Here is a 70331-nt window from a genome sequence, read left to right as displayed (position 1 = left end):
TATTATCGAGGCTGTGTTCTGTTAGAAAATGCAGAAATTCATTATTTCGTGTCCATGTAACATCACCCTCAAAAGTAGGTCTTTAACTATTGAAATTAGCTTTTACAGAATCAATACAGTTTAGCACTCATTACTTGCAGGGATTTTTTAGACTCTGGATCATTATACCTTTGACATTCCTCTCCGTAAGCAAGGGATGTAGACATGCCTTACCATCCACTTATGTACAGGCTGCAAAGGAAACCTTATGTAACATGTTACCCCACTAAGATTGGACTAAAAGAATAGCATAATACTGAAATGCAATCAACTGAGATAAAAAAACCAGAGAATTAACTCTCTTCGAAATTTTTGAAGTTAAGCCCATACCATATTCCATGACTTCCAATACTGTCAAAAAGAAAGCAACAAAATAAGCATTCAGTAATATAATAATAAAAGTTAATTCTGGAAACATAGAAATCTTCTACAAAACAGTTCAAAGGAGAAGTGTGCACCTCCTCCACAGTCTTTGCATTCCACCAGTCTTTGTAGAATTCTCGATCTCCGAAGTATGTTAATTCAGCAATAATGTTTAACCTGTGTAGCCAGCATTGTTGAATTCACAAACAAAGAGACTGCCTAACTTTCAGTTTTAAAGATTATGCAAAAATGTTGTAAAATATACAAAAAACCAAACTATGTTTATACAATATCTATAAAAAAAATTATCATATACACCACATACCACAGATGGAATAGGCAATAAAACAAGCACAACCAATTGTAGAGAGTTGGAATCGAAAGCTTCAATATTCTCTCAATTGCATAGAGGTAGTTCCCTTTCAATGGATGCTGAGAGTTCTTTATTGTAGGATTGATATACTGCATGACGCAAGAGCTTGATCAAGTACTGGCATAAAGGCATCACGCATATTAACAGAATGCATATATACAATGTATACTAGGTGCACACTTGTTCTGCTATAAATCCCATCAAACCAGTGAAGATAATTAGTTTCACCACTTGTCTTAAAACCCAACGTTTTCGTATCCTCTCTGTCTGAGGATAAGTCACCTAAATAAATAAAAAGCATAATAACCTGTTAAAATACTGTCATAGATTCGACATTCAAGACACAATAACAATGCAAGTACAAAAAGAGGAACACCTGATAGCACAATGTTGGGGCCACCATAAAATATGCAAAATTCTTCAACATTATGTTATTAGGATACTCTACTCGAATGTCTTCTGATGGTTCATCATCCTATACATATCAATAGAGTCAAGTATTATATTTTGCAATAAAAAAGAATCAACATGACATCCTCACACTACATACCTTCTTACAAATTGATGTCAAATCCCTAAGGTCATAATTGGTGTGTGCATAGGAAACTAGTTTCATCCAGCAAGTGACTGAAAATAGCATGAGAATGACACTAGAAAGCAATGTTTGATGCACACTGTCATCATAAAGTCAAATAATGAGCCCAAAAAGCACATTACTGATGGTGAACTCTTTAAATTTGTGTTATAAAATATTTATCCGACACCTGAGAAATCTTTTGAAGACAACCATGTAAATTTTAATGACAGAAATCAAATAAAAACTCGCTACTATTTTAGTACCTTAGTATGACATATACGGGGTAAAGAATTGCCATAGTACTGATGATGAAATGCAAAACAAACATGACCTGCAAGTTAAGAGAATAACCAAGAAGAATAATTTGCAATGAGATTTTAACATGATATGTTTGTTTCTTTTATTTTATACAGAATCTTTTTAAGCAGAGTGCATTAACCTCTTTGACATCATGCTTTTTCCTAAGTTTCTTCTGCTTTCTAATGTGCCTCTTGGTATGTACTAAGAACAGAAGTTTGATCAAATCTACATTGGGCATAAGCACAAATGGATATATCTGTGAGTTAGCTCATGGATAAACCTGTAGGTTGCGAGTCAGCAGAATAGGCGGAAGGCCAGCTCCTGCATGTTAAAATAAACCAACTTGTGATGAGGAATAGAATCCTGGGGCCCAGGGCGCTAAGGCAACAGATTTTCCTTTTTTGTTGTGCATCTATTTCCAGCCATACCATGAATATGTTAATAGCCAACAAACAATACACAGCCAGATTCCATGTCAGAATAGATCGACTACTGGTGAGGAATAGCATGCTCAAGCCCAAGGGCTGTCGCAACACATTCTTCTTCTTAGTTGTGCATTTCTTTCCAGCCATATCATACATATTTTGGTAGTCAATGAATACTGTACGAATCACAGTTGAGCATACTAAAAAATTACAGATTGCAACAACATTTATAGTGAGGGCTATCTCTTATAGCTGAGAAGATTGTGAATAAGCACACAGCAACAAGGTTGTGAATAAAGACTCTGTCTGTTCACACAATGTGATTCACCACTAACACGATTGAAACCATCATTCTGTCAAGATACAAGAAAGCAAATAAAATTTACCTCTATTTCCGGTCCAAGCAAACAACTTAAACGGGCTCATGATATAATTATCCCTAAGAAATAATATAGTTTAGGCTTCCAGTCACATCCAGAGTATAGCATTGTATAGGCACGGACTGTTTGAAACTCAAAACATCTTATGAGGAAGTATATGATGCATTTTGTAAAGTGAAATGCTATTATTATTGGGGTGCATGGAATATATTCCTGAACATTCTCGACAAGGAACATTTGTAAAAACTATCCGCAGTTTATTGGTTTTGTTCAAGTACTAATAAACCAGGAAAGGGAACTGAAACTATAAAAATGAAAAACACTTGAGATGAGGTCAAAGCATATGCTTTGTGCCTGAAAACAGAGAGATACAAGCACGCATGTAACACATATACAGATGTAGAGAGAAAGACAAAGAGATTCACCAATTCTGGAACACGTTTATATACGTTTAACTTCTCAACCAAGTAAGAACAAAGTGACAATAATGGAAGGGAGAGCCTGCAGCCACATACAAATAATGGTGTCAAGTGTTTATCTTAGACCAATTAGAACTTCTAATTTGAAGAAAGATCTTTTCTCATAAAAATGTGCATACCCACACATAAGAAGAGGCCAATCGCGGAAAGACTTGGAGCTAAACCAAAAACCACCTCTTATAAGAAGCCCATACTGCAACAATGACCAAAAAAGTCTTTACACCAGCTCTTATAAGCATAAGAGAGGAAAGGATGACATAAATAGAGAAGGTAAGCATGTACGTGTAAGGATGTACACATAAACATGTATACAATCTAGGAACAAAGAATTAACCTTCATCAAGTTCTCGATTATCAATCTACTATTTACAGCAACAAGAATGACGATGCATAAGTTAAAAAGACCTGCATGGCTCTGTAACAACAAGAAGAAGATTCAATGAGGTTAAATAACAAATAAAAAGTTATCAATTCATATCTGCACTTCTATTGTAAAGGAAAAAGATTAGGTAAATGACCATGACAGTAACCCCTCATAAGCTAAAAAGAGCAACAAACCATTCACTATATGAAATAAACGATTACAATGATGGCCTATCCTGGCAGCTCTTCAGCAATTTCTTTACTCTGTATCTACCTCATACTATAACATGGTCACTTATTTTAACGTTGAAACGAATGAGCAAATTTGTATTGAAGCAAATACAGGGGGTGAACATTTATTGTTGATTTGTGGATATTGGAAAAGCCTTTGAGATGAAATCTTACTGCGCAGAATGATATGAGGAACGAATAGCAGGTGGTGCAACAAAAACATTTTAAACATGCATATAACAAAATCAATAAATCCAATAGTTTAATGCAAGATGATTGAACAATAGATCAACTATGAAGTGCAAACAACACCAAAACATAGGCAACCTGATGGAAAATTGCATCTGAGCTCAAAGGACTCTCTTTCAAGTTTTTGTGAACTGGTGCAGAACACCGAGGCATGTACTGCATCTTTGTATTTTCAAGCTCCTTTATATCAGAACCATTGCTTGCTAAATTGGAATTATCAAACTTCACTTCTGAGCCCTTTCTATGTCGTAAGTTACTATCTTCTTTACTTACTGAGGTTGTTACCGGCTCTCTTTCTGGCATTTTGACTACACTAGTCAATACTTATATCTACCTGTGGCACAGTTACAATGTAAAAAGATAAAAAACATCAGAAACTGGGTTCTTATTTTTATTTTCGTTGGCCATTTTATCTGAAATTTATATCACGCATTAAACTTTGCACATATTGATATTACATTTCATTTTCTCTCCTTTTGTCCATACAGAGGCTATACTCTGTTGCAAACCGCATTTTTATTAACCCGTACACCTGTTTACTAGATGAAGAATCTACATATAAGGGTTGATATGTGACCTTCCATTTCTGAGCTAGACCAGTTTGGTATGAAACAGATACCACCAAATCAGGCACAAGGAAAGTTCATTATCAAACATGTGTTTATATTATCGAACCCTCTTAGATGGGCACTCATATCTCTCATAGATTTCGCAGGGTGCTAGGGACAAATTAGAACATCTTTGCATCAGGCAGGGCAGCTAAATCACTTTGAAGAGCCATAATTTTCTATTTTATTATCAAATGGGGAAGGTTGGCCCACTCCATAAAATAAAATATAACTGAAAGATGTTTGGAGTTATTCTTGCTAGATATCAAGAGACACTAAGAAATTTGATGATGATAGAAGATTAAGACACCTTAGCAAATAACCAACCGGGATTTCTCAATCTTGTCACACCTCAATGCACATCCCCTCCGATTGAACACAAGGAGCACACAATCTTTGATTCCAACAAAGTAATCCACTGGTTTCACCATATGGCAAAAAATATCATTATGTCATGGAAAAAGACAACGACCACCTAGATCACAGCCCAAAAGCTTCCAACAAAGTAATCCACTGGTTTCACCATATGGCAAAAAATATCATTATGTCATAGAAAAAGACAACGACCACCTAGATCACAGTCCAAAAGCCCCTTTTCCTCATCAAATCATGACTATCATCCCTCAACACAAAAGCACTTTCCCGACTTTGGAGCATTAGCTTGCCTAAAACCTATATATAGAAGATACCAATTTTAGTTTCATGAGGCAAATATTGCTCTTCAAAATAACTGGGATAAATGTGCTATTTACATAAGTCAAGAACTAGTCTTTAGTTATTTTATTCTATTATATCTAACATTTTTATCACATATCAAATTACTGTACTTTCTTTACATAGGTCATGTTGGCCTTATGCAGACTAATCTCACACTATTTCATTTTACTTCTCTCTTGGCTATACTATCCATTGTTCTAGAGCCTCTAGTAGTTTTTTTTCCTTGCTAGATTAGTGGTTGACTCCTCTATACAGTTGACAAGTGAGGATGACCCTTGAACCTTTATTTTGGTGGCATCATAATTGACTTACCTGGTTTCAGCATAGACAAATTCCCTTTGGGTATTCCTTTCATGCACCATCTTGCACCCTGACTTGCTCAATGATTAGCAGAATCATCAAGTGGGATCCATATAGGTAGAGACTACAACAGCCAGGATAGCATCTCCTCAAGAGTAAGGACCATCTTAATATATGATATGTTACTAAGTTGAATTTCTATGCATCTTCCCTCCAAACTCATCGTTCAGTGTATTTCAATAACATTTTGCATCCTATTGTATATGTATGTCCACTAATATAATAGTCATGATTTCCCCATGTTCGGCATTTATTATGTTCCCAAACTTGACATATTTATAAATATCATGCCCACAATTTCATCCATATCAAAAAAGATTTTATAACCATTCCAAAAAAAACATTATTGAACATTCCGGAGATTTCGAGTTCCTATCTACTCAACTTCTCACAAAATGGGAAAAATCAATATGCAATGCCTCATTGTCACTAGCTTCTGAACCATTAGCATTGTTTGGAATTGCTACACATCGCAATTTGAAGATTATCCACATAAGCACATACATCTATGCATACAAGATGTAGGCAAGCACGCGAGACGCGGGATTTTTTCTAAATACACTATCAACCTCCACTTTTCTTGCCTACTGTGTTGATAGATGAGGCACACCACTGATGACCCAAATATCTAATCCAGAATAAACATTTTATATGAATGTATCGATTCTGTATGAGAATATAACTGGATAGCAGGCATGCCAATCTTCAAGGAAACTAGGATTCATGCTCAATACAGTACAAGCACCATCTTGATTGATTAAACACACCAATATTTAACAACCAACCATAATCTAAAAATAATATTGCCTAAAACTCTTGGTAGCTCGGATATTTTATAAAGGGAACAAAATCCAGGAGAAATATATAGCCTTTCTATTAGATTCCAACAAACTTCTGATATATTTTCGTGATTTTCCATGCTCCATGCATGAAAATTAACTTGGCTGATTAGCAAAGCATTTTTTCCCAATACAAATCCAAAGGTTCATGTGCTCATCTATTACTAACAAATTCAAGAATTGCATCTAAATAAATGCTTAATTGCGGTTTGACCATTTATACATGTAAATCATTGTCATGACCATTTTTTTTACTTTGAGAAGTATTGAATTTAAAGAACCATGTATGGAGATATGCTGAATGAAATCAAGAATCATGTATAGATATACTCTTAATGAATGAAAAAATCGTGCATATATAGAGTAATTCTTGATGAAAAACAATAATAAGAGCATTTGCGAAGGATCCAGTTTTCAAAAACCATCTTAATAATGCAAGAGTGACGCACAGATATATTCTTAATGAATGCACATAAGACATATTCTTGATGAAGAACAAAGAAAGTACAATTTCGGAAGGATCAAAGCTCAAGAACCATGTATATTTGGTAAAAAAAACAAGAGGAAATCACAGTATGAGAAGAGGATTGAAAGTGCATACATAATTCGGATTCTGCGAGATAAAGTATCCATTGAAAAAGGTATACACCAATCCATCACGGTAAAATATGCATTCATATTAGTTCAAACACAAAATTAGTTTTCCACATAAGGGTTTGTGTTATATGCAAGATTAGCAAAGGGGAAGAAGCAAAATCTTCCCTCTCTCCTCTTCCCCTCTCTCATATGAAGTAGAAAGAACAATGTGAAGATAAGATCAATCAACATGCAGGGATAGAAAAGAGAGAAGGGGAGTAGAACAGAGGAGGAGAAACAGAGAGCATTAGAGACATACCTGTGGGGGGGAGAAAAAAAGGAGCAAAGAATGGGAGAGTTTAACAAACACCCACAGAAGAGAACCATCACAAATTTAAACCTTTTTTTTTCTTCTTCCTTTTTTCTTTCTCTCTTTCCCCAAACATTCCTCTCACCCTCTGATTCTTTGCCTCAAATTAAAAAAGAGAAGAGGAAGCCATAGCCATACATACATACAGTATTCATACATACTCTCCCATCCCTTCTCACCCAAATACCAAAAACCAAACAAACCAATACATATATCACATGTTCACATGAGCTTTTCATATTCTATATGCCTTCTTTCTGCTCCTCCTCCCGCGGATGATTCTTTTCACACGCAAAAACAAACGCACAGTTCGAGAGATCGATTACATATAGTTTAGTCCCTTGGCGATCATGATTCATTCACCACAAACCCCGCAAATGTGTCCCATGAAAGAATCGATGACTGCCCGGGGGCCAGCTAGGGTGTGTCCGTTCTAGGTGTTATTAGGTAGGACATACAATATATATTATATCCCCCCAAACTTTCTTAGGGTTGCAGAAAAGACTAAAAGTTGGCCCCTGTTGTACATCAATACTCTAGGGATATGGAACCATCACAAGCACCTTTCTGTACCGAGCAACCTTCCTTGTTGTCTCTTTGGGGTTTGGCAAAAACTACTCAAAGTTGCCCCCCCCCCCCCCATACATCGATACTAGGGGGGATACCACCCTGTACATAAATACTATGGATATGGAACTAGCACAACGCACCTCTCTATATCGAGCAACCTCCTGCGTTGTCTTTGTACACGCAACGTGGCTAGATGGCTTGCTAATGTGAAAGCATTCATGCCTCCTAACTGTAGTATCCATCACCACATTTGTGTTCGTACCTATGTCAACGTGGATTTAGATGGCTTGCTAATGTGAGAACATTCGTGCCTTCCATGTTGTCTCTATACACGGGACGAGGTTAGATGGCTTGCTAATGTGAAAGCATTCATGCCTCCTAACTATAGTATCCATCACCACATTTGTGATCGTACTTGTGTCAACGTGGATTTAGATGGCTTGCTAATGTGAGAACGTTCATGCCTTCCATGTTGTTTATGTACACAGGGCGCATCTAGATGGCTTTGCTAATGTGAAAGCATTTATGCCTCCTAACTATAGTATCCATCACCACATTTGTGTTCGTACTTGTGTCAACATATATTTAGATGGCTTGCTAATGTGAGAACATTCATGCCTCCTAACTATAATATCCACTAACACATTTGTGTTTATACTTATGCATGAAAATACTGTGTCCAGGAGACCGCCCCATGAGCTACATCTTGCGCCTACGGGCTACTATAACTATCCAATACACTCAAATTCGGAGTATCCCAATAGGGTTCCCTTTGTGGTCGTCCCCCAAGCTACAAGCTCTATGGGAACAAGATTCTCCGAAAAGTGAAGGCCCTGGCGAATAATGGCTAGGGATATGTTCACTTGGAAACTTAGGATCTCGATGGTCGATGGAAAGGTAAATGGATTGTAAGTAAGTTCTACATAGATAATACCTAAAAAATACCTTGGTGGGAACAAATCCCAAAAGGACAATAATTTGATGTTTGATGTGGATTCGTAATAACAACCCGTGCTCGAATAATTTAGTTGTTGTTCTCAACAATCCAACAAGTTTTCGTCCTAATTAATTAAACTACAAGGAATCGGCATATGGGCTCTCCACCCAATCAATTACCCGCAACTTTGTGATCATCGAGCATGTAAAGAATACTTAAATGTACCATGTTATAATTATGAACCCCATGCTCATGCTTTGGTGTTACAGGCATGACCATATAATATCTAGTGGTAAGATTGTACCGTAGCATTCTATACATGTGGATAGAATACTACGGTACAATCTTACCATTGGATATTATATGGTCATGCATGAACATTTGGGCATGGAAACGAATTACATAAGTCAGAGCATAGTGAATGATGAAGCTCGCACGAGGGCACCTAGCCCTTTATATACTTATGCACATCATGATGTGGTCGTCCAAGAGGTTATATGTTAATGCTCCTAACATTTGATTCCATCACTTGTGGGGAGATCAATTGCTAGTAGACATAACCGATATAGTGATATTGCAAGTTGCAACAACAAATGTGGTTATGGCTCGGTCAACCACCTTTAACTCCCTAAGCTTATATGTTAATGCTCCTAACATTAGATTCCAACATTTGTGGGGAGATCAATTGCTAGTAGACACAACCAATATAGTGATATTGCAACAACAAATGTGGCCAATTTGGCCCTCAACGTTAAGATGTTAAGCTTTGATGCATAATTTATGCTTGTTTATGTGAAGTCAATGCTTCAACACAAACTACAAGTTGTATCTAATGTTTGCATTTTTTATTAATAACAAATTTAACACTTAATTTGCTCTTCTTGATTCAATTTCCAACAACTAATCTATACAAGCTATGAGGTGGAAATTGGAACTATAAAATAATTGACCTCATAAGCGCCACAAATTAGAATTTCTAAATAAAGTCAATGTAATTTGGATTGTTCCTCCAAAACTACAAAATAATGAGATTAGGTTCGTTCAATGTGCAATATGCCAAATTTATCCATGTTTTTTTCTACTTTTTTAGAGATACATTGCTGAAAGTTGTAAAGAAGTTCGACTTTGCCCAAAATTTGAAAGAAATGAATTTGTGAACAAAATATAATGATAGATAATATACCTTGGATGATGCCTTTATTGTCTTAGGTCTTCAATGGCTTTTGTTCCAACATGCACGTTTTGATTTATACAATTGTAGATAACGACTTCAACTCATGCAAGTTAGTGTCCATACAAGTTAAGGATCATTTATGAAAATTTGGTATTCCTCTTATTTTAATGACAATGCATATTATGTATTCGATTAACAATATTAAAGTTTCTTTATGTTTACTGAATAACAAAGAAACTTATGGACTGTGTTTGGTCATAACTTTTTCATTTGGATGTGAATGGAAGTTCTTTACGATGTGAAATTTTAAGACCTGCATGTACATGGTACTTTTCACTTATGTGTCAAATTGAATTATGAGATCCATGCAAAATAAATTATAGCTACCCTGAGGAGGTTTTATGACAAGGGAAAATGTTATGAATGATTCTTATCCATGAACTAGTCCTTCAAACTTTGACACCGCATTACACGCTCTACATAAAACAATGCAATCATACATATCATTTTTGTCTACTCTCTTTATATCTCAGACTTGTATACCTTTCTTAATGTTGGTAGCTCATTTTGCATAAATTATTGAGTCGACCAGTCAAGCTGAGGGTTTCAACTCGCATAATACAAATGTGCCATTTCAAAGAACACAAGGTATATATTTCATAATTATCGCTGGGAAGACAATCAAGAAACTATTATATTTGTAAATTCTGAACATTTTGAGAACACAATTTGTAATAACCTTATTTATTAGACTAGCAACTGAAATATGATGACAAGCCAGTTCTCCGAATGCATAAACTTTCATACACATGCATAAACGTGTTGGACCCTCATTAAAAGATTCACATGTTGGGACAGGTTTCATCAATACATGCTGCCCTAATGAGTGGACTTTCTTTCAACATATGCCATAGATAACACAAATTCAAATTGATCACTGTCATGCCACAATAGATACAACGTGCATCATTCTTCCATTTATCCCATCTTGCTCAACATTAGAATTCTACTATTTCATGCTGAAAAATAGATCAAACCTCTAATGATAACAAAAGAATTTTTACTGCAAAATGTTCAACTCTGTTCTGCTACATAGCTCATCCTGCTATGACCATCTCCATCATAATCCTGATTTCAATAACCCATTTATGCTTAACACACGTACCCATGATCTGTAATCATGACAGCGACACAAAGGAGCAGATTGTACAATCAAATTCCAAGTCTCAATTTTCTCAGATAGGGGAAAGTAAATCATTTTAGCCCCGAACTGAACTCTTTTTATCAAAGAGATTGTGCTTTTCCAAAGACATCGCAACATAATGCAAGAACTACTGCTGTAACAAAGTGTTGAGAATACCTATTACTACTCACATTTTCCATTGAATATGCCATACCAAATAAACAAAACCAACATGATATACTAGATAAACAAACTCAATAATGTAAACCTACAATACATGCGCTTCTCGCTTTGCACCGGGACCAAGAAAAAAAATCCACAACTGGGCCTTATTCATCTAGAATATCTTCAAATCTTCAAGAACTCGAAGAACCAGCTCTTCCATGGCTTTATCATTAAAAAACTCGGTATACAAGCAAAAACTGCCCAAGCTAGTTAAGTAGCTAACCCTCCGGATGCGAACAAATTTCTCAATCTTATTATGTACACTCTTTTGTCTCTACCCTTGTGTTCCCCTGACATTTGGAAAAAAAGAAAGCAAAATGATCCATATACAGAACCGATCACTTATACACCAAAACAAAATCTGCGATGGGCTCTTACCAGTTGTTAGTAGTTTTGTGGCCAGTTCGGTTGTACCCGATGCTGTTGCGGTTGAAAAGTTCCAGTCTGGGTCCCTACAACACCACTCAATACTTGTGGATGAGAAAGCATTTGATGAGCTGCAGGGGCAGAGCCCGACGGAGATTGATGATACAAGTTTGCATATGTTGCTGCGGCTGGAACTCCATGCATTGTTTGTGCATGAGAAAAGCTTGTATGCTGGCCTTGACCTATTAGGTTGTAGTAGGAATTAGTTTGTATTGGCGTTATTTCTCTAGCAGGTGTATTCTGGATCCAGACTCCAGACCCCTCAGCATGCTGTCAATAATGACATAAGCATATGAGATAAGATGACAACAAAAACATAGCATCAAGCGTATACACGTAACCATATGTCCAGGTGTTACTATGCAATCACATTATGGGCACATGTATAGCCCCGCTCAGGACCAGGCAACTTTTGACCATACCCTGAAACATATAATGTAGAATGCCCAAAGATCACCCGCTTCCTAATTGTGTCTATCTTTGACTTCTAACATCCACCCATAGTCTGGATGCCTATGATTAGGGAGGGCAGAGGTCAGGGCCTCAGATTACGATAGCAAAGGTCTAATTCATTTGCTAACTATGCCTACTTCTGACCTTTGTTTAATTCCTGCATCACTTAGACAAGCACATTTAGCAAAAGTCCGCCCATGTATAGTTTACACAGCTATGGTCTGCACAGGACTGACACTGACCAAGGACAGATATTTGCTGATTAAGCCTATCAATTTGCTCCACAAACATATCTTGCCAAACAAGCAAACAGTGGGCCTTTCGAATTACTTTAACACTTAATGCATAATTACTACATGGTTATGGACATGGTAATAATGATGGACAGTTCTAATGCTGTTTTTCCGAACCTGCAGTCTAGGAATGTAGAGATTACTCTCCTTGTTTTGCGGTCCATTTACATCGCCGTAGCCAGAGGGAGTTGTTGAAGTTACAGCCGAGTTAATAGTAGTAAATCCAGAAGGCGATCCACCAAAATTGCTGCCATAGCCTGTAGAATGCGAAACAGTGCTAGCTGATGCTCCTGGTGGTTTGTACTGAGGCAATGCATATTTCATTGGCCCTGCATTGGCTGAAGCAAAGGCAGCTCCAACAGTTGGCACATAATTACTCCCATGTGCATAGTTACTACCAGGAGCTTGTGGATAGTTTGTATTTCCAGCATAGTTGTGTTGATAGGGCGAGTGCATATATCCATAGTTTGGTGGCACATAATGAATTCCAAAGACATTAGCTCCAAATGGAGTCATAGGAACACCTGCATGCTGTGCTGGATATGCATGAATTGGTCCAATGTGCTGCTGAGGAATCGTGGATGGTGGTGCCGTAGGGGCTGCTATGGGAAGTGCAATCGAGCTCCCACTCTTCTTGAAACAACAAGTACACAAGCATTTAGAGACCCCAAATTCCGACTTCTAATATAAATTTTTAAGGGAAAAATTAGAAAATTAACTTTGTTAAATGGAAACCTATTACAATTTTGAAACCCAGACCAAGGCAGTCGGACAGGGATGTTAAATATTAATTCAAAGACTTATTTCTTTCAGCATTGATTTCTTTTAGGTATTGATCACAGCTTACTAGTTGAAAAAGAACGTAACATCTCAGTAACAATAAATACTCACCTCATGTGACGGAGCCTGACCAACCACCGCAGGGGCCAATTTGTTGGCAGAGGTTGCAGATACAAATTGCACATAACGTGCATCAACCTCAGTATTGGGACGAAAGGCAGGATTGAAATAGTTCACATTTGTACTCGGATCTACATAAGACTGCACCATATCCCCAGTTGGTGATGTTAAGAAAACTCCGAACTAGCCAAAGTTGGTATCCCTTATACTTAACCAACACTTAATAGATATATTCATCTAGGATATGAGGAGCAATCAGGGTTGATTATCTCTATGGTGTCCATTTCATAATAAATTAATGAATTACAAGGCTTTTATAGGTGGAAAGTATTAACACATGTAAATCTCTACTATCCATGAAGAATCAAAATATGGTTGAACACTAAAATCCTTTTGGAGGCTTCGAAATAGATCTTCACACTCAAAAGCTTTAACTTAGCACAATACCCAACAAAAAACCAGCAAGTACAACAAAGGACCCTATAATAGCATAACATAACGGCTGGTACACATTGAACCCTCATAAATATGATATTTAATTGTTCATATGTAGATTTTCTACTCACAATCTGGGGTATTGGAGTAGGTCCAGAATAGTTATGCACTCCTGATGGAATGCTATGTTGGCTAGTTTTCTGTACAGCTGTCTCTGTCTTTGTTACCTCTGTTTGTGGAATGGGTATATTTACAGATGCGCCCATATTTAATTTGGCATCTTCTCTAGCAACTAAAGTATCCACATAAGTCAATGACTGGTTCTTGTGGTCATCATTCATACATGCAGAAGGCTTCAAACTGCATAAAAAACGAAATTTTGTCACAGCACATAACAAAACGACATAGTGATTCAAGAAAATCCATAAAAGCAAAGCTAACCTAGTAGGATTTGATTGCTCAAGAGGATCTGCTTCATCAGGCAAATTGCCTTCAGCAGATAGCCCACTTTTCTTATCATCTTCATGCTCATCAGCAGAATTCACATTACTGTCATAATCCTCACCAAAGCTCCCAAAAGTTGGAAATATCCTTCCTGCCTCAGGAACCTGCAAATGATCTGGAATGGTTACTGGCTGATCCTCTTGTAAGTTCAACTTTGAGGTGGAACTCGTTACTGCCTCCATGATACTATGGCCTGATGTAGCAGGGGATTTTGGTCTCCAATCCAATCCAGCACCTACAAGAAAAATCACGATGATATTGCATCACTTTTACAGATAAGTGGGCAAATTCTTCATCAAGAGTGAAACGCACCTTTTTCACTCTCAGTCACATTCAAGGCCCTCCTATTGCACTGGCTACCTACAGCAGACGAGCTTTGTTGAGATAGATCATCTGACTCAGGTGTTGGTTGTAAAGATGATGCTTCAACTTGCGTGCTGGTTTCCAACGATGATGTATGCTCACGGGGAACAGGACCTTTTACAGGAGGATGAATATCAGAATTTACTGACTTGACATTGGCTAAAAAGGGTGGTAACCTGTCAACATGGTCATAGGTGGTCGAGTGATGGATGTCAGAAGACTTTTCCAAATGCTCTTGGAAAGAACTTGACTCATCTGAATGTAAGCTTCCGCCCCCTGATCCAGAGTCAACATAAGACTCTGCCCCATTATATACTGAGGATGGCAAGGTATCCTCATCAGGTGGGTCAAGAGGCTGCTGAGCTACAAGCTTTGATGCAATGGAAGCGTTGGCGTTTCCATGTGAAGCATTCCGAGATTTCAAAATTTCAGCCATTGTAGCTTGACCTGCAGCAACACCCCAACCACCCCTAGTTCCCTGTACAGTCATGTTATTGGGGGTTCCATTTGGTACATATATATGAGAGGTTGGCGTAGCTCCAAGTCCATACCCACTACTAAAAATCAAGGAAGAAAAAAATCTTGGATTTAGGTTGGATGTCACTAGACTATTGGATTCCAAAAAGCAAGTGGGAAAAACTATGAAATACCCGAGTTTTTCTTTTTTTCTTCAAATTCCCCAAGTGTTAACTATTTTCCCAAATGCCCTAGTCAACCAAAAAAACTGAGTGAAAGGGGATTGACTAAATGTATTTAGGGAAATAACAAAAAATTAAGGGTATTTAGTGAAATACAGAAAAACTCGGGGGTGTTCCAAAGTTTTCAACTAACCAATATAGTCTAAAGGATCAAACCTTATACTGGAAGAACTAGCCTTAGTTTGTTCTTGCATCTCTTCTAATCTCCCATTCTGTTGAAGACTGTTATTTTGCTTACCAAGTGATTGCCCTCGACCATTGCTATTATAATCTACAATGCAGAATTGAACTTCATAAAAATGACTAAATATAATCTATATAATCTTGCAGTTAACAGAAAAGAACTCTTTCAATTACCACGAGGTAGGTAATTTCCACGACCACGAGGTCTTCCACCTCTCAAAGAAGAGGCACTGCCTAGAGCTCTACTTCTTACTTCAGTAGCTTCCTTGCTTGCATTCTGAAAAAAACAATGATACAGATAGACTGTTAAAAGTACTGTTTTTCTTGCCTAAACAATATGTTTATAAATGTTATTGTGTCCCATTACACCTAAACCCTAAGCATTATATCGATGCTCAGTCTTCCTTCCTAAACCCTAAACCTAGGCTAAAAGTTTAGCGTTTTATGCAAAACCCTTAAACCCTACTCTGACGTTTCACTTTCAGTGTATATGATAAAACTTAATCCTACATAAAACAGAAGTTATCATTAAATTGATGTTCACTTTCCACCATACAACTGCATTTCATGACAATGACGAGTGGTGAATCTATTTTATATCATGTGCATGCATGTAAGAGGATGTACACAATTAGGAGGCATTTTGCATGGAAACTCACCTCTTTCTTCTTGTCTCGCTTTCGTTTGACCTCATGAAATGTATCTATCAAAAAATAATACAAAATCCAATCATGAATAGAGGCATTACTTCAGATGAAATAAAACCTAATCCATTCCTTTAGACAAAAAAACGATTCTAAGAACTACTAAGGAAGAGAAAATGACAAATAACAAAAACGTAACTATACCATGTAAAGATGTAACTTGAGATGCTGTAAACGCCTAATCCTAATACTACTAAAGATACAGAACTCTTAACTCTTAGGAATAGAGAACGATTACTATGTAAACATTAAAACTGAAAGGCCTATATTTAGTAAGAACTATATGTAAAAACATCAGTCAAAAATTAAGTCGAATTTATGAGGTTATAAAGTCTATGTATTTAGATGAAGCAAAGAAAAATGACAAGCTCTTGCAATAAGGAGCAAGACTTTCGAACACGGGAAAACTATATTAGAGAAACTACACTTGAGACGACAAAAAACCCTAATTGTATGCAATTTCAATCCTCGGCCTTAGAAACAAAATCATCATTCTAAGAAAATGGAGAACAACAAATCCAACTAGAAAACAAAACTCTTAATTTTGTGAAAAGATTGTTCATAGTGTTGTGAAGCCATGACTTGAGATGCGATCGTGAAAATAGAGACCAGTGACAATTCCAAACAGAATAAGCTGGCAAATGTGAAGGGTTGTGTATGAGTTTATAACATAAATCTATGACTTGAGATGGAAACAAAAAACAAAACCCTAATTCTATGACGTAAAAAAAGAAATACCGGCAAGCAAGTAAAAATTTAAAAAAAAAACCTGTCAAAACAACAAATTTTATAGCACACCTTGGTTAAGGAGCTTCTGCACCGTCTCGTTAGGATCCATGTTGCAGTCTCTGAGAACGGAATAGATCTCTTCATCGCTAATATTAGTGTTGTTAATGATCTCTTTGAGGTCATGGATGACCTTACGAGCATTGGAAGGTATAGAAACAGAGGAGGAGGAGGAAGAAGGAGCTAAAACCCTAGAACCTGCAGTCATGGTGGGTTATGGAGAAGAAGAAGAAGAAGAAGAAGAAGAAGAAGAGAAGAAACAGGGGAAGAGAAGAGGATACAGAGTAGGGGTATTACTAGGGTTTCAGAGCTAAGATTCCAAAAGGCCATATATCTCTGAAACAGAGGAAAAAGGCTAGTTTTGATATTCCTTGAGGCTCTAGGGCTACTTTTGTAATTTGTCACAACCTCATGGGGTTCTCTTCTGAGTTCTAATTAAGACTCTCTTGGACCCTTCCTTCACCCTTCACCTTTTTCTTTCTTCATCAAACTCTCAAGATGAAACCCTAAACCATTATTTCCTAGGATTTGTTATAGTCATCCAATGTATATAGCATCTGCACTCGAAGCTAGTATAAATGATCCATGATCTTTTGGTTGTTGCCTACCAATGATGGTCTGTCTATTCTGCAAATTTTCGGTCCAATTTTGTGTGGGTTTTTTTTTACCTTTCACGGCAACAACTTACGGGAATATATGCATTCTTATCGACGACGGATCTCGTCTCTTCGGTTAACATGCTATGAGCAGTCTGAAACACTTATTGATTTGAACCTCTTCTGCAACAATTCACCATGGAATGTCAGCCAATTGGATTAAGTGAAAGATCGAAGTTACCAATGGAAGCACGTGCAACAGTCACATCAATAGGTGATGGAATGATGGTGCCACGCAATTTATCAAGTTGCATCAATGCATGGTCATAACGCTGAGTGGACTTTTCACAACTTTCTATCCCCTCCATGAGTAATCATGTCATTTACTTCTACATCACGACATGTGAACTTGGCTACTCTACTCTACATAAGCTTTGTGTGGTGAATGACCCCTTTATCTTCATCATGTGAATCAAACCTTTAAGTCTTCTTTATTTTATGTTCCTACTAATATCTCTTGCGTCATGATCATTAACATTTCAAGATGCAAACTTATTGACTCCATTTCACTCTTCCTAAATGCTTGCTCACTTTCCATCAGCCTCTTAAAGGGCTAGACACTTTACCTCTTCATCTTTCCAAGTGGTTAAAAGCAATATTTCCATTTCACCGTTTCTAAATGTTTGCTCAACTTTCCATCAACCTTTAAAAGGGCTAGTCATGTTATCAAGAAATATGTCGATATCACCCCAGCAAAATGAGGCTTCATATCAGACTTTATCAATGAAAGCTTAATAGAATTTGTGGATGGGCGGATTCTCCCAAAAACAGTTTGGTTGGATGTTAATAATTGGATAGATTCTTTCCAAATATAATTTACCACCAGAAGTTTGGGGAAGAGAAGCACCCAATTTGACCAAATTATTGTCCATCATTATTTGTTTAATTCCATGGTTTAAATTTGATGTTGTGGACATTCTAATAGTTAAGATTAATTTAGTTTAAAGTGTTTATTGTGTTGTTCTTGTAAACTTGTGTGTGGTGTAATTAACAAATATCATCAAACGCAAGTACATTAAGAACAATCACCAAATAATAAATGACCAACAATATTCTAAAACTTAGCATTGTTGGAAAATGGAGTGCAAGATCATGTGTTGAGTTTTTTGAATATCATTTAGTGCGACTATACATGCTTTCATGTTTTGTTGAAAACAATGTTAAGATCAATTGCATAATAATCAATGAAGGCATTTGTGCATTTTAAGTAAGTCCCTCTACTATTGGTAGACAATTCCAAGCTTGCTCAAATATATTTTGTATTAAAAATACCAACAGGCTTCCTTGTAAAACAAGAGAAGTTTTGACAGAGGGAAAATAGTAAAGACAAGAAAGAAAAGGGGGTTCTTGGTGGACAAGGCTGAAACCCTAATCAAGGCTTCAGACAACGACCTGGTGCACACCATATCCTGAATCAGATTTACTCATTTTCATACATTGTGTTGTGAGATTCGTACTGTTGTTGTACTCTCATAGTTGAACCTTCGTTACAGAGAGTTGTAAGCTCTGAAATCTATTTTGGTCTGTACACTCCACTCATAGTGAAATTTTGTTGGCCAAAGTGCCTGTGGTTTTTATCCCTGGTTTGGGATTTTTCCACATAAATCATGTGTAGTCTAATTTCTATTTGTGTTCTTTGATATTTGTGATTTAACTCTAAGTGTAAATCCTATCAATTTGGTATCAGAGCGCTAGGTTCTAGATGGAAGGGAGTGTGAGTGGCTTTTCGGGAATGATTGTCCTAAACTCACACAACTACTCAAACTGGAAGATCTTCTGATAGTCAAAGATATGTATGAACCCATAGAAAAAAGTGATATATATACCCACAAGGGTAATAGAATCTTAGTGGAAAATCCTAAATAGAAAGGTTGTGGCAACTATAAGGCTGTGTGTAGACATAAACATCCTACAACATGTCGCAAGTGATACAAATGCCTACGAGTTGTGGCATAAACTCTCTGTCCTGTATGAAAGGAAAAATGCCCTAAACAAGACTTCCCTAATGAGGAAAATAGTGAGGTTAAAGTACACAGATGGTGATAGCATCGTGGTGCACATTAGTACTTTCATGGGTCTAGTAAACCAGTTAGCATCAGCGAAGTTCCCATCAGATGATGTTATGCAGGCCATACTACTATGTACTCTACTAGACAGTTGGGATAATCTAATAGTATCACTTAGAACCTCATGTAAACAAGATAACATGTCTTTACAAGTAGTAAAGACAAGCATTCTAAATAAAGAAACAAGAAGAAAGGATAAAAGTGCCTTGTATGAATCGGAAGCGAATGTGGCACAAAACCTTGGTAGAGGAAGAAGTAAACATAGGAGTCCTGAAAACAAAGACAAGTCTTATGCAATGTCAAAGTCTAGAGGAAGACCCACACGTTTATATTGTGGGAAACCGGGTCATTTCCAAAGAAATTGTCGACGCCTTAAGCATGACAAAGGCATCGCTAATGATGTTGAACCTAGAAAAAATTCTAATGATAAGAACACTTCAGCCATTGCAACCTGTGAGGAAGTGTTGTTATTCATTTGTGAACAAGCTAGTGTGAATCTTGCCAATGTTGAGTGCTCTTGGGTAGTTGATTCTGGTGCATGATTTCACGTAACTCCCAAAAGAGAATGTTTCTCATCTTACACAACCGGTGACTATGGTTATGTAAGGATGGGGAACGACGGTGAATGCAAGATTTGTAGGTATAGGAAATGTGTGCTTGTTAACATCTACTGGCTATAGGTTAATGTTGAAGGAAGTTCGCCACGTCCCGCATGCAAGACTGAATCTGATATTGACTAGACGGCTGAACAATGAAGCTATAGTGGTAGCTTTCGCAATGGTACAGGGAAGTTCAACAAAGGAAGTTTGATTGTGGCTCAAGCACAAAAACAAAACATATTGTATGTAATGCATGCAAGATTGTGTTGAGATGAAGCAAATGTAGTGACCAGCTCAGATGGTGAGTTGTGGCATAAAAGGCTCGGCCACATGAGCGAAAGGGGAATGCATATCCCTGCTAAAAAGGATCTCCTACCATAAGTGAAAGGCATACATCTTGAGAAATGTGTGGATTGCTTGGCTGGAAAACAAAACAGAGTTGCCTTTCACTCTAAGCCTCCAATGAGAAGGGAATGTGCCCTAGAATTGGTCCACACAGATGTGTGCTATGTGGATGCTCCATTGCATCATGGTGGACAATACTTTGTGACATTCATTGATGACTTCATAAAAAAGTTGTGGGTTTTTGTGTTGAAGTCTAAAGACCAAGTGTTGTCGGTCTTTAAAGAGTTTCATGCGGGGGCAAAAAAGAGAATCTTGTATGTAGGTTGAGGAAGAGCTTGTATGAGCTCCTCGACAATGGTATAAGATGTTTGAGTCCTTCATGTTGGAACATGGATTCCACAAAACACAAGCTGATCATTGTGTATTTATGAAACAGTACGATGAAGGTGATTTTCAGATTCTCTTGTTATATGTGGATGATATGTTAGTTATTGGACAGAATATTAAGAGGATTGCAAGCTTGAAGAAAGCTTTGAGCCAATCTTTTGCCATGAAGGACTTAGGACTGACAAAACAGATTTTGGGAATGCATATAGTTCGGGACAGGACTAAAAACATGCTATGGCTGTCACAAGGGAAATATGTGACGAAGTTTTGCAAAGGTTTAACATGTATAATGCAAAATCTGTCGGATCTCCATTGCAGGTGAACTGTAAGCTAAATTCAGGACAATGTCTGAAAACTGAGAAAGATAAGGTAGAGATGAGGAGGGTATCGTATGCCTCGGCTGTTGGGAGCCTGATGTATGATATGGTCTGCACGAGGCCGAATATTGCATTTGTTGTTGGGATAGTTATTCACTACATGAGTAATCTTGGAAAGGAGCATTGGACAACCGTAAAATCGATACTCAGATATCTCAAAGGTACTTCAAGTTTATGCCTTAAATATGGCTCCGAGAAACCTATGCTCGAAGGTTTCACAGATTTTGGTATGTCAAGTGATGTAGATTCCATCCAATTCACATTAGGGTATAAGATGACCTATTCAAGGGGAGCTTTGTCATGGCAATCAAGATTGCAAAAGGTTATGGCTTTGTCGACCACAGAGGCTGAGTATATGGCTACAGTGGAAGCGGGAAAAGAATTGATTTGGATGAGAGATTTTCTAAGTGAACTAGGAATGTAGCAAGAAAAATTCCTACTTCATTGTGATCATCAAAGTGCCATCCATCTTGCTAAGAATGCTAGTTATCACTCTTGTACAAAGAATATTCAAAGAAGGTATCATTGGTTACGAGGGAGAGAAAATGAGTTTGTCTTAGCTAAGATCCTTACCGACAAAAATGGATCAGACATGCTTACTAAAATCTTATCCATAGAGGAACTCATTGCTTGGGGATTCTTGGTGGACAAGGCTGAAACCCTAATCAAGGTTTCAAACAATGACCTGGTGTACACCATATCCTGAATCAGATTTACTCATTTTCATACATTGTGTTGTGAGATTCGTACTGTTGTTGTACTCTCATAGTTGAACCTTCGTTACAAAGAGCTGTAAGCTCTGAAATCTATTTTGGTCAGTACACTCCACTCATAGTGAAATTTTGTTGGCCAAAGTGCCTGTGGTTTTTATCCCTGATTTGGGAATTTTCCACATAAATAGTGTGTAGTCTAATTTCTGTTTGTGTTCTCTGACATTTGTAATTTAATGTTGAGCGTAAATCTTGGTGGGTGACCTTTGCTCCATTCTGAACTTCTGAATCCCCATGGCTCTCAATCTCAAGCTATATCATCCTTCCACATTCTTTACACAACCTTTGCCATGACAATGTCATGGAATATTTTGACTACAACAATGACTGATGATGACAACAATTGTGGTAATCATAACCATGAGAGCAGTTGATATCACCCATTCAATGCTTCTAAACATCATGAAATCAAAACAACAAATCGACATAATCAATATGCTTGATTTCCTAACACAAATGAGGAGTGATGTTACTGGTATAATCCAATCTACACACATTCCTATTACACATCGCTAAACCCAAACCCTAATCACATGGTGACTACATATATTGTGATTTTGTAAGCAAACATCCTATATCTTGTTTAATAATATCAGGCACAATGAGATATTACAGCATTTTCCAGACTCTGAGAGGTGTATATTCTTAAAACAATATTTTCCTTTGGTTAGAATGGGAAGGCATATAGATGCAATCTCAATAATTACAGATCTCTTATAATAAAACCAAGAGACCTTGTATGATTGCCAACTAGCTGTCTTCTTAACCCCATTTAAAAGTGATGGGGGTCCGGTTGTGGCAAGAATTCCCAAATTTAGTACACCTCAAAATAAGCAGCTCTGTTCTCAGGAAAAAAATAACCATCTAAAAGACATGATCCAATTTCAATTGGGTCAATAGAAATCTAATACAAATAGGGAAAAGCTAAAACAATATGCACATTATTTGACACTAAGAAATGTTTTTACTATCAAGCATTTCTCTTTCTGGTACTTGGTTCTCTTTCTCCTCTTCTCTTCTTGTTGGAGAATCTTCGAGAGCACGTTCAGCAAGGATTCTCATTCTCGATAGTCGGACTCTGCATGTTCACAAATTAAGCTTAAGCTAATTAGTCACAAACCTTAACTTTAGAGAGCAAATAAACAACCATGACACAAAAGAAGAATGAGCATGGTACTGATATGGTGACACTCTAAGGAGAATCAATAAAGAACAAATAAGCAAAGATTTGTACAAAGTCAGGATTTCCAAATGCCATAAAATTTAGATTATTCCACCAGATACTATTGGGTCAGCCCACACTTAAGAAATGTATATGTGCTATTGGAACACTTGTATCGCTGATTCATCACTTCTTGTTTTGCTATTTTCTTAGTAATTTCATCAAAACTATATTCCTAAACACCTTACATCCCTCAATATCTCAATAAAAAAAGGAGAACAGTAGCAAGAATAAAATGGTCTTATTACTGAGGCTACCTTTGTTCAAGATGCTTAGAAAGCATAGTCTCTTCCTCTTCAGAATAGATAAACCAACGGTCTTGTTCAGCTATATCAAAGCCTCTTATGTCTGTCACAGAATAAAACTACTGTTTACAACCATCTTTTATTGAGAAAACTCAAATAAAACAATCTAACAAACCACCAAACCTTGCAAAACAACAGATTTGAGGTTATTCACTCCATTGAGCTTATAAAAGGCACGACCATCAGGTGCCCAAGCAATGGTATCAGTTCTCACAGCATTATTTCGACCTTTTTCTGCAAACAAAACAGATCTGTTAATACTATGGCCTAAGTCAAGAGGTCTCACGATTAATTTACTACAGCAATGAGACCATAATATTCATTCAACTGAGATCAGAATGTGAGCTCTATGGTCCAAGTTGACACATGAGTATTATTCATTTACTAAATCTTGAAGACTATAATACTCATTTAGGGAGATGATAATGTTAATCGCATGGGCTACATCAAAATATCATAACATCAATCAACTACAATAGATACTAAAATCTTATTGGAGCCAAAATGAAATGGCATCGTATTTATTTACTATATACACCATATACAGAATAAAATTCATTCAAAAGAGATTGTAGTGTTAAGGCCCTAAATCAACAGGTCATATTTCCTAATTCATAGAGACCATAAACATCATTCAAGACAGACAATACAAATCATGAGACAATTTCATATCCATAGAATACTACTTACTCAACCGAGATACAGCTTCCTTAAGCAATGAGGCAGCAGCAACAGCCTTTTCTGTTTCAGCCTGCACCGTGGACAATAATGCTTCTTTCTGTTTTGGAGCCAATGGACCAGTAATATTTGCTGAAGCAAGATACTTCACAACCTCAGCATCCTTTATTTTTTGCTTTGCATTTCTCTCCTACACATTGTTGAATAAATAAATTAAGTGTAAAAGGAAATAATTGATTCAAATCAAGAAAAAAATTAGATTTGCACATACTTCTTTCTTTGCAGCAATCACCTCCTCACGGTTTTCTTTTTGGGTTTCACAATAATTGCGATGAACAGATTCGATGAAATCTCGCATACACCTATAAAGAAATTCTAAGAAATTATCACAAAAAAGTGCAGCTAGAGACCTAATAGAAAACAGGTAAGTTATCATACTCAGTCTCGAGGCTATCATCACATAGGATGATCAATAGTTGTAGCTTTTGATGCATTCCTAAGTTTTCATAACCATCAGCACCAGTCTCAATAGCACTTCGTATCTCTAAAAGATTATTCTTGAGGGTTTCTGACATCACAAATATGGCACTCTGATGTTTGACATCATGTGAATCTTCATCTGTTGCGATACTTGTTGATTCATCATCAACTGAAGCTTCACTATCATTGTCCTCTTCAAGATCATCAGATGTTGCCTTTTTATTCATTGGCAAGCCCATGAAAGCAGAAGATCTCTCAGCCAGATGATGCTTGAGAATGTTAAGCCATGAATTTTTACCATTAGATGAAAGGGATACTTCATTGCTCCTGCGACATTGCACAACATCAGTGGAAATTACTTTGAGTTTATGCAATTTTCAAAACACGCTGGCCATTTCCATCAAATTACACTGCTTACATTTCCAGAGAACCATGTGCAATCAAACTAAGAAGTTTAGCTTGGAACTGAACAAGCAATGAATTAGCCCCTTTACGAACGAGCCGACCTTTAGTTAGCTCTCGAAGCATAGCTTCTATATCTCCTTTCTTCAATTCAAGCACCTAGAAGGACGGCATTCAGAGCTTAGTAATAGCTAATATTAGAAAGACCTCTGAAATACCCAGAGTGTTTTTTTTATACCTACAAATGCCTAGTTTTCAATATTGCACCCTTGGTCAAACCCCTCTCTAAAAACTATGTGATATCCCCCCCTGTTTCCCAATAATATAAGTTATTTAATCAATTATGTGGTCAACGCGTCCCTTTCTTCCCTCTTTCCAGGTTGAGCAGAGGCATTTGCAGAATAAACAAATTCAAGAGATTTACGGAGTTAGATAAACAAAAACTTGGGTATTTTGGAACTCTTCTTCTAGAGATAAAATTGCCATATCGTGATCAAATCAAGCCACTACAGTAACGCTTACCGAATTGAAGGCAGAACAAAACTCTACAAGCTGAAGGGCTGCCCCAACTGCTTCAGCAGGAAAATCCATGCCTCCTACTGTCACCAACGGTGTTCCATTAGGAGGAACTATAGCTTCCTCTGCAAGAGCAAACTCGGACTGATCTATCTTTTTCCTCTTCCTCGGCTCCTTTGTGTCTGAGCTTGGATTCTTTCTAGACTTCTCATGCTTGAGATCACCATCAATAAAATCGTGTTTAACTTTCACTTCTTTCTTTACTGGAACCGTTTGAATGTTGGAGTGAATGCCAGATTCTGTCTTAATGGCTTTCACACCACTGACATCATTAATGTGCTTTGTCTTATCCTTTTTTATACCCTTGGCATCATCATTTGCAGATGAGATCTTACTGTTTTCCAAGGTTAGATCATTCACTGAATTGATCTCTTTGCTAGCTTTTGATGGTAATTTCCCTTCAGCATTTAAATCATCAGCCATTTCATTCTTTGGCATAATATTTAAATCAATGCCTTTCTCAGATCCTTTGACTTTAGTACCTCTCTTTCTCTCTGAAGAAATCAACTCAGAGAGACCATTTTTACCAGCAATCTTAGTTTTATCTTCATCTACAAGCACTGTGTTACTCCTTATTTTCCTCTTTTGAGATCCTACACATTTTGATATGTTTTCAATGGAGTTGTTATCTCGCCCATTTTCAAGATCAGATCCTTTACCGTTCTCTAAAACCTCGGTTTGTTCAGTTCCTTTCTTCCAAGATTTAAGAGCAACCGATGACAAAGCCGAATTATCCTGTTCATGAATTAACTATCATGCACTGATGATTACATAGAAATCAAGTGTCTTAACAGTATTCAATAAACACCTACAGATTTGAGGTTCGGACATTTCTTCAGAAGATCTGCAACAGAAGTAAAACCAGTTGCTTTTGCAGTGTGCGATAAGATGCCTGTAGGTGATCGACCTTGCTTCTTCCTGGGTAGATAAAGACAAGAAAAGCATAAGCATAGAGATCAATAAAAAACGAACGAATTCATTTTTCAGGCACAATTGACTTACAAACAGATGCTACAGTTGCAATCACCACAACATCTCGGGCATTTCCAATCCTCTAACTCAGCTACTTCTTCTGTCTTTTCACCATATCTGCAAGTAGAATATGAAAATTCAAACTAGGTTCGTCACACAGGTATTCTACCAAGAAGGAAAATGGACAGGATCACATCGACCTGATGTGCATACACACAATTATATGGAAAACGTATAGAGACCAAAACACTTGCTGACAACAGTTCTGAATTCACACATATTCAGATGGACAAAACACCATGATCAAATGCATTGTTGAGAAAGAAATTTGACAAACCACAATTAGATTGAGGATGAAGATGATACAAGTACAGTAATAGAATACAAAAATGTAGAATGGCAAAAAAACTTTGCGATCTGCACGTTTCTGTGAGCACATTAAACAGAAAGAAAAAGGTTATGGATGCAGATATACAAATTGATCAAGAAACAGAATTTATAGAAGAAATAAGTGGGTCTTCGTGAAAACAAACTAATTGAGAAGGAAAACTGATTAAAAAACACTGATTTCACAAGCAAGAATACATATCAAGAAGGACAAATGGAGAGAAAAAACGGTTTCCATACACATACATACCTGTTGAGAAGACATTTCGCACAGAAATTCTGTGTACAAGGCTTCACCCCTACAGTAGATTTACACTGTGCCATGTGATCAGTTGTCTTCTGTCGGCACTGATCACACAATATACAAAACAGTAACAGATCAGAAAACAATCAAGAATCAAGCAAGCAATAACAGAAATATATCGTGCCATCAGATCAATCAAGCAAGTTCGCACAGAAATATATCAATCGATCGTAAAAATAAGTTATGCAAGTGCTACAGAACATCAGACCATCTTGCATTACTCAAAAATAACAAGTCATCGAATCATATCAAGCATTACGGATCCACGTCAGAATTATGAAACGTTATTACATAACCATCAGGGGTCCAGCATGCCATCATCTAGACTAGACCGAGGATCACTAAATCATCTGATAATATCATCATTAAATATCACTTGAACATTAAGAGCAGGAGCATTGGTCGAGCGTATCAATTCATCAGATCAGGATCAGAGATATATTTGAGCATAATAAATCATCACATATTCCACAGCCAAGCACTGTTCGAGCTGTGCAAGTCGTCAGACCGTCGAGTATTTGAAAGAAGGCAAATCATCAAGCATTGCTGGAACAATGCAAATCATGAAACCATTCAAGCATTCCAACTGATCGAGCTATATACCTGATGGCATGTCTTTCCATTCACTGGGTCATAGATGCGACCTCCGATTACTCTAACACCGAGACCTTTTCGCCGCTTCACGGTGGGTTCACTGGCGACACCATGGGTAGGATCAGCTGCTTCCGAAATCTCTCTTTTGACGGGTACATCCGCAGCAGATAGAGAAGTCTCTTCTAAGCTTCTTCTTCCTGCCTTCCTGGACGGCATATCTGCAAAACCTGATATCTAAACAGATTTTCTACTCCCTTGTTTTGTTTGTTTGTTCAATTCCCCTGCGTATCCTTCTTCTTCTTCTTCTTCTTCTTCTTCTTCTTCTTCTTCTTCTTCTTCTTCTTCTTTTTCTTCTTCTGCTTCTGCTTCAGCAACCGGGCACTATTTTCCTAATTTCGCAACAGAGGTTAATCTTCCGCAAGGCTTACAAGTATTCTTCGTCTGCTACTAGTTTTGCTTGTGCTGCCTGCGTGTTATCCTGGCGTCTGCTCTGTCTTTCTTCTTCTTCTTCTTCTTCTTCTTCTTCTTCTTCTTCTTCTTCTTCTGTGTTAAAACCTGACAAACAGGCTATGGCGGTTCTTCGCCGCCTTCTCTCTAAAGCCTGCAGAGAGAGGTGCTGCTTCTTCTGCTCTGCAGATTTCTGCCGCCAAATCGTGTCGCTCCGTTTCCTTTGAATTCCTGCGTTTTCCCGCCTTCCCCCATTTTTTTGAATTCGAAAAAAAGGCAAAAACGCAAACTCAAACGCAAACGCAAAAGCCAGAAACGAAAAGCCAAACGCAAACGCCAAAAGGCTTGGGATTCGGTTTGAAATGAGGGGCGGACAAATTGTGAAACCGCCCAACTATTTCGTCCGACCGCCCAATTCCTTTGTTTGTGATAGAGAGAAAGAAAGAATTAGCTATTTTGTGGAAAAGGTTGGTATATAATATCATGGGAATACGAGAATTAGAGGTCCGTGGTGGCATGTTGTTAATAGTACCCGAGCATTTAAATGTTCAGAATCTATTATGGTTCAACAATTGGTGCTTTCTTCGCTGCGATGTTTGAGTTTGTTTCGATTGGAGGCCTCCTAAGTGCAGAAAATATATAAATTCCTTGGCAATAGAGGTGTTGGCTGCTTCAAGGATATTACACTCGGATGGAAAGAAAAACCTAAATTCACGGTTCAATCGAATGGCAAGGCTAGGCTTGGTAATTGTTGAAGATGGTATATTAGAGCCACGTAGGAAAATGATGGCCTTTCGAACAATCAGACATAAGTTTTGGGTGATTATATCACAAATTTGGGCTTCGATAACTGGGAATATTTTGTCGCCTTATAATTAGGTTTTTATTGATAAGGATTGTTGAGAATCAAGTTCAACCTAGTGTAGTGTGTGAACACACCCTTGAGAATGTATGAACACTCAAAGGTCAAAAGTCACACCGCTACTCTCTACACATTAACTATGTGTCATAGAATCATATTCTATGACACATAACTAATGACTTTCCACATTCCTCGTGACCGATGAGTGTCAGTAGTTAATGAAGAGAGAGGGTGACTATATAAAGCACCCTCCTCCTACTTTGTAATGTATCGGTTAACCTCCTTTGTAATATACAATCTTCTTGAGTATTCCTTTTTTCTATCTATCTAGTGTCTCTCTCCTCTCCTTCATATACACACACACACATACACACATCTTTAACTTGTTTTGCTGCACAGAATCCATACCACGATTCTTCACATGGTGTCAGAGCGATTTAGTAGCTCGATCTAGCTCATCCGCGTGTGTTGTGCTCTACGCCCACATTCAAGAAGAACAAGCTCATCGTGATCGTAGTGCCACTACATAGCTTGTGTTCGAAAGAGAAGGAAAAGAAGAAGGAAAGCTTCATCGATAATGAATACTCAAATGGCGAGCGCCCTCCCTAGCGAGAAGTTGGATAGAAACAACTTTGCATCTTGGGAGTACAAGATGCACCAATACCTTGTCGGTCAAGGTTATTAGAGTTACATCAAAGGAGCACAAAAAAATTGACTCGACCCAAAGGATGCTGACTCCTCAACATGGGAGCAAGCGGTGATTCGAGTAATGTATTTCTTGGCAACATGTGTTTATGACCACATGCGCGCCTACATTGCAGACGCCGAAGGAAGCATGGGAGAACCTTAGGAAGATATTTGCCACCAATACGACGACACAAATGCTTCAACTCCACCAAGAGTTGAACAACATCCAACAACGGGACATGTACATCATGAGCTACACCTTGAAGATCAAGGAGCTTTGTGACTTGCTCAGCTCAATAAGCGTCAATGCGGATGATGACGAGATGGTGCAAACATGCCTCAACGGCCTTGCACCACGGTTCGACGCGATGAGGACCTTGTACTAGCAAGGGAGAATCCTCCCTCTCTCTTCAATCTTCAATCCATGTTGTTGGTTGAAGGAAACCATGTTCTCACAAGGAGCAATGCCTTGGAAGGCCACATGCTCTACACACACGACCTGACCTCAACTATCCGGTCGGTCTACTTAGTCAATTCATGCAGAAACCTCGGGATATTCATCTCGGTTGTGCTAAGTCTGTGGGATGATGGATTAGGGCATCATGTATAAGTCGGACATGATCATTCGACTCAAAGGGTACGCAGATGCAAACTGGGCCAGTTATAAGGTCAATAGACGATCAACTTCAAGATTCGTCCTCTCCCTCGACAACGGAGCAATCTCTTGGAGCAACAAAAGCAACTGGCAGTCACACTATCGAGCACAAAAGACGAATACAGGGGCGCGGTTGTTGCCGTATGTGAAGTCGTTTGGCTGAAGCATATATTGAAGGATCTTGGCATTCCCATCACGAATCCAATCTCTCTTGTACTGCGACAACATGAGCAATATTCATCTGGCTTGGAACCCCGTGTTCCACACGCGCACGGAGCATATAGAAGTGCACTATCACTTCATCTGAGAGCGTGTTTAGGTTGGAGATGTCAACTTGCTACACATCAGCATGAACCTTCAGGTTGCCGACATTTTCACAAAGGTCTTAGGAGTCAACAAACTTTGACAATTTTCATTTGACCTTGGTCTCACGATCTCTACATTACCAAGCTTGATGGGGAGTACGACAACAGACGCCGAAAAAAACCCTTAAACAATTCGAATGAAGAAGTCTCTACACGCAACCGAATAGTTGACGATCAGTTGATCAATGGACACTGGTTGATCATCCGACCACAGAGCCGAGAAATCCAGAAAGTCGAAATGAGCCGAACAACAATACAATCTCTCTAACGACAAGAAGTTGTGTTTGAAGGGGCGTGTTGAGAATCAAACCCAACTTCCCCAATGAAGTGACTTTCACACTAGCAAGTGGACATACTAGGCTAGTGTTGTAAATAGTAGAAAGGGTAGTTGCCCTAGGTTAGTTGGTATTTAAACCAAACTTTTGTAACCTAGTTATTAGTTGGATGTAATTTCATTTTTTTCTAATATAGCTTCTTGTTCTAAGCTCTCTCTCTCTCTCTCTCTCTCTCTCTCTCTTTGCTTGTCTTACGTACACGCACACACAACTCATTACCGTTGCACATCATCACCTACATTGACGCTTATTTATAGAAAACTTTAATATTACCGCGAAGTCTTTATGTATTCTTCAATGCAAGCTTCTGTATATTGCAAAACTCATTGTTTGATATGTGATAATTGAAGTCAAGGCTCCCAAATTGGCACATAATCAAGGATCTTCAATACACTATTTCCCATAATAGTTGATTGTGTATTGTTGTAGGATGTCATTGCATAATATGTACAATAATGGAGACATCGATACATTACAACGAAATGATTCGACAACACGATTCGACACCTTGAAAAGGTATACAATAGAAAAAGAAGGGAGCATATACCAAAAAAGCAAAGCGAAATACCATTGGCAAGATTAGTGAAAGAAAAAATTAATAACTTATTACAATCATTACCTGATTATTTAGCTACCAACAACCAATTTCCGATTTCCAAAATAAGAAAGATAAATAGAGATTACTATTGTCGTCAAGAAACTCACTCGCCTATGCAACATAGTAGCACCGCCCTTCTTGCAAACCTATATATATATATACATATATTATTGCCCTAGATGAACACCTCAACTCGACAACAACAATCAAGTATAAGGTAGCCCAATGGCCACTGTCTACGAGTTTTATGAACATATTTCAATGCTCTCTAGTCTAACCACTTCAATGACATGTTTTTAGGTTTCAACAAGATAACGTAGACAAAATACGACACTTTGATATGAACACAATGGTCTCTAATATTTTGAAGTTCATCCTAGGGCTAAAATTGTAATCAATTCATCTAAACAATAAATTGATTCTAAAGGTGGGTTGTTTGCTATAAACGAGGGGCCATGTTTTATTTTTTGTAGTACTTTGTACACGTGCACAACATTTTGCTAGGTTGGTTTTATTGTGTAACTTTGTATCCGCATCAATGGATGCTTGTGTACATAATAGACAGTGAACTTTTCTCTTTATAAGGGCATTTTGCAAAATGAGGATTGTGGCTAGGTTGATTGAATAAAGGCACCCCACCCCCTCTCTATTTTTCTAATGCCTTTCTTATTTGATGAATTGTCCTTTATGTTAATTCTTAACCACTATTCAATTCGTTATCTTGATATAATGTGGATGACTGTCTTAATCCTCTTAGATTAGTGGCTAATTGAGAAAAGCCATGATTTTTGTTGTTGTATACCTACCTTCACACTAATGTTCATCATTTCAATCATAGATGCTAATAATTACTATTTGTTGACATGGACTATTGCATGTTTAGATAGAATGGTATGGAATCGCTCGATATATATGGTTCATTTGCATGGTATCATTCGATACGTATAGTTCAATTACATGGAATCGCTCGATATGTATAGTTCAATTACATGGAATTGCTCGATATGTATAGTTCAATTATATGGAATCGCTTGATATGTATAGTTCAATTGTAAGGATTTGTTTGATACTTATCGTTCAATTACATGGAATTGTTCCATACATAAATCCAGCACACTTCCATACAAATGTATGTATAGTACAAATTGAACTATTGATGTATATTTTTGAAATTGTAAACGCACATGTGCTACATGTGATGCATGATAGCCATCGTGCTCATCCGAGTTCCCATGTATGCAAATAATCATCACACGTGAGTAAAATGATGAAAATATATTTATACAGAATAGCTTATCCGAATGTATTATAATTTATACCTAATACTTGATGTATAGGGTTATAAGTTTGAGTGTCATTAATGTTAGTTGATATAATATATGAATTTGTTTTTATATCGTGAAGCAATTTGCTTCATGACACCGTTGGTGTTCTTGCTTCCAGCATCAACATATCTATTTGTCTACACTGCATGCAATGTATTGTCTTGTCTACATACGAGGTCGAAAACGTGCAAAGCACCACATACAATTGATTTGGGGGGTATTGGTTTAGATTAGAAATTGGGGAGCACGAGGGCCGTCTCAAACCCGTGCTTTTTTGACTCTCGTGGCTCGATGCATATTGATATACATAACCATTTTAGTGCGCCCTGAAAAACGCGCACGCGGATATAAGACGGTGGATCAAAATCAAAAGACCTAGTGGCCTCTTGGATCCTCTATGCAGCACTTGCCCAGAGAGAGAGAGAGAGAGAGAGAGGGGTATTCTTCGAAATTAAGGAAAAGCCCTTAGAGGGGTATTTGTTTTTATGGCGCTTCACAGCCAATCAAAGCCTACCACGTGGGGGCGTCCCAAGTTTGTCCGGCCGACCAGTGTGAACACGACTGATTTTTTCCCGCCAGTTTTAGTGCAAGCGCGAAAGACAGAGAGAAGAAGAAGAAGAAGAAGAAGAAGAACAGGAAGAAGAAGAACAGGGGAATCAGAGAAGAACAAGGGAAGCACAGAAGGAAATCAGAGAGCGAGGCTATGGCGAGAGGTGGAAGCTATGGAGGGAGAGGAGGAAGCAGGGCAGTCTCCATGCGAGATGCAGAGGAAGATCCTCCGTCGGATCGTGGCGATGGAAGGTGCTGCATCGCTTGGGATATCGAAGGGCAAAACCTCGTCGCCTCTACCTCACATGCTCATTTCTTCTTTCATTCTTCTTCTTCTTCTTCTTCTTCTTCTTCTTCTTCTTCTTCTTCTTTATCTCATCCTCTGCATCGCCTTTCACACCACCGCTCTGCTGTGACCTCCATCGCCGTCTCTCCATCAGGAAGAAGTGTCGCCTCTGGATCTGTCGATCATTCTGTGAAACTCTATTCTTACCCAGGTTCAGAACTCTATTTATTTAGGCAATGTTTTCTATTTCACTCTAATGTAAAATTGATTTGGGTTATTGTTTATTCATTCTGTTTACATTTAAATTGTTGCCACGTTTCTTTCCATATATTTTCTAGGTCGGGATTTGCTTCTTTGTGGATTCCTATTTTCTGCCCTGTTAATTGGTGTAATTATCTACTATCCACTATGCCATGACTATTAGTTGCATTCACTAGCTAGTATTACCCACCTTAGTGCGTCAGTTAGTTTCTTTCATTGTCATGTTAGTTACGAATTAGCTAACTGTGCAGTATTTTATTATGTATTGTTTAGCTTAAATCCGGTGCTATGTTTCCTCAGAAGGCGAGTTCCAGAGCAACGTTACACGATTCACTCTCCCTATCCACTCAGTAGCATTCAGTCCAACAGGTTCGATGCTCGCAGCCGCTGGCGAGGATGATGGCATAAAGCTCATAAGTACCATTGATAGCTCAATCATCCGAGTTTTCAAAGGTCATAGTGCTCCTGTTGTTAGCTTAGCTTTTGATCCCAACAATGATTTTTTGGCATCTTCGGGGACTGATGGCACCATAATGTGTTGGTCCCTCTCTTCGGGTAAGCGTGTGCACACCCTCTATCATGCTGCCCCCAATATTGGCTTGAGCAAGTCGAGCCGAAATGAGGTAGCTTGGCATCCTAAAGGAGATGTTTTTGCTGTTCCGGGACGGAAAGATGGTGTTGATGTGATCATGTATGATAGAGATACCGGTGAGAAAGTGTTCAGCTTAAAGGGGGGCCATTCTGCAACTGTTGGATTCTTGGCTTGGTCTCCGAATGGGAAATATCTTGCCACGGCAGCTGGTGATAATCAGGTTATAATATGGGATGTTGATAATAGACAAGATATGGATTGCCAGAAGTTTGAGTCACAGATATGTAGCTTGGCTTGGAAGCCCAAAGGTAATGGATTGGCACTGATTGATTCTGATGGTAAATTTGGAGTTTGGGATCCTGTTATTCCTAGTCACATGACTCTCCCTAGTGACAATTCGACCGCACCATCAGTGATTGATCGGGAGGAGCTGCTACGGTTTAGTGATGATGAGGAGCAAATTGTAAGTGAAGATGAGAGTGAACCCTCTTCAGGTGAGAGGGACCAGGATTCCATTGCTAATGCGAGTCATCACAAGAAGCCCAAGAGTAAGGATACAGATGAAAAGTTCAATAAACGACAAGATCCTACTGTGAAAAAACGTGACAGTCAGGCTCAAAATAGGGTATTGAGTTCTCATAACTCTGTAGTTCTTGATATGCAGAAGGCTTTTCAGCCTTGCTCCACACAGCTTGAATCAGGGAAACGTCACTTCCTCACGTACAATGTTATAGGGAACATAACCAGTTTCCACAATGAAGGACTTTATCATGTAGAGGTTGTTTCTATGACTCCATCTCTCAGAAATGTATAATATCCATTCTCAAATTAGGGCTAATAGGATGTATTTGCCTCTTAGGTGGAGTTCCATGATACTGGCCGAGGTGTTCGGGTTCCTTCAATGACAGATTATTTTGGGTTCACAATGGCTGCAATGAGCGAAAGGGGAAGTGTTTTTGCATCCCCAAGGAAAGGAGAGAAGAACCCAAGTACAATCCTTTATAGACCATTCAGTAGTTGGGCAGGCAATAGCGAGGTTAGCAATAGGCATACACATGTATTGTGATGTTGGATGGGAAAAGAAGACTAGTAATACTCAACCGCATGATGTTCATTATTTTCTTACTAGTGGTCAGTGCGGCTTCCATCAGATGAGGAAGCTACAACTCTAGCTGTTGGCAACAGCTGGGTGGCTGCATCAACAAGCCAGAACTACCTTCGTCTTTTCTCTGAGGGCGGTTTACAGGTATCATTGTGATGAGATCTAAGTCATTGATGGGAGGGTCCATACTTTTAAGATTGACTTGAGTGTATGCCCTTCACTTTTTGATTGCAGATATTTGTCACATCTTTGGAGGGACCTGCACTTGCCATGATCGGCCATCAAGAATTACTGGCTGTTGTAACTCACAGCAGTTCTCCTTTCCCATGTGGTCAACCTGTAAGACTTAAGATGATCCAATCTGAAACATTCAATGCATACAAGTATTCTGAGAAAAAATTCATGATTGATTGATTAATATATTTCAGGTTCTTGACTTCATGGTGCTTAATATTACTGACCGTACGAAAGTTATGGGAGGAATGTTGCCAATATCCCCTGGTTCTCAGCTTGCATGGGTGGGTTTCAGCGAGACAGGAATTCTAAGCTCATACGATTCCAAGGTATCTATTAACCATTTTTTGCATATTCACTCCATATATGACTTCTCAGAAGTTAATAGTTCCTTCTATTTTTCTGTGGAAGTCCACTGTTATTGTGTGTAGTAATGAAATAGGATGCAACAAGATAAGTTTTTATTCATTCTACTCTGTGTAGCATATTTCTACATCTTTTTGTTTTAATTGGTCATTTTCCTTGGTATTTATGCCTGCTGTTTGGTCCCTGTTCATCAGCATGAAATTCACTTCAGTTTCAGATGAATATGCTTGGATATGAGTCTTGTTTCAAGTGATAGTCAGGAATTTAACCATTATTATTTCAAAAAGTCCGTGTTCTATAATTCATGTCTTTTGTGATTATATTATTTATGAATTGGTGATCTTATGCGAATATTATTGCAGGGAATTCTTCGTGTCTACAGTAAACAGTATGGTGGATGTTGGATACCTGTTTTCAGGTAATAGTTTCTATTTGTTACATTGATGGCTGAAGTTAATTATTGGTAAATTTGATTGAATTCCATCCTATTTTTTGCAGTGCTTCAAAAGCAGTAAAAAACGAAGAGGAGAGCATTTGGATGGTTGGTCTGAATACCACTCAAGTAATGTGTGTGGTCTGCAAGCTTCCTGATAAGCAACCACAGGTAAACCTTGCGTGCTATCACCATTTTATCCATGTTTAAAGGTACAACTAGAAATGCAAAACTGTGATACTCTTTGTACTCATAATGTGTTTGTTAAGGTTTGATAGGTAACACCAAAGCCCATCTTGAGCCTCTTTAATCTGTCTTTGCCGCTCGTGCACTCAGATCTGGGAGCCGAAGATTTAGAAAATGAGTTCCTTCTTGGAACCTTACAACTTGCACAGGTTAGCATATAATCAATCGAATACCAAAAATGTGTTTTTTACTAAGAAAAAAGATAGGTTAATACTACCTTGCATTTATAGATGATAGAGGACACAACCTTTGATGAGGATGAACAAGAGGAGGAGATCTTGAAATTAGAAGCAAACCTTGATCGCCACATATTACGTCTTATTGCCACAGCTTGCAAAGGTTGAATGCTACATTTCTCTTTTGATAATGTAAGCTGGCAGGTACAATATGTATATATACTTTTCTAAAAGCCATTGATTGGATTGTGATGCAGCTGACAAGCTTTTGAAAGCTGAGGAACTTACCAAGAAACTCACACTAGACAAGTCTTGGAAAGGTGCCATTAAGCTAGTCAGTGCCATGAGGTTACCTGCTCTAGCAGAACGTCTCAGTGCAATGTATGAGGTGATTGAAAGAAAAATGTGCCCAAGCATACACCATTGGAATAAAAAAATTGCTAAAACGAGGCAGATTGGTTTCTCTGTGTTTGTTTGAACTTTAGACGACATTTTGCTTTGCAGGAAAAGATGGCCAGAGAGTCATCTCATAATGAACGGGAGCAAAAAGAGTTGAACAATGTTGGAGGTATTGGTGGTTTGCTTTCAACCCAATCAAGTAGGGAGACAGTAGGTAAACAATTGGATGTTTCTACAACAAGAACAGAGTTTGCATTACCAATGAGTAACAGAACTTCTACAATACAAGGAGAGGCTTGCGATGCTTCTAAGAAGGGACCAGATGTAAAAAACCAGGATATAAAGACTAGTAATAGTGAAGGCAATGGTCTGGATCTAGGAGAAAGCATTATCCCTGTTTCTCATGAAACAACCCCCAATGCAAAGCCTAGTAGTAATCCATTTTCTAAAACTCCATCTAATCCATTTGCCAAATCTTCATCTAACCCATTTGCAAAACCTTCTTCAGATGCAGACCCCTCTTGTGGGGGCTCTCTCTTTCAATCTTTGAAGAGAATGAGGAGTGATGATGCTGACCCTAAGGCTAATCTCAAGCCAACAAAATCTGTGAAGGGCAGCAAGTGACAGGGTGTACTCTAACTCATATGGTATATATATATATATGTCTATATACCGTGGAATATGGATTCCCATTCCCATTCAAGTACATCAGTTCATTACACAGAATTGTAGAGAACAGCACAAACTATAGTGAACCCTGCCAGCTTTGTAATGACTGGTGTAGTTGTAACGACCCTGATGATTGATTGTGTTAAGTTCGGCATAATTCTCATAGCAGTTAGCAAATAGATGTTGTGTATTTTACGATTAATGAGTTATTAAACGAATAAGGTTTTGATTGGGCATTCAAGTAGCCATTGATTATGATTGAAGTGTGATTGCATTTAAAGCTCTATTGGGTGAAGGGTAAAGTAACACATTGACACTACCAAATTGATTTTTTTTAGCATACATCGCACGAGCAATGGATTGTCGTGGACATAGAAACGTGAAGTAAATCACTGTTAGTTCAAACACATTGGTTCTACTTGGGACTGTTTGATTAACAGTTCTAATTGCTCAAATCTAACAACTTAATACTCCTGGTCATGTTAGATGGATTGAAAGTTCCCTGCAAAATAGTTATTCATACCAGTGCTCTTCAAGAAGACTTCATAGAAGAGTATTGTGGCCATAGAAACTGCAATTACAATCTCTGTACCAATGCCTGATGCAAAAGATTATACGGATTTTTAAACATCAACTCTTCCTCCACCATCGATTGTTGTTAACGTCTCATACCTTCCAATGAAGCCCTTTCACATAATTCTCCACAACATGACGAGTGACTTAATTCACCAAAACACCATCAAAAGCATGCCAATTATTTGGACTCATTGTCGTTGATGAATTCCATATCATGTGAAGAAATGGGAAGCCTTTTGCTAGTTATTGAACATGGAATTGATGTTGATTTGCTTCATAACTTTTTCATAAAAAAACCATAGTTTGTTAAAGAATCAAATTGGTGATTCCCAATGCACGTACATGGCAAAATGAAACAATTGCGAATCGGAAAAATGACCCTATGTAGCTTGTTGCTGCCTACAAATTCTTTGGAGTAAGAAAAGAGTGTAAACACTAAACCTTTCCCTCAAATTTAACTACAGTTTTTCGATATTACAAGAGGAATTGTAAGGATATTATGTTGGTCTAGGTTCCAACAATCTTGGCTAAGCCCCATAGAAAGAGCCCCTCTTGCAATAATGAGGGGTATATGTAGAAATTTGGAACTCTGAAACATGAAGAGGGCATTTTTTGGCCAAATTTAAGAAATGAATGAAGCATGACATTATGATGCCGTCTCTCTAGCTATTTAGGGGTTTGCAGGGATATCGCTACAGTTTTTTTTAGGGTTTCTAAATCTTTGTTAATTTTTTTCGGAAGAATAAGCATGGATGGGCAGATCGCATCTCGTTGATGACTTCGTGCGTTGTCTACAGAAGTGCAGAAAAAGCAAGGATCTCCAAGCGGCTAAGCTTTTCCATAATCAAATCAGAGAGAATGGACTGGAGTCGCATGATATTATTGGGAATTACTTGGTCCCAACTCTTGTTGATTGTGGCAATCTTCCTGATGCTCAACAAGCTTTCCATAAGCTTTTTAACCCAAATGAAGTTTCCTGGACTTCTCTCATACATGGCTATGTTGATCGGGGACATCCTGAGCATGGACTACTCCTTTATCAGCAAATGCAAGATCATTTTGTATATCCTAGTAAGTATACATTTCTTGTTTTGCTTAAAGCATGCGTTAAGCTCAATTGTAGAAGAAGAGGTCATCAAATTCACTGTGAGGTTGTTATGCATGGGTTTGATCTCAATTGCTTTATTGGTAATGGACTTGTTGACATGTATGCAAAATGTGGTGCTTTGGTTGAATCGAAAGTGGTTTTTAATAGTCTAGTTGTTCGAGATGTTGTATCTTGGAATGCATTGATTACTGGATATACCGAAAATGGGTTGGGTAACGAGGCTGTATTATGCTTGGAGCAAATGAAAGGGCAAGGAATGTTGCCAGATATTACAACCTTCCTTTGTGGGTTGAAAGCCTGTAGCAACATTGGAGCAATAGATTGTGGGTTGAATATACATTTTGAGGTGATCAAAGAGGAATTCGAAAGAGATATTTTCATCAGTAACACCTTAGTAGATATGTATGCAAAATGTGGCCTGCTCGTAGAAGCAGAAGAAGTGTTTGGTGAGCTTCCAATCAGAGATTTAGTCTCGTGGAACGCATTGATTTCAGGCTATGCTGAACATGACTATGCCGATAAAGTATTGACCACTTTGCAAGAGATGCAGAAGGATGGCATATCTCCAAACACAGCTACATTTGTCCGCATCTTACAAGCTTGTTCCATTGTTGGGGTCTTAGAAGAGGGACAAGAGTTCCACAATGAGATCGTACAAAGAGGATTTGATGGGGAATTCTTCGTTGGCAACACTCTAGTCGACATGTACTCAAAGTGTGGGTCATTTGAGGATTCTTGTAAAGTGTTTGATAAACTACCAGAACGTGATGTAGTTTCATGGAATGCACTTATCGCAGGATATTCAGTAAATGGCTATGGGGAAGAAGCACTGAAATGCCTCTGCCAGATGCAAGCTGATGGTGTATCACCAGACTTTGTCACACTTTCTTCTGCATTGAAAGCATGCCATACCATAGGAGCCATCCATAAAGGCAGAGAAATGCATGCTGAGATTGTTCGAAAGGGCTACGAAGGAAATCTATTTGCTCATAGCACATTAGTGGATTTGTATGCAAGATATGGTTCTCTTCAAGAATCGCAGGATGTGTTTGATCGCCTTGTTGTGCGGGATGCTGTCTCTTGGAATGCATTGATTTCTGGGTATGCCGATCAAGGCCTTATCAAGGAAGCACTTGATTGTTTGGAACAAATGCGATGTGAAGGCATGCATCCAGACCTTGGAACATTCGTATGTTCTCTTCAAGCTTCATGTGGAATCCATGCTATAGGTATCACCCAAGAACTACATGCTGAGATTGTCAAGGAGGGATTTGAAGGAGCTTCTTGTGTGAATAGTGCACTGGTCAATGTGTATGTCAAAGTTGGCCTTCTAGCAGCAGCACAAGATGTATTCGATGAGCAGTCGTCTCATGAGGTAATATCATGGACTGCTTTGATTGCAGGCTATGCAGAAGAAGGGCTCAGTGCAGAAGTAGGTAATTGTTTGGAGTATATGCAAAGAGAAGGTGTAGCACCAAATGCAGTGACATTTATATCAATGTTGAAAGCTTCTAGGGATGGCATCTTTGATGGAGGCCATGAAGTTTATGCTATGATAGTCAAGATGGGATTTGAAAAGGATGCTTACATTGAAAGTGCTTTAATGAGCATCTATGCGAAATGTGGCACACTTTTAGAGGCGTGTGAAATGTTTGAAAAACTTCTGGTACAAGATGTTATTTCCTGGACAGCACTTATTGGAGGGTACACTGAACAGGGACTTGGTAAAGAAGCCCTTTCATGTTTGGAAGAGATGCAAGAGGGAGGGTTTTCTCCAGATATAAGAACCTACATCTATTGTCTTCAAGCTTGTGGTAGTGTTAGAACGATTGATGTTGGCCAAGATTTCCATTCTTCTATATTAAAAAAAGGATTTGAGGAAGACATTTATTTAGGTAATGCACTTGTGGACATGTATGCCAAATGTGGCATGCTTGCAGAATTACAGGAGGTGTTTGACAAGCTTCCAACTCAGGATTTGATTTCCTGGACATCACTGATTGGAGGATATGCAGAATGTGGGCATGCGCAGGAAGCACTGGATTGCTTCTACAATATGCAGTCAAAGGGTATTTATCCTGATGCTATTGCATGGAATACCATTATTTCAGGATATATGGAGGTCAATGAATGTGGAAAAGTTTTGGATCTCTTCTCTCGGATGCAAGAGGAAGGGTTTACACCAGATAGTGCTGCTTATATGAATATTGTGAAGGCATGCAAGGTTACAGTTGCCCTAGATGCTGGAAAAAGAATATCAAGTATTATTGAATATACTGAATCAAACGTGGAAGTTGCGCTTCTTGAGATGTACAGTAAATGTGGGAGCATGTATGATGCTAGGAAATTGTTTGATTCAATGTCCCAAAAACCGCTTCTGGCATGGAATGCACTGATAGTAGGATTTGCTATTCAAGGAGAGACCAAACTTGTTCTCTTATTGCTTGAAGGTATGATCAAATCAGGGATATGTCCAGATGGGGAGACGTTTACCAGTGTTCTTATTGTATGTGCTCATGCTTGCATGCTAGTTGAGAGCCTGATTTGTTTTGAAATGATGATGTCAAAGTTCAACATTATTCCAAACATAAAGCATTACACATGCATAGTTGACCTTCTTGGAAGGGCAGGACATTTGGAAGATGCAATTCTAGTGCTAGAAGAGATGCCCTTCCAACCTGACCTTGTGCTATTACGAGCTATGTTGGGTGCTTGCAGAAGGCGGGGAAATCTGGAACTTGGAGAAGAGATGTTTGAGTTTGCTGTGGGTTTAGATGAGAAACATTCTGGATCGTATGTACTCATGTCCAATATTTATGTAGACCATTACATGTTTTGATTCTACAAGTGTAACGGATTGATTAAGGAAATTAATATCCATCAATTTACATGGCATCACTTCCAAAGTTGATGCCTTCTGCTTGGAAATTTTATGAGATAGTTGATAATGTAGAGAGAGATACAAAGTGGAAACCCTGATTCCACAAGACAATCATCACTGTAATTTTTTATTATTCTAATTCAAAAATCAAATTCTGTAACATGATGTCATGAATATAATTATTCATCAGTTCCGAAATTTGGATGTATAGTCTGAACTTTGTATACCAATTTACATTGTTAGCTTGAATTCCTCGTGCATGTGGGAATCAATGGGGTATCAGGGTCAATGTCTTTCCATGATGACCTGTTTGATAATTCATGTCGATGTGCAATCTCTTGGGTAGGTTATAATACACGAAGGTGGGAAGCAAAGGTTTCAAAGATGTAATATGCTTGAATTACAAATATACTGCAGCTCACGCATTCCTGTTTGAAATCCTTTGCAAGTTCTGGCCCTCTGTGGACATTGCTGATAATTATAATTCAACAGATAAGCTTGGACCAAAGAATGTAATACAAATTACTTCTGGGTTCAAAGCAATTTCAGGAGCTGTTTTATTGGTTGAGTGGTTGAATGATTTTTTTTTGCATTATGCATTAAGATATCATAAAGTATCGCACTCCCACATTGAAATGAGAGTTATTGCATTGAGGTGGAGTGATCATGTTCTATGCTGGGTAAGTGTTGTACATATAAAAATGTTGCAAGAATTTCAAGGTTTCAATACTTATTTTCTGGGACTATTTAACAATTGTGAGACCAGTTTGCAATATAGATTTCTGCTCTCCCCATGACAACTTCCGGTGCTGCATACATATTTTAGACCGCACATAACAGTTCTATGTTTGATAAATCTCTTCCAGCGCTCTTGCTTCATCCCACATCTGCGCATCCATGTAAATATTATACATCAGAAGATGAGCGCCGTCATGCTTTTGTTCTGGTCTGGCGATAGAACGAACAATCCATTCCCCAAGGTTCACATTACACCATCTCCTGCATGCACTTAGGAAAGCACACAGTGTAGCATAATCAGCTTGAAAAGGCATTATGGCGATCAATTCCAAAGCCTCAATAAGCTGACCTGCACGTCCTAGCAAGTCGATCATGCATGTGTAATGCTTGAGGTTTTTCTCAATGCCATACACTCTGGTCATGATATTAAAATATATTTTCCCTATATTGAGTAGGCCAGCATAACTGCATACAGAAAGAGCACCAAGCAACATGACTTCATCAGGCTGTATACCTTCATATTCTGCCTTTTTTATCAGGTAAAATACATGTTCATAATCTCCTTGCTGAGAATATGCTGTGATCAGAGTGTTCCAGGTCAAGCGATCATTGAAGGCGATTGTTGCAAAAATGCGCTCACAATCAAACATGTTCCCGCACTTACCATACATGTTTATTAATGCTGGAATAAAGTTAAAATCATCTGCCTCAAGTGAATATGAATACACCATTACATCTATCCTTTTTCCTAAATCCACAGCTCCAATGTTGCCACATGCTTTTAAGATGCTATTAAACATTGCACTGTTTGGCAATAAGCCCTGCTCTAACACTCGAGCACAGAGATTAATTGCAGTTATGGTTTCTCCATGTTCGACATATCCTGAAATAATGGCAGTCCATGAGGCAATATCTGCAAGAATACCTTCTGATTGCATCCGTTGAAAACAGATCAATGCATGGTCACAGAGCCCGTTGTTAGCATAACCAGCAATAAGTGAGGTCCAAGACACCAAATTGTGATCAGATACCTGGTCAAAGATCTCTTGAGCTTCTGAAATCCAGCCAAATTTTGCATACATATCGATCAAACTATTGTTAACTAAAGGGTCTCTATCTAAAGCCTGCTTCATCAACTCCATATGGATGTATTGGCCCGTTTCTACTGATCTTATTCTTCCACATGCCCTCAAGGTGCAAGAAAAAGTGACAAAATTAGGAGATACATTCTCTATCTTCAAATGCTTCAAACATTGTATCGCTTCTTCAAAATAGCCATGTTCTGTATACCCTGTGATCAAGGAATTCCAAGAGACTATATCTCGACTCTGTAGTTTAGCAAACACTTTCTCAGCATCTGCAACAAAACCTGCTTTTGCATACATATCTATCAACGCATTTCCCAGACATGGATCTTGATCTAACCCCTTCTTCATGAGTTCAGCATGTAATCTGTTACCTCTATCCATGTCTTTGCTATGACTACACATGTTGAGAATGCAGAGAAAGCTTACTGTATCTGGGTATACACCTTCTTGGTGCATCTGCTGAAAGCAATCTAATACTTCTGTAAATAGGCCATTTTCAACATAACCCAACATCAGTGAATTCCATGGTAATACATCCTTAGTTTGCAACCCATCCAGCATTTTCTTTGATTCAAGTAGTGAACTAGCCTTAGCATATGTTTCAACCAAACAATTCTCAATAGCTTGCACTTTTTCATATCCCCTTTTGAGGATATCAGAGTGTAGTTCATGAACTCTCCCGATCGATTGTTTGCTAATGCAAGCTTTCAAAAGGGAAATAAAGGTAACCGGAACTGGATGCATATTCTCGAGCTGCATTTGTTGAATGCAGAGCAGTGCATCTTCGTCCAGTCCTTGCTTTACATAGCCTCCAATCAATGCATTCCAAGAGACTATATCTCTATCTGCCATCCCATCAAAAACAATTTCAGCCTCCAGAATTGAACTACAATTGGCATATAAATCAATCAAAGTATTGGCAATGAAGACGTCTACATCAAATCCTTTAATGACCGTTTCAGTGTGGATTTCTTGCCCCTTTTCAAGGTATCCTAAGGCACAACAAGCTTTCAATGTAGCAACAAATGTGAAAGAATTCGGTTGAATGTCCTCGGATTTCATTGTTTCAAGACATTCTAGTGCCTCCTCATAAGGGCCATATTCGGCATATCCACCAATCAAAGCACTCCAAGCTACAACATTCCGGCATCCTTCTTTAAGCTCATTGAACACATCACGAGACTCAACAAGAAAACCATGTTTTGCATACATATCGACCAACATGTGAACCACATATAGATCCGACAGAAGATCTTCGACCACGATTGCCGAGTGCAGTTTCTTTCCATATTCGAGCCGAGATAATGAAATACATGCCTTGAGCAACGCAAGGAAGGTATGTCTATTGGGTGGTATGCCATCATCATCTTGCATACTTTCATGGATGTGAAGGGCATGCTTGAGGTCGCCAGATCGGGCATATCCCTGTACAAGAGATGTCCACGAATGCGAATTAGCACAAACTAACTTGTTGAAAGCTTGTTGGGCAGAATGCAAGTTTCCACATACTACTAGCAATGGAACCACATGATTTCCCAATGAACGGTGAGTTTCTAATCCAATTGCACAGAGATGGATATGAAGGAGGTTTGCTTGAGAGAGGTCTTCATTCACACGGCAGGTAATGAATGCTTTGGCAATGGCGTCCAAGGAAGGTAAGTGGCCCAATATTGAAGCAGGGGAGGAGCTCATAGCCTCTCATTCTTTCCTCTTCTCTATTTCCATGACACAAAAACTGAGAGGCTTAATTTGAACACAAGACACTTATCCAATTGGCTTAAAGCAATAGATTTTCAACTCTTTGGAGGCTTGATTTGAACACAAGACCTTATCCAATTGGCATAAAGCAATAGATTTCAACTCTTTGGAGGCTTGATTTGAACACAAGACTTTATCCAATTGGCTTAAGCATTTCAACTCTTTGGGCACCTGGAGAGTTCCATCGTATGCCCCTCGGTTTCTCCATAATTCGATTGCACCTAACAAATATGGTGAACGATTACTCATCACATTGAATTATGTTCAATGATTCCTACACGATCGTTGATTTAAATGTTTCGTGTGTTATTTTCTTGATTCGATTGATTGACTGATGGCCACGAGAAAGCGAGGTGTCCTCACGATTGTGATTTGCCTCGAGCCTCTAATATTAGCATCTCTATGCTATGTTGCCGATGTTAGGCCTCTTAGATAATGTAGAGGTGTCATAAAATGTCGATGTTACAATACACAATGTGTTGCATCTCTCTCTAGTGACGATGACATACAATGATTGGAAGGAGATAAATTGCTATATATCTTTTCCAAGGGAATGAAACTAAGCCCATGAAAAGTTTTTTATAGATATTTGATCTAGTCATCGATGAACAATGGATTTGAAAACAAGGGGAATCTCCTTTGAAGTTTGATTGTAGGTAGCAATCGTGGTCATTTTTGCCAAACAAAACTAGAAATTTTACATCGGGGCAGTTAAGATGTTCCGTGTTAAAGCATACAATGCATTGCTTTCGCACACAAAGTTACGGACAATAGGACATATGCACATGGTTTTGTGTGGGAAAGGAAACCATCAAATGAGCTTCTCTCCGGTGGTGAACAAGGTCATCACTTTGCTCCTCTTTCGTAAATGAATGATGTCCACTTTATGGGATGTTGCAAAGAGAGAGACACACAAACGCATATAGAACTTTTGATGGGGCCATGTCCAAGGGATTCGTGCACATGCCCCATATGATTAGAACGTATAGTCCAATGTTGATTAGATGAATGCACAGTTTCAATTAAGTTCGATCAAAGGGATATGCCTCCCAGTTTGCCCATTCAATTCAAACTGATAGTCTAGAATATGGATTAGAATACACAACCACATCAAAGGAAATATGGCCGCTTGCCTGGCCATTCAGTCTAAATTTGTAGTTTGAAAGATTGATATAAGGTGGAGTATGTTTGTTTGCTTACATGCCCATCCAATTGAAACCTATATTCTAAGAGATCGACCAGACATACACATGTGTCCCATTGGGTCAACATCAAGAGGGATATTGCCTATGCTTTTGCCCATCCAATCCGGATTCCTATAGCCTATTCAACAGGCCGATCGAAGAACACACATACAGATCGAAGAGAAACATCCGTGTGGCCATCCGATCCGAGTCCTATAGTCTATAAAAGTTGGAGGAGACAAACACTCAAAGGGTTTCATCGACGTGGGCCACAACATGGCGATATGTCCGGCCGGCCATCCCATCCCATCCCATCCCATCCAATCCAATCCTATCCTATCCTATAGTCTTCAATTGATTTATCAGTAAATGGAGTTTTTCTTAGATGGGGTTCTAAATTTCTAATGGGATCCTCTTCTGTTCTGTTCTGTTCTGTTTCTCCTTGGTCTATCCATGGCCATGGCCCTCTCCACCCAACCACCACATTCTCTGTCAGCTTCTTCTCTCCCTGCACTCCCTACATCATCAAAGAACTCCCTAGCTCCATCAAAGCTCCGCGATCATTCTATCAACATAGACCATATCCTTATGAACCTTCAACAGACCTCCTCCCCTGCAGAGCTCGACGTTGCCATGGATGCTTGGAAAGGTAAGCTCTCCTTTCGGCTCATGAACACGGTTCTCAGTAAAGAAACGGATTGGCAACGTGCTTTGGCCCTCCATGACTGGATGCTAGAGAAAGGAGGATTTAGACCTTCCATCTATGGTTATAACATTGTGTTAAGGAATGTGTTGAAAGAGAAGAAATGGGTACTTGCAGAAGGTCTATACGAGGAAATGGTTAGGGTAAAAGTGGTTCCTGATAGGTATACTTTTGCAACCCTAATTAGCCATTTTGGCAAAGCTGGAAAATTAGATGATGCTCTTTCTTGGCTTGAAAAGATGGAAAAAGTTGGGATTTCGCCTGATCTTATCACATATAGTACTCTCATTGACCTAGCTGGTAAGCAAGGTAATTTTACAAAAGCTATGGCACTTTTCTATCGGATGAAATCTGAGGGTATCCGGCCTGATCTTATTGTTTATAACTCTATGATCAACTTCTTTGGTAAAGCGAAGTTGTTTCATGAAGCTCGAGGTTTGTTCTCGGAAATGCATGAAAATGGATTGGCACCTGATACTGTTAGCTTTAGTACGCTCATAAATGTATATTCAGAGGCAGGGAAGTTCAAAGAAGCTGAAGAGGTTTTCTTGCATATGAAAAATGAAGGGTGTATCATTGATCTCACCACTTGTAACATGATGATTAACGTGTATGGGAAGTTAGAGATGGTAAATGAGGCCGAACATCTCTTCTGGAGTATGGATTCAATAAGAATTATTAGGAGTGTTGTAACTTATAATACCCTCCTGAATGTGTATGGATTGGCTGGCCTTAAAGGGCAAGCACTGCATCTTTTCCGATATATGAAAAACCAGAAGGATATAGAACCCAATGTAATCACTTATAACACCATGGTTGCCATTCATGGGCAAGCATTCGAGTTTGATGCGGCGGCAAAATTGATCGTTAAAATGCAAGAAAGTGGTATCGAACCGAATGCAGTAACTTACTCTACTTTGCTCACATCATATGGAAAGGCTGGAAAGTTTGAGAAAGCTGTTGTGCTATTTCAGAACCTCCGATCAGCACATTTCCAGATGGATGAGATTCTCTATCAAACAATGATCATTGTTTATGAAATGTCTGGATTGGTCGCTCATGCACAACGGCTTCTTGAAGAGTTGAAACAATCTGAATGTATCTCGAGAAGTGCAGCTATTAATATATTATCAAGGGCCGGGAAGGTAGAGGAAGCATCCCGGCTCTTTAAACGGGTTCTGCAAGATGGAGAGTCCCTTGATATAACTGCCTTCAATAGCATGATTGAAGTCTACTTCAGCAATCATAGGGCGAAGCATGCATTGGAAGTATATGAAATAATGAAAAGAAAAGGATACATGCCTGATTCGAAGACTTGTGTAGTGTTGTTATCTGCTTATGGTCAACTACGGTTGCTCCCAGAGGCCGAAAAACTCTATAGGGAATTACAAGCAAAGGGATGCATCTTTGATGATAGTGTTCATTTACAGATGATGTCTGTATATGGTAATCTTGAGAATATACGAGCAGCTGAAGCATTGTTTGAGGTGCTAGAACAACACGGAAGTATCTCAGAGTGTGATTTGTATGAACATATGGGGAAGATTTATGAAAAGGCTGATAGATTAGATGATGCCTCGAGGCTTTTGAGGTTGGCAAGACAAAAACAGATCTTACAGCGATGACTTTCTCTTGGGATAATCTAGGCTAAGCAAAGGTCGTGAGTAATTGAAATATGTCACCTAAATAGAGATCCACAGGTTTTAAAGGTCAAAGTATGAAGCATGCATTGATGTTATTTGTGGCATTCTTCCCTTGGTTGTTGTCGCATGAATTCCACATATGCTGTTTCAACATAGTCTGAAACTATAATTCCATACCTGTGTGAATTTGTCATTTGGTGGATATATGAAAAGTTATGAACAGAAATATGATTTGAAAACATAAATCTGTCAGCTCCTTCACCATATGATATAATGATGCTTCAGTGTCCATTGGCTTGGTTAAGTGACATGTTTACGGTTTGCAACCTTTGTTGCACGATTCAGAAAGAAGAGAAAGGGCAGCTTTTTACATTGGAGGCTGAGAGAAGCGTAAAACCTAATGCCTGAAGTGTGTATGCAAATCAAGTGTAGTAATGGTTCATAGATGGAAGAAAGCATAACTATTGTGGCATGCTTTCTTCCATGATGAAGTCAGATTTTGTTGCTTCCTGAGCCCGAGCCTACTCTTTGAGCTAACCAAGATTTGATATATCATTGTTTTAGCAGAATTCATTTGATGAGGCCAAAGAAAATTGATCCGATTCAATGCTCTAATGTTTTTATTGATTTTAGACCAAACATAACTTTCCAAATGCATATTTATTTTATGCCATTTTGCTTGTAGTGGCTAACGATGCTTGAGCATAAGACATTTAGCCGAAGACCATGAAGTTTGAGTATTATATATAAGCAGCTTTGTAGTATCATTGTTGGAAACATGTATAACAAAAATAAGATATCTGACACATCATGAAAAACATAGCAGGAAGTTCCGTACACTTCAATCCTGCAATCATTTTTACAAATTAAGGACTTGGTAAAACCAAACCAAGATTTATGGGCTAACAAAATCGTTCAATATATTGTTCCTTTTAAGACATTTTTTATGAATATATGCTATGTATCAACAATATGAACATATACCAAAATTTGTGCAAATACTCAATCATTGCGGTCAAGAGAAGCCGCACATAATAATTTTTTGAGAAAGGATAATTAATGTTTGTTTGATTTTCACACCATTCCAAATTAGTAAGTGCTCCGCTGATCAATAAGAGATTGTGCAAAGATTGAACTCATGCCTGCGTCTATGCATTCTACAATATGGCCACAACAAATTACTTAATTTTCCTTGGTGACTTTGACACTAAATGTTATTTTTGGCCTAGGTCTAGACCTTTAAAAAACACAAATCTCAGATATCTTCCGTGTCAGAGGACATGTTGATTTTTTATTTAATGGGGAGGTAACATGGCTGGCTTTTTACAAAGAAAAAGGATAAAGCAGCACATGGAGTTTTGCTGATGCTCTCAAAAAAGATCATAAAGAAATAGAACGAGCTCCTTTTTCCTTCTTTCAGTATGTCTTGTACCTGCAGGAGGCATAACCTGCACAAATCATGGCAAGCATACCACACATATAAGAAAGAGAATCTTCATCATCAGAAGAAAAAGAATAAAATGGAACGGAAAATAAAGACAAAACAAAAATGGTTACATAAAAATATTGATCTAAATGTTCTTTTTTCCATTCAAGTCATACTTTATTTTCTTTTTAAACTGATGTTTATATATATATATAAATATAAAATTAAGTATGCTTTTCCAGACTTACTTGGGTCTTTGTACACCACTACACCACTGCCTGTGAAATCACAGTTCCAGGGGTGCCTACCCTGGCTCTGGTAATAGCTATTCATGACATAGGAGGCATGGGAGCTGAGACTGTTAGGGTTGAAACACGGCTGATTGCGTTGGATGGGCGTACAATCGGTGCCCGGCTGTTGACATGTCCAGTTCAATATAGCTTGTAATTGTGCATCAGTCACTCCTGGCTTTGCAACACACCATTGATTGTTTTGCTTTCTCATCCCAAAAGCAGGGGATGCTCCAACATTTCCCTGAATTCATCACAACATCATGAGATCCAGCTGCAAAGCAAAGTTTAGAGAGGCACACACACCCACACACATTCATACATACATACATAGATTTAGGGTTTGAATAATGGGTACATTGAAAATCAAACAATTACAATGCATCATACCTTGGACAAAGCCAATATAGTACCTGAACTTGTTTCTTCATGATGCCACAATCATAAACAGGTGTCATGTCTGGGTTGAAGAGGCCATAGTGCTTCTCCGAGCCTGCGCCTGGCTTAAGATTCTCGTTGAAGAGCGCGAAGATATACGTCTCCACTGGCACGTTTGGCTTGAGCGGGGTGCCTTTCCCCGACACCACATGTTTCACAATGTTGCTATTGAATATCTTGGCATTCTCGAGGCTAACCCCGGGTTCATACTGGTCCCCTTGTGATGGCCACCCGGTTTCACCCACCGCAACTGTGACATTGTGGAATCCTAGGCGAGCAATGGCTGCGTAAATAGCATCGACTTGTGCATCGAACATGTTGGTGTAAGAGAGCTTCGTGATGGGATCATAGTGAGGTTTGGAGGTGGCTTCAAAGAGGGCATATTGAAGGTTGGTCGAGTTCGGCTTTGCAAGGAAACCGAAGAAAGGGTAGGCATTTGTGAGGTATGGGGAGCCGGTGCGAGCGAGGAAGGAGAGGATGGGCCTTAATATGGCGATTGGGCCATCACCAAATGTGGCATTTGAAGGCGGAACCTGGAGGAGAGCCAAACAAAATGGAGAACATAAGAGAGGAGTAAAGAACAGCCTCCATATACATATTTGTAGGTGAAATCTCCTCTACTTATCTGGTGATTCTTAACTCAGAGATTAAAGTGAGGGAGTGAAGTATGCTAACCGAGCTCTGGAGAAGCCCCATGGAATGTGGTGTGGTAACTTTAACCCCCTTTATGCCGGCCATCTCGCAAGCCTCATGAAGATTCTCCATGGCAAACTGAAGGTCATATATCATCTCTCCATCAGACGACGACAGCACCTCGTTCCCGACCGACAGATAAGTTATCTTCGTGGCCGGGACATAAGGCATCACATTTTGTCGGACAAAGTTTTGGGCGGCCGGCAAGCCTGATGCCAGGGGCTTGATTTGGTCATCCCCAATGCCCACCATTACCTCCAACCCCGTGTTCGCCAATGCTCGCAAGATCTCAGGTTCAACACTGAACAACTTCACTTTGCTTATAAGTGTAGATTGCAGTAGCTTCACTGCCTCTGAGGGAGATGGGAGATTGTCTGCTACTGTGCCGTAATTAATTCCTAGAGGGATTGGAGATGGGTCTGGTGAAAAGCATCGCATCGAGCATTTTAGGGTTAGGTCACCTTATGCACAACACTATTGTGGGGTTCTATGTTCAACCTCAAATACTCTAAAAAAACCACCAAATACTAAGCCATTAACCCTAAACACAAAGATCTCACTGCATTTGCCTAAAATCATAAAGCCTAGACCCTATCTATTTCACTGCAGTGCTTCTCTTAAACCCTAAACCCTAAATTATCTCTAATTCTATCATAAAAATCCTTTATTTTAAACCCTGTCTAATTCTACCCTCACTACTAAACTTTAAATCCTATCTAATTTAACACGGATTACATCATAAACCCTATATTATGGTTTGACATGAAGGACATATGTATAATTCAACCATCAAGCACATCTAAAACCTGTCTAATTTTTCCTATGTGGAGTTCAACATGAAGCATATTAGAGTTTAATTGACATGGATGGAGCGCATTATATATACAATTCAACACAACAGAGCATTATATCTAGACTTCAACACTCAAAAAAACTATCTAATCCAACAACGGAGCACAAATGCACGGAAGAGAATGTTCACATCGTACAGAATCTTACAATCACCCACTATGTACAATTTTACAAACCACACATGTCAGAGAAACAGAATTGCTCTGGCAAAGCTGAAATTTGTGACATATACCTGATGAAGAATAGACTACACAGCAACAAGCATAGGCAATGGCAAGCTGAAGAAGAGTGTGCAGAGGCCAAGCCATGGCAAAAAAACTCAGGGCCGAGAGAGAGAGAGAGAGAGAGAGAGAGAGAGAGAATGACTTGTGTTACTGTTATATATATGCATATGAAAAGCTGAGGAGAAGTGGGCGGTATTTGGATATTTGTGGGGGCTTTTGAGGAACAGGGGAAAAGAGAGAAAGAGGAACAGAGGAAACAGGGGACCCCCCAACGACTCTCTCTCTCTCTCTCTCTCTCTCTCTCTATCCATATATGTATGTATATGTATGTATGTATGTATAATGTATGTATGTATGCATGTACATATGTATGTACAAATTTGTATGTATGTATGTATGTATGTATGTATGTTGTGTATTTGTATGCATGCATGCATGTATTTGTATGTATGTATTTGTATGCAGGGATCGGCATCGGCTCGACTCAAAGCCTAAACCGTTTGGTTAAAGCGGCTTAGCCGCTCGGCTTAGGCTTGAGCCTGCCTTAACGGTTTGAGCTCGGCTCGAGTCTCCCAAACCGTCTAAGCCGTTTAAGTGATTTAATTGTAATAAATTTATGAAGTTGAATATAAATTGTAATAAAATTATGGTATGAAGTTGAATATTCATTGTAATAGTATTGTTGTTTTCTCCCAAACCGGTTCACAAACCGGTTTAGGACAACTAGTTTAGCCTAAAATGGTTTAGGGATCTGTTTGGTTTGGTTTGGTTCATGTTTGAAAACCCCTAAACGGTTTAGGCTTAACCGGTTTGTCTTGGATAAGGCCAAACTGGCTAAGCCTAAACCGAAGCGTTGCTGATCCCTATAAATTGTATGTATGTATGTATGTTATGTTATGTGTATGCATTTACTTTGAGTGGTATCCATCCAGTGGAACTCAAACTTCGTTGTGTATTTGTATGCATGTATGTATGTTATGTTATGTTATGTGTATGCATTTACTTTGAGTGGTATCCATCCACCGGAACTTAGACCCCTTTTGGCTTCCGAAGCTCTTGATGTGCCCCAAGTATCCTCCCTTGATTTGGACTCAACCTACTCTCTTGTCCTTCAAACCCATACACGACAAAATGACTAGTCCATGTGCTCACTTCTTTGGTTCGTTAACTAATTAATGCTCACGTAAGTCCAAGCCCACACGTGGTATGTGATTATTTCGTTGTCGGTCATCTCCACAAGGAACTTAGTTTTTGTAACCTTTGTCATACTATAAGGTGGTCACTAGCCAATTTTATAGACCCCCCCCCCCCCTCCCCTCTCCAAGTTCCAACATACAGAGACACATAAACACAACCAAAATTGTAAAATAACTTACCAAGACATGATGGAGTTACGTTTGTAAAAATCTCAAATGCCATGAAACTCCGTGTTGATGTCATAGATAATCACATATCACTAGAAAGTAAGAGGAACGACTTTCCTTTTGTCCATCAACGTGTCATACGTGGACAACAAAAGTTTTGGGGTAAACAAACAAGGAGTGTGTACCACATGGGATCAATTTTCATACCCAATCAATAGCCAAAGATTTGTCATTTAGCCAATTAGGTGTGCACATTGTGCTACTGAGAATTCTTCTCACCTTTTAGATGTGCAATAATCTAAATTGCTTCCATTATGGACATCCAAAACCCCAAAATTCTATCCATAATGACTACAAAGCTTGAGTAAAGTGGTGTCAAATTTCTCTATGTAAACAAAAAAACTATATTTCCTAAAAAAGTGTTCAATAAATATTATCTTCCCTTCACCAAACCTCATGCACAATGCCTTGGACCCTAACCATCAGTTACATTTTCGGACACAACTACAAGGGTTACATCCTAAACATGACATTGACCATCATATCGATCTCATACCGGGTACTACACTCATTAGTATTCATTCATATAAGCTTAGTTGAACTGAAGATGATGAGATTGCTTCACAATTTAAGGAGTACTCAAGGATGGGTCGTATATACATTATAGTTCCAATCCTAGTCAAGAAAAAAGATGGAGCTTGGCGACAATGTATTAACTATCATTGTTTGAATAACATTACAATAGGAAATAGTTATCCTTGGCCTCGAGCAAATGATTTGATAGATCATCTACAAGCCTGAGAAAATACTTTTCAAAGATTGATTTGAGAACTAGTTACCACTAGATACAGATTGTCGAAAATGATATTCCAAAAAATACATTTCGTACGACGCTATGGCCATTATGAGTTTCTGGTTATGCCTTTTGGTTACAAGTTCCACTAACCACCCTTAGTATCATGGACAAACAAAGCGAGTTAATCAAATTGTTGAGAATCAAGCTCAACTTAGTCTAGTGTGTGAACACACCTACACACCTTTTGAGAATCGATGAGCATTCAAAGGTCAAAGGTCACCATTATTTTCTATACATTAACTATGTGTCATAGAATCATATTCTATAACACATAACTAATGAGTTTCCACATTCCCCACGACACATGAGCTTTTATAGTTACTAGAGAGAGAGTGGGAGTTTTAATGTAGAGAGAGGGTGACTTTATATAAAGCACCCTCCTTCCTTTGTATTCGTTGGTTGTTTGTATTGTATTTCTTACTCCTTGTTAATATACATTTGGGTTTTTCTATCTGTATTGTGTCTCTCCCCCCTCCTCTTTCACACACACACACACACACACACACAACACATCTTTAATCTATTATGCATAATATAATTACTCTAGCTAATTATTTACATGGTATCAGAGCGTTGTCGCACAACTACGCGTATGCGTAAGAAACGAAGGCGGGATCGCTGGGGTCCTGAACCAAAGAGCGTGAGAAGAAGAGGGAGAGAAACAATGAGCACGTGTCGTGCAAGACATTGGGTGCTGCGAACACAGAGCTCGTCCGGCTCAGACGAAACTAGAGCGACGCGAGAGACAATTAGAAGAGAAAAGGGGACCACAATCAATTAAGAAAACAGGTTACAACCGGCACGCCGGTGGCCGAGCCACGACTCAGCCAACAACGCACACACCCCAACTCCGAGATACAATGTGGAGCCTCTTTCGGGAGCACACGAGCTTCTTGCATGAACAGAGGCATCCGGTAAAGAACTCCTGCAAGGAATGAAATAGAGAACAACGCTCGGTCCCCAGTCCGGTAACACTTCGTTCTCCTAAATCCCCCCGCACGCCCTTCAACTCAGTCCTGTCTCCCTCCTTTTATAGACCCCCCCTAGGAGAGAGAGGGGGTTGTTACATCAAGTAGTTATTCTCTGCCGTTACGGACAAAGATTCACAAGATTTATTCGTCCTATTAAAGTGTAATACGTCACGACAACCTAGCCTAGTCCTAGGTTATTTACAGGCATAGTTTATAATTAGCGTGCATTCGTGCACGCTGCGGTTCACACGACTTTGGTCTTTGTTTCTTCTTGTAGCCGGTTTTCCCACGACATCCCGAGAGAGAGAGAGAGAGAGAGAGAGAGAGAGAGAGAGAGAGAGAGAGAGAGAGAGAGAGAGAGAGAGAGCTCAGATGGATGTAGCTCAGTTGGTAAGGTCACCCAATGGAGACCAGGTGATCATGGGTTCAATCCCTACATTCCACAGTGGCATCTAGTGAATTATGAATTAAGAGATATATATGAAGTATATAATAGAGAGGTGAGGAAATTGGGTTTCGAACCCAAGACACAATGCTTGTAGTGTTATTGACTTACCACTAGAGAGAGAGAGAGAGAGAGAGAGAGCAGTTCCGGCTCGTCCTCGCACCATTTCTTGAATGCCTTGATCCGTTTTCCTGCAACCGGTACCGCCATCCGTCTTCCGTCGAGCTTCGTGAGATGGTACGTGGCGTTCTCGTTTGCTCTCGTCACCACGTAGGGCTTGAACCATCTCCTTGCGAATTTCCGCATTGCCTTATGTTGGTTGTCGAGGCCGCTGTCGTAAACCAACACCCAGTCGCCTTCCTCGATCTTCTTCGGTCTCAGCTGGTGTGTCCAGTCGAACCGGTCCTTGTTCTTCTTCTGCGCCGCGTACAATTTCGCCTTTGCCCGTTCCATGTCCTTCGGCCTCTGCTCGAGCTGGCGAATCCGCGCCGCCAATAGCTCCTCCCGGCTCATTTCGTCCACCCAGTCGATTGCCGCCCACGAAGAAATTGTCTGCTCCATCGGCATGATCGGCTTTTGCCTGTACATCAACTCTGTCGGCATGAACCCGATCATCGAGTTGTGCGTAGTTTGGTCTGCCCACAATGCGTAAGGTAGGAGCCACGACCAATTACCGACTTGCCCTTCGCACGCCTGTACTAATGCCTTTACGATTGGCCCGTGTCCGCGCTCTTTCTTCTCGTTCGCCTCCGGATTGTATGCCGTAGTGAGGGAGAGTTTTACCCCTAACCGGCCGAATAACTCTTCGGCCTCTTGCGCATCCAACTCTCCCCGGTCAGCCACGATCTTCCCTATTCAACCGTATTGGCAGATCACCTCCTCGATCAGGAACCGACACACGGCCACAATCATCTTGTTCTGCAGCACACGACCCTCCACCTGGTTCGTCAGGTCTTCTCGCGCAAGCACCAAATACCGCATCTACCCTATCCCCATCAGCATCGTCACTAAGTCCACCATCCATTTGAAATGGACGGTCGTCGGGTAGGTTGGGTGCAGCTCATCCCGGATCGTGGAATGCATCTGGCAGCTCTTGCAGGTCTTCATGAACCGGTGCACATCCCGATACATCCCCGACCACCAATATTTCTCCTTCCACTTCTCAAACATGACCCACGTCTCGCGGTGTCCGGTCCAAGGACTCTCGTGATACGCCAACAACAACGCCTCCTGCTCTTCCCTCCTCACTACTATGCTGTCGTGAAGATTTTCGGCAACGGTGTGAAAATTGTGTGCAACAAACGAAATCAAGAAGGTGGAATGTGCACGTGTGAAAGGGGTGAAGGCCACACGCATATACTAGTATGTTATAAATAGGACTGAAATGAGAATCGTAAAAGGAAAGCTAGATGTAAAGTTAAACATGTGCACGTGTGATGTGCGCTCAATTGTAAATATAAAAGCAAGACTAAAGCCTAGTAACATTTAAGTGTATACATAGGGGTAAAAACAAGGCTTGAACCTTGCACCTCCAAGACAAGAAACAAATTAACTTACCACTAAAGCCACTATTGAGTGCTATAAAATTTGTATATTTTCTTTTCATATTCAGTATTTTGTAGGAAGCAAACATATAGAAACCGTGGGCACAAAACCATGATTTTAGCCCATGGTTTTAGCTCATGGTTTTAGCCCATGGTTTTTGCATGGAGAGACCTATAAAAGCCTATATTTGGGCTTGTGTAAGGGAGACAAGTGATGTAAGTAAAAAAGAAACTCTTAATCAAAGATCTGAATTATCCTAATGGTGATGTATATTGTCTCGTAAAACTAAAGTCAAGGGTTCAATCTTTATCTCAATCTCTCTCTCTTCATCCGTCTATCTATCTTCAATACTTTCTCGCGTACGCTTCTAAAAACATTGAATCCTTCCGGTCCAGGACCTCGGTGGTTCCGCTTCATTTCACGAACACGCGAGGATTTCCTCGACAACGTGGAGTGGAACACCGTTACGCTTCTTCAGGTGCCTCCATATACTCCCATTCTCTCTCTCTTCATCCGTCTATCTATCTTCAATACTTTCTCGCGTACGCTTCTAAAAACATTGAATACTTCCGGTCCAGGACCTCGGTGGTTCCGCTTCATTTCACGAACACGCGAGGATTTCCTCGACAACGTGGAGTGGAACACCGTTACGCTTCTTCGGGTGCCTCCATATACTCCCATTCCGCAGGAAGAACCGGTATGCCTTCTTCCGAATTCTGTTCGCCACGTCCGACGTTAACGTTTTTAGGAACTTGCCGATCCGGAACCACTCCCCATTGTACTCGTTCTCGTTGAACTCATTGAGTGACGGAGTGCTCCCCTCCCTTGCCGCTATGCGAGGCGAATCGAAGAAGTCTACGCCAACTTCTTCGTCTTTGGAGACCATGCCGTCCTTGTCGTCGAACTGCGCTCTCGAAAGCATATCGGCCATGGTGTTGTCTTTCCCGGAGATGTGCCGTATCTCCGATTTTAGGGACTTGATGTACGCAATCCACCTTAGCATATACGCAATCCACCTTAGCATAGCTAGGTCCGGAGTCGCGCATTTGGAAACCATACCTAGGATAGGTAGGCAGTCCGTCTCAATTATTACCTCCGTCTCGATCAGATAGTCTTTGTCGGCCTTGACTGCCGAAATGATACCCCAGAGTTAGCATTTAACCTGGACATATCCTCACTGCCGCTCACTCAATACCTTCGCCCCAAAGCAGATAGGGAACCTCGCACCGTTCTCATCCTCCTGATTGACCACCCATCCGATCCCGGTTGGGCTCGTGTCCACGGTCAATGGCTCCTCAAACTTCCTTGCCGCCACCGGTCCTGTTGCCGATGGTCCCTCTTCACTCCACTCACACCGTTTGTCGAAACGACTGCAGAACCTTTTTACCACTGCCCAGTCGGCTGTGAGCCCATCGTCCGTCTCCAATAGGGGACCCACCTTCTCCGGATCCTGTGCGTCCACGGACTTGATGAATAGCAGGACACGGCTCGTGTTGAGCACGGTCCTGTCCAACGCTGAGAGATGAGCAAACCGTTTCTCGAACTCTTGGAGGAGCACCGACATGTTCCTCCCCTTTCCGAGGCTTTTGACCCATTCCATAAATTCTCGTTTTGATAATGGAAGCGATTCATTGAACATGTTGTCGTGAAGATTTTCGGCAACAATGTGAAAATCGCGTGGAACGAGGAAAATCGAGAAGGTGTAATGTGCACACGTATGAAAGGAGTGATGGTTACACATGGATGTTAACACGTTAATGTGCACGTGTCATGTGTGTTTAGGTGTTCATTATAGAAATATATAAAATAAGCCTAACACATACAATGAAGTGCAAGTAAGGGTTTGAACATTACACTTCTAAGATAGGAGGCAATTGACATACCATTAGATTAGGTTATTTCCTTTAATAACTTGTTTTATTCATTGTGCTTTTCACATGAACTACTGGTACATGAGAGTTTGGATGAGGTACATGGTCATCATGCATCACATGTGATGCATGAGTGCCAAATGGCAATCATACATTACATGCATTGTATGCATGTATTACACCCTCACATGCACATATGCATGGGGGCATCTATATAAGAAGGAGAGGAAGGGAAAGGAAAGCAAGTAATGTATGCAATCAATAATAATTAATAAATCTTAGTTATCTCATTGGCAATGTGTCTTATATCTCAACTGTGAAGTCATAAGTTCAAACCGGGAATTCGTCCCGTCCTTATCAATTTTTCAATCTATCTTTAATACTTCTCGCATGCGCTAGTCCTTCCACCGTTCCATTGTCTTGAATGATCCTTTCGATCCTCCATCACCACTTGCGGATAGAGGCTGGTGCTTGTCTGCGCACGTGTAACACGCACATCTCGACGTTTGGCACATGCGTCACGTGCTTCATGACATCTTTGTGGTGCGGTAAATATTTTCTCAATCTCTCTCTCTCTCTCTCTCTCTCTCTCTCTCTCTCTCTTTCTCTCAGTCAACCCACACAAGCATCTTTGACAACAAGAATGACCTGATTGAAAACCTAAACGACGGTCGATTCCTTACAAGCACAAGTCACCCGATTCATCATCCTTGGTCAAAGCCCCCGGTGGTCCCGTTCGACCGACCCGCAAGCATGGATTTCTACGACACTGTACCTCTCGAGGAGCGTGCTTCTTGTTCAGTCGGTATACGCGTTGGTGGTTCATTCAACCGGCAAGTGCTGTTAGTTGTAAACAGGCCTAACCGGCCCTACGCTTGTGCGTTTCTCCCTTCCTCTTCTTTCTCTTGCTCCTCAGTTCCGGGCCATACGGACAAAAACCCTCTCCCGGGAAGGTGAATTCTATTCAAGAGATGCGAGAGGAATGTGGAATGCAGATAGAGGTCTGAATATTCTTAGGAGCATGTGCGTTCTACCACATTTGGATTCCACACTATGCTCATGTGGCCGAACCCTTGTATAGCTTACTAAAAAAAGGGAGAAAATTCAAATGGGAACCGATACACATAGAGGCGATGAAGAGGTTAAAAGGGCTACTAGTGGCAACACCATCTTTAAGGAAAGTTGTCTACAAAGAAGGGATGCCCATCTACGTCACGATAGATACGAGTCCAACGGGAATTGGATGGGTCATCAACCAAGAAGGAGAAATAACATACGGTACGCCATCCGGTTCGAAGCAAAGGTTCTTAGCGAACGACAACGAGGATACGTCCAAGTAAAGCAGGAACTCTGGGGTATCGTGTCTGTAGTAAAAGTAGACAAGGACTACCTGATCAGGTCAGAGGTGGTAATTGAAACGGATTGCCTCCCAATCCTTGGGATGATCTCCGGATGTGCGACACCAGATCTGGCTATGTTAAGGTGGATCGCTTATATCAAGTCTTTGAACCCGGAGATCTGCCACATTGCTGGGAAGAACAATGCCATGGTTGACATGCTGTCAAGAGCAAGATTCAAGGATGAAAGTGACATGGTTTCAGAAGATGAAAACGTCGCCCTCGACTTCTTCAAGGCAGTCCAATTGTCGGCAAAAGATAGAGACACACCAACCCTCCATGCTTTCAACGAGAATGAGTATGAAGGGGAGTGGTTACTAATCGGCAGATTCTTGAGAACGATGATGACAGATGCTTCATGGACGAAGGAGGAGGCTCTACAAATACGAAAGAAAGCTTACTAGTACTTTCTGAAGGGAGGATTCCTCTGGCGGCATCCAAAGAGGAGGACAAGGATGCCACGACGAGTAGTGGTGAAGAAAGATGACCAAACAACGTTGATGTCTGAATTCCACGAAAGTCCATGGGCAGGTCATAAAGGAACGTGGGCAACGTTTGAAAAGCTAAAGGAAAAGTACTGGTGGCCAAACATGTATAAAGATGTACTACATTTCATGTCCACATGCGAAAGTTGTCAAGTACATTTGAACGTACGTCACCGTGATGGGTTGTGACCAACATACCCACTCACCATACAATTTAAATGGATGGTGGATTTGGTCTCGATGCCAATGGGAGTGGCACAGATGAAGTACTTGGTACTAGCGAGGGAAGACCTGACAAACCAGGTAGAAGGACGAGCCTTACCAAATAAGACGACGATAGCCATATGCAAATTTCTACTCGAAGAGGTCTTCTGCCAATACGGATGTGTGGGAAAGATAATGACCGGCCGAGGGGAGCTAGATGCACACAAAGCAATGGAGCTCTTCGAGTGACTAGGCGTAAACCTCTCCCTCACAACTGCTTATAATCCGGAAGAAAATGCGAAGATCGAGCAAGGACATGGGCCGATAGTCAAAGCCATAGTAGGAGCATGCGATGGTCGAGTTGGGAATTGGCCGCAATTATTTCCCTGTGCATTGTGGGCCGATAGAACTACACACAGTTCCGTGACAGGCTATATGCCAGCAGAGCTCATGTATGGACAGAAACCAGTAATGTCCATCGAGAGGACGATCGCCTCATGGGTAGCAATACCATGGCAGAATGAGATGAGCCGGGAAGAATTATTGGCGGCACGAATAAGGCAACTCGAAAGAAGACCCAAAGACCTAGAGAATGCGCGAAAGATAATGGAGACAACCCGCATGAAGAATAAGATTCGGTTTGATAAGACACACTGACTGTGTCCCAAGAAGATCGAAGAAGGAGATTGGGTATTGGTCTACGACAACAACCTTGACAACCAACACAAGATGACAAGGAAGTTCGCAAGAAGGAGGTTCAGACCAGATGTGGTGATAAGTGCCAACGACAATGCCACCTACCACCTCGCGGAGCTAGACGGATCAAGGCTTGCCATACCCATTGCGGGGAAAAGAGTGAAGATATTCAAGAAAACACAAGATGAGGGTCCTAACCTCGATGACCTCGACAATGAAGATAGTACAACGGGACCCACAAACGTGAGCAAGGAAGATGTGGAGGAAATTGATTAATCACCGTAGCTAAAATCTCACACTCACTTCTTGGCACGTACCGGAGGACGCGCAGTTTGGTGGGGGTGGATATCGTGAAGATTTTCGGCAACAATGTGAAAATCGCGTGGAACGAGGAAAATCGAGAAGGTGTAATGTGCACACGTATGAAAGGAGTGATGGTTACACATGGATGTTAACACGTTAATGTGCACGTGTCATGTGTATTTAGGTATTCATTACACAAATATATAAAATAAGCCTAACACATACAATGAGGTGCAAGTAAGGGTTTGAACCTTACACATCTAAGATAAGAGGCAATTGACCTACCATTAGACTAGGTTATTTCCTTTAAAACTTGTTTTCTTCATTTACTTTTCATACGAACTATTGGTACATGAGAGCTTGGATGAGGTACATGGTCATCATGCATCACATGTGATGCATGAGTGCCAAATGGCAATCATGCATTGTATGCATGTACTACACCCTCACATGCACATATGCATGGGGGTATCTATATAAGAAGGAGAGGAAGGGAAAGGAAATCAAGTAATGTATGCAATCAATAATAATTAGTAAGTCTTAGTTATCTCATTGACAATGTGTCTTGTATCTCAACTTTGAAGTCAAAAGTTCAAACCGGGAATTCGTCCCATCCGTATCAATCTATCTTTAATACTTCACGCATGCACTAGTCCTTCCACCGTTCCATTGTCTTGAACGATCCTTTCGATCCTCCTTCACCACTTGTGGATAGAGGCCGGTGCTTGTTTGCGCACGTGAGGGTTTTGCACATGTGATGTGTGTTTAGCTAACAACGCACACACCCCAACCCCGAGATACAATGTGGAGCCTCTGTCGGGAGCACACAGTGTCATGTTGTTTCGCTTTCACGTGGGAAATAAGGCGGGACCACGGGGGCCTTGAACCGAGGAGCAAGAGAAAGAAGAGGAAGGGAGAAACGCGCAAGCGTAGGGCCGGTTAGGCCTGTTTACAATTGACAACGCTTCCCGGTTGAATGAACCACCGTGTGCTCCCGACAGAGGCTCCACATTCTAAACCCTAAACATCTCGATGTTTGGCACATGCGTCACATTGTTGCGTTGTTACGCACGTGCGTGGAGAACGAGGCGGGACCACGGGGGCCTTGAACCGAGAAATAACCGAATGAGAAGAGGGGAAGGAAATTACCAATGTACTCCGCACGCGCACTGACACAGAGACACAGATTCACAAGAGTTGCAACTAACTCCGAACAATGGAGACAGAATGAATGTATGTGTATATATAAATCAAGAGGTTACAACCGGCAAGCCGACGAGTGATAGGCTCCGACGCCTGCACACACACACACAGAACGCGAGACGGAGACTCTACCGGAAGCACTCGGGCGTTTTTGTGGAGCAGAGTCTGCGTTGTCGTGAAGATTTTCGTCCATAGGCGGAAATCGGGGTGGAATAGGCAAATCGGTGGTGTGCAACATGTGCACATGTATACTAGGAAATGATGTATAGAAATAAGAGGGGAAATTTTATCCCACATTGTAAGGTCCCTCCCTCCTTGGGCTATAAAAGGAAGGGAGGGGTCACTTATGAAGGAGTTGCCTATTTTGCGTATGAAAGGTATACCACAGTGTGTAGAATTCTTACCGTTTTAGGGTTAGGGTTTCGTGTAGGGTCTCCTTGTTCATCCCCGGTTAGGGTTTTCTCATAGTTTTGGTGCGGTCCATGCGGCCACCATTGTTGTAATCGACCGTTCGTTTTAATATATCTTGTTGTGGATCTTGCGTCCATTTATTTTGTTCTATGCTTATGTGCTACTCTTCATCTCCTCATCCGGTGTTAAGCTTCCATTTGTCATATCTTATTCTTTCTCCTCTACTCCCTAGTCCAAGACCCCCGTGGTCCCGCCCCTTCTACATGCACGCGCGTAACAACGCGACATCATTGGTGAACCCGACGTGAAGGGTGGCAAGGGAGCATGGAGATGGAAGAAGACTTCGACTTCGAGGAGATGATGACAAAGATCGTGATGGAAGCCGGACGGAAGATGACGAAGCGAGATGCAGCTCAACAAGCCGTCGAAAGGGTGGTCGATCGAGTCGGCCGGTTCAATGGGAATGAGGTCCTAAAATTTTTGGGAGCCTACAAGGCCGAGATGGCGAAAGGGGGCGTGGATGAGGCGATGCGGCTAGAGTATTTTCCTCGAGTGGCGGTCGTATCAGTGCACAAGGAGGTCAAGGAGCTACGAGAAGCTCATGAGTCGTGGGTGTCCTTTGAGGGAGCCCTATTGGAGGCGTACGGGTACACGGAACCGGAAGGAAGAGGTTGACATGAGTTCGATCGGTGGGTGGCATTGGCAAGGCGTCGTCGGAGTGCGATGGAGGCATTCCGAGAGTTCGAGCGCCGTTTCTCTCAACTCTCGGAGCGAGATCGGAGATCGGTGGGGGCGGACAAAGTCCTCTTTTTTTTGAAGACGATCCATCAAGAGGAGAGGACAGACATCTTATTCGAGCTTCAAGATGATTATGGAGCACATGGTCTCACCGAGGAGTGGTCCGAGGTGGAATGGGTGTGCCGGAAACATGATGCGGGGCAGTCGGCCACAACACAGCCCACGAGCGGCGGAGAAGAGAGAGCGGCAAGTGAGTACGCACTACCGCCGGAAGAGAGCTCAACGCAAAATGGTTCGGAGGAGCTCTACCTAGAAGCGCTAATAGGGGAGGCATGCGAGCTTGTGAAGGGGAAAATCGAAGCCGAAGAAGGGCTTATTATGGAGTCGGGCTGGAGGCGATCGGAGGATGCGGAGGAAGAAGCCTCCCTAAGCGTAGAAGATGGGGCCTATACGGAGGCCGGAAGAGCGTACGACAATGACATGGGAGAGGGTGCGGAGCAAGCGACCCTCTTGCCTTGCGGTGAAGGGACGGCCATGGAGGCCGGTAACTACGGATTCGGGACATGGCGGCCTGAAACATCGAGTGGGGAGGAGACGAGCGGCGGTGCCGCGACCTTACACACACCGGTCCTAGAGGCTCCGGTGGTCGGCCTGAGTGCCGGCATGAGACCTAGAGCGACGGGTGGTGGCGGCGGCAAGGCGGGCAACCGAGACAACGACATGGAAGAGAAGGCGGCAAGCGTAATCAAGGCTTGCGCGATCGGAGGCGGGGTAGCCACGGACAACGACGTCCGGACGGAGGCGGTTATGGACACAACGAGCGGTGGTGCCGGGTCCTTACCCACACCGGTCCTGGAGGCTCTGGTGGTCGGCCCGAGTGCCGGCGTGAGTCCTAGAGCGACGGGCGGTGGCGACAACAAGGCGGGCAACTGAGACGAGGACGAGGAGGTAGCAAGCATAACCGAGGCTTGCGTAACCGGGGACGAGATAGCCACGAACCATGGCCTCCGAACGAAGGTGGCTACAAACATGACATCGACGAGTGATGGTACCGAGACTTTTCCCACACCTATTCTAGAGACTTCGGCGGTCAGCCCCGAGGCCGGAGAGACAGAAGGTGGCGGTGGCAAAGCGGACGATCAAAACGACGACGAGGAAGGTCATAGTGGACGGAGGAGAGACCCCTCGACACCGAGACCGGAGACTACGACGGTTGTGCCCGAGTGTGGACATAAGACCAGAGAGAAGGACGATGGCCATGAGGAGGCATGGCCTGGAGCGAACACGTGCAAAGATGAGGATGCGAGGCCCGGAACGGGCATATACAAGAGGACCGACGGAGAGGTCGGGAGCAGCAAGGAGGAGAGAGTCGGGAACTGTCCCGACCGGAAGAAGAACCGGTCGATAATCCGACACGACCGGAAGACGAGGCGGAAGAAGATTGGTGTGGGGTCTGGTCAACCGGGCCCGAACCGAAGAAGAGCCGGCAAGGCCGGATTTGTGCGGACAAACATGTACCGGCCGGTTACGGTTACGGAAGGGAGCCGACCAAACCGGAACTCGATCGGCCGAGACTGATCTGGGCGAAGGCTAAGTCGGCATGATTGGAGGTCGAGGCGAACGAGCCACAACACCCGGTGGGAGCCACTGAGCGCGAGAAGGAGGCTAACTGGGCACGGTGATTACGGCTTGGCGGAAGACTGAGAGCAAGAGGAACCCTCCACACCTATTCTTGAGACTTCGGTGGTTGCGGATCAACATAAGACCGAAGAGACGGCGGGTGGCGGCAAGGAGTCGGAGACTGGAACGGACGAGGCTACCGGAATGGGTACCCGGTGTGTGAAGACGGACGAGCACGACCCAGATGGCAAGCCAGAGTCGAAAGGGGCTACGGCAACAAAGGACGAAGAGACCGACGCGGAGGTTGGGTCTACAACGGATGAAGCGTGTAACACGAAGCATTCACTACGGACGACAAAGGGCCAAGAAGCAAGCATGAACTCGGAAGAGCGGCAACGAGTGACCGGCAACGGCGGACAGGTCGAGCCTTTGAGAGGCAAGCACGCATCAAGAGACGGAGCGGTGAGTTGCCGGGATTTGCGGATGAACGACGAGAGCAAAGGATGGTGCGCGGAGAACAACGGGGTACACACCGGGAAGAGAATACGCGGTGGCTTCCCGGAGGGCATGCAAGGCCAAGCGGGCCAAAAGGGCGCAAGTCGAGGCGAGGCGAGGCGGTAACGAGAGCCTCGAGGGACACCGACACGGAGGTCGGGATGACGGTACGCTCTTCGGCGAGAGAGCACGACAGGAAAAGGCGAGACAAGGAACGCGGAATGGGGTCGTCTAAGGGCCAAAGAATGAGCGCATATTCGGGGGACAACATCGGCGCACGAGAAGAGCCTATGGAAGGCAAGCGCGGAGTAGGAAGAGTCGACACGCCGGGGTGTTCGGCATGCGGAGACGATAAAACCAAAGGAGGAACATACGCAACACGAAAAGGGCGGAATCCGGAGTGCGATCGGAGAGACCGGGAGCGCACCCGGAGGACATATGAGCCTTTGCGAGGAATGCACGCGGCGAGAGACGGAGCGGTGAGGTGCCGGTATCGTCGGATGATCGGCGAGCATGGAAGGCTATGTTTTGAGAACCGGAGGAGGTGCGTGGAGGGCAACGGGCTACGCGCCGGTGTTGTGAAGAAAATCGTCCCTAGGTGGAAACCGAGTTTAGCGTGTGTAAACCGGCCTTTACACGCGAGCACACTTTTCGTTGTATAGTAAGTAGCTAGGTACAAGTCGGCTGAGGTAAAATCCTAGGTAGCACGCATTCAATAAGGAGAGAATCGAGGTGTATCTCTGTCCGAAAGGACAGACAATTAAAATGATGTAACGAATGATAATGGCCTCACTCCTTGGGCTATAAAAGAGAGGGAGAGGAATGAAAAAGGGATCACTTTTTGTCGAGGACGAAGTGCTGTCGGACTGGGACCGAGCTCTTCTCCTCCTTCTTTCTTTGTATTTGCTTGCGCAGGTTTTCGGGAGGCTGACACTGCTCCGTGGAACGCCTGTGTGCGTCCGGCAGGTCTCCATCTCGCTCTTCTGTATGTGAGTAAACAGGCGTCGGTGTTCGCCTTGCCGGCCTGTAGTTGTAACCGTCTCAATATATCTTTGTTTATTTATATACATACACATTCATATACACGGACTTCTAGTCGTCTCGTTCCCTGTGTTGTCGGACTGTGATTCCCGTGTGCTCCTGTGTGTGTGTGTGTGTGCAAGAGCGTTCGCTGCCTTTCCGTTCTCCTCCTCAGCTATTCCTCGGTCCAAGACCCCCGTGGTCCCGCCCTTCTACACGCACGCGCGTAACATCGCGACACCGGGAAGAGGAAGCGCGGCATCTCGGAAGGCATGCGAGGCCAAGCGGGCCAAGAGGACGAGAGTCGGGATGAAG

The 70331-nt window shown here is 40.8% G+C and overlaps 7 protein-coding genes across 13 annotated transcripts in view; 2 read left to right on the top strand and 5 right to left on the bottom strand.

The window, feature by feature from the left end:
* TAG1 (membrane bound O-acyl transferase (MBOAT) family protein) overlaps positions 1–4113 on the bottom strand; it is a 4903-nt gene extending 790 nt beyond the window's left edge. The window contains exons 1-13 of the mRNA XM_087336495.1: positions 3858–4113; positions 3271–3351; positions 3056–3129; positions 2883–2958; positions 1616–1683; positions 1326–1449; positions 1152–1250; positions 956–1057; positions 728–864; positions 498–579; positions 370–390; positions 169–231; positions 1–18 (exon numbers count right to left, since the gene is read on the bottom strand). The exon at positions 1–18 is cut by the window's left edge and continues 30 nt beyond it. Of these exons, the coding sequence (XP_087192621.1) occupies positions 1–18; positions 169–231; positions 370–390; positions 498–579; positions 728–864; positions 956–1057; positions 1152–1250; positions 1326–1449; positions 1616–1683; positions 2883–2958; positions 3056–3129; positions 3271–3351; positions 3858–4082 (1170 nt within the window). The 5' untranslated portion in view covers positions 4083–4113. The remainder of the gene's footprint in view (positions 19–168; positions 232–369; positions 391–497; positions 580–727; positions 865–955; positions 1058–1151; positions 1251–1325; positions 1450–1615; positions 1684–2882; positions 2959–3055; positions 3130–3270; positions 3352–3857) is intronic.
* A 7218-nt stretch (positions 4114–11331) lies between these two features.
* On the bottom strand, positions 11332–17413 carry LOC147850471 (uncharacterized). 6 transcript variants are annotated; one of them, XM_087336488.1, is made up of 11 exons: positions 17096–17413; positions 16253–16296; positions 15768–15870; positions 15567–15699; positions 14662–15269; positions 14287–14584; positions 13977–14205; positions 13402–13551; positions 12628–13143; positions 11717–12034; positions 11332–11628 (listed from the first exon to the last, which is right to left on the bottom strand). In XM_087336488.1, exons 1-10 carry the CDS (start codon positions 17289–17291, stop codon positions 11723–11725), a joined length of 2589 nt encoding a protein of 862 aa, XP_087192614.1. In that variant the 5' UTR covers positions 17292–17413; the 3' UTR covers positions 11332–11628; positions 11717–11722. The 6 variants fall into 6 exon arrangements, with proteins under 6 accessions (XP_087192614.1, XP_087192619.1, XP_087192616.1 ...); XM_087336493.1 differs by having other exon boundaries at positions 14710–15269; XM_087336490.1 differs by having other exon boundaries at positions 14662–15266.
* Positions 17414–22923: 5510 nt separating this feature from the next.
* On the bottom strand, positions 22924–28769 carry LOC147850470 (uncharacterized). Its single transcript, XM_087336717.1, has 12 exons — positions 28213–28769; positions 27556–27653; positions 26949–27035; positions 26759–26864; positions 25893–26681; positions 25387–25529; positions 24927–25295; positions 24760–24850; positions 24501–24678; positions 23934–24044; positions 23763–23853; positions 22924–23361 (listed from the first exon to the last, which is right to left on the bottom strand). The coding sequence occupies exons 1-12, from the start codon at positions 28417–28419 to the stop codon at positions 23235–23237; spliced, it is 2397 nt and encodes a 798-aa protein (XP_087192843.1). The 5' UTR covers positions 28420–28769; the 3' UTR covers positions 22924–23234.
* Positions 28770–34157: 5388 nt separating this feature from the next.
* LOC147850469 (transducin family protein / WD-40 repeat family protein) lies at positions 34158–39019 on the top strand. 2 transcript variants are annotated; one of them, XM_087336438.1, is made up of 12 exons: positions 34158–34523; positions 34874–35943; positions 36025–36201; positions 36295–36411; positions 36502–36606; positions 36696–36830; positions 37230–37285; positions 37366–37471; positions 37579–37695; positions 37777–37885; positions 37980–38103; positions 38227–38430. In XM_087336438.1, exons 1-12 carry the CDS (start codon positions 34181–34183, stop codon positions 38276–38278), a joined length of 2511 nt encoding a protein of 836 aa, XP_087192564.1. In that variant the 5' UTR covers positions 34158–34180; the 3' UTR covers positions 38279–38430. The 2 variants fall into 2 exon arrangements, with proteins under 2 accessions (XP_087192564.1, XP_087192563.1); XM_087336437.1 differs by having other exon boundaries at positions 34159–34523; positions 37980–38110; positions 38227–39019.
* Positions 39020–39892: 873 nt separating this feature from the next.
* LOC147850467 (Tetratricopeptide repeat (TPR)-like superfamily protein) lies at positions 39893–51233 on the top strand. The gene is made up of 6 exons (XM_087336792.1): positions 39893–43306; positions 43599–43663; positions 43773–44035; positions 44549–44632; positions 44691–44999; positions 48529–51233. Exons 1-6 carry the CDS (start codon positions 40119–40121, stop codon positions 50449–50451), a joined length of 5832 nt encoding a protein of 1943 aa, XP_087192918.1. The 5' UTR covers positions 39893–40118; the 3' UTR covers positions 50452–51233.
* On the bottom strand, positions 43501–46908 carry LOC147850468 (pentatricopeptide repeat-containing protein At5g27110-like). Its single transcript, XM_087336216.1, has one exon. The coding sequence runs from the start codon at positions 46871–46873 to the stop codon at positions 44198–44200; it is 2676 nt and encodes an 891-aa protein (XP_087192342.1). The 5' UTR covers positions 46874–46908; the 3' UTR covers positions 43501–44197.
* Positions 51234–51634: 401 nt separating the features above from the next.
* Positions 51635–54553, bottom strand: LOC147850466 (glucan endo-1,3-beta-glucosidase 7-like). The gene is made up of 5 exons (XM_087336217.1): positions 54401–54553; positions 53299–53735; positions 52599–53156; positions 52144–52429; positions 51635–51917 (listed from the first exon to the last, which is right to left on the bottom strand). Exons 1-5 carry the CDS (start codon positions 54474–54476, stop codon positions 51886–51888), a joined length of 1389 nt encoding a protein of 462 aa, XP_087192343.1. The 5' UTR covers positions 54477–54553; the 3' UTR covers positions 51635–51885.
* Between the last annotated feature and the right edge of the window lie 15778 nt (positions 54554–70331).

This window comes from Azolla caroliniana, unplaced genomic scaffold, assembly GCF_043228905.1.
Source record: "Azolla caroliniana isolate FFs.n. ecotype wild unplaced genomic scaffold, voAzoCaro1.0.p SCAF_21, whole genome shotgun sequence".
NCBI lineage: Eukaryota > Viridiplantae > Streptophyta > Polypodiopsida > Salviniales > Salviniaceae > Azolla > Azolla caroliniana.
Note: the sequence above shows the minus strand (reverse complement) of the source record. Positions and strands in the feature narration are given on the sequence as shown.

Coding starts and splice junctions, on each gene's coding strand:
- LOC147850471 (XM_087336488.1), bottom strand. CDS start 17,291: ATGACTGCAGGTTCTAGGGTTTTAGCTCCTTCTTCCTCCTCCTCCTCT. Junction 15,871..16,252: donor AGCGAGACAAGAAGAAAGAG/GTGAGTTTCCAT, acceptor TGTTTTTTTCAG/AATGCAAGCAAGGAAGCTAC. Junction 12,035..12,627: donor TCTACATTCCTAGACTGCAG/GTTCGGAAAAAC, acceptor CATTATTGACAG/CATGCTGAGGGGTCTGGAGT.
- LOC147850470 (XM_087336717.1), bottom strand. CDS start 28,419: ATGCCGTCCAGGAAGGCAGGAAGAAGAAGCTTAGAAGAGACTTCTCTA. Junction 25,530..25,892: donor TTTGTTCTGCCTTCAATTCG/GTAAGCGTTACT, acceptor CCGTCCTTCTAG/GTGCTTGAATTGAAGAAAGG. Junction 23,854..23,933: donor CAAATCTGTTGTTTTGCAAG/GTTTGGTGGTTT, acceptor ATTCTGTGACAG/ACATAAGAGGCTTTGATATA.
- LOC147850469 (XM_087336437.1), top strand. CDS start 34,181: ATGGCGAGAGGTGGAAGCTATGGAGGGAGAGGAGGAAGCAGGGCAGTC. Junction 37,286..37,365: donor TGTTGGATACCTGTTTTCAG/GTAATAGTTTCT, acceptor TATTTTTTGCAG/TGCTTCAAAAGCAGTAAAAA. Junction 37,696..37,776: donor GAACCTTACAACTTGCACAG/GTTAGCATATAA, acceptor TTGCATTTATAG/ATGATAGAGGACACAACCTT.
- LOC147850467 (XM_087336792.1), top strand. CDS start 40,119: ATGGGCAGATCGCATCTCGTTGATGACTTCGTGCGTTGTCTACAGAAG. Junction 43,307..43,598: donor ATTTATGTAGACCATTACAT/GTTTTGATTCTA, acceptor TTACATTGTTAG/CTTGAATTCCTCGTGCATGT. Junction 44,633..44,690: donor TATTCTGCCTTTTTTATCAG/GTAAAATACATG, acceptor AGAGTGTTCCAG/GTCAAGCGATCATTGAAGGC.
- LOC147850468 (XM_087336216.1), bottom strand. CDS start 46,873: ATGAGCTCCTCCCCTGCTTCAATATTGGGCCACTTACCTTCCTTGGAC.
- LOC147850466 (XM_087336217.1), bottom strand. CDS start 54,476: ATGGCTTGGCCTCTGCACACTCTTCTTCAGCTTGCCATTGCCTATGCT. Junction 53,157..53,298: donor TGGGGCTTCTCCAGAGCTCG/GTTAGCATACTT, acceptor GCTCTCCTCCAG/GTTCCGCCTTCAAATGCCAC. Junction 52,430..52,598: donor TCATGAAGAAACAAGTTCAG/GTACTATATTGG, acceptor TGATGAATTCAG/GGAAATGTTGGAGCATCCCC.